This window comes from Oncorhynchus gorbuscha, linkage group LG16 (assembly GCF_021184085.1).
Source record: "Oncorhynchus gorbuscha isolate QuinsamMale2020 ecotype Even-year linkage group LG16, OgorEven_v1.0, whole genome shotgun sequence".
In the NCBI taxonomy this organism is placed as follows: Eukaryota; Metazoa; Chordata; class Actinopteri; order Salmoniformes; family Salmonidae; genus Oncorhynchus; species Oncorhynchus gorbuscha.
Window position 1 is genome coordinate 39,933,171 of NC_060188.1, and position 60,948 is coordinate 39,994,118.

The 60,948-nt window shown below is 43.2% G+C and overlaps 2 protein-coding genes across 5 annotated transcripts; both read left to right on the forward strand.

Annotated features, from left to right (window-relative positions):
- The first annotated feature begins 10,292 nt into the window (after positions 1-10,292).
- On the forward strand, positions 10,293-54,110 carry rad50 (RAD50 homolog, double strand break repair protein). Of its 3 annotated transcripts, XM_046304789.1 has the most exons (27): positions 10,329-10,415; positions 10,750-10,866; positions 13,595-13,746; positions 14,030-14,113; positions 14,348-14,499; positions 22,368-22,553; positions 23,215-23,419; positions 23,652-23,780; positions 24,169-24,334; positions 26,233-26,426; positions 26,593-26,799; positions 27,057-27,239; positions 27,552-27,709; positions 27,814-27,989; positions 28,399-28,636; positions 29,042-29,231; positions 35,391-35,517; positions 38,156-38,349; positions 38,566-38,676; positions 39,234-39,326; positions 39,416-39,529; positions 39,699-39,826; positions 41,908-42,132; positions 50,275-50,360; positions 50,775-50,920; positions 51,059-51,192; positions 53,477-54,110. In XM_046304789.1, exons 2-27 carry the CDS (start codon positions 10,830-10,832, stop codon positions 53,661-53,663), a joined length of 4,002 nt encoding a protein of 1,333 aa, XP_046160745.1. In that variant the 5' UTR covers positions 10,329-10,415; positions 10,750-10,829; the 3' UTR covers positions 53,664-54,110. The 3 variants fall into 3 exon arrangements, with proteins under 3 accessions (XP_046160746.1, XP_046160745.1, XP_046160747.1); XM_046304790.1 differs by lacking the exon at positions 10,750-10,866 and having other exon boundaries at positions 10,293-10,415; XM_046304791.1 differs by lacking the exons at positions 10,329-10,415; positions 10,750-10,866; positions 13,595-13,746; positions 14,030-14,113; positions 14,348-14,499 and adding an exon at positions 20,862-21,525.
- Positions 54,111-54,175: 65 nt separating this feature from the next.
- LOC123999241 lies at positions 54,176-55,370 on the forward strand. Of its 2 annotated transcripts, none has more exons than XM_046304792.1 (4): positions 54,176-54,414; positions 54,564-54,626; positions 54,779-54,880; positions 55,011-55,370. In XM_046304792.1, exons 1-4 carry the CDS (start codon positions 54,256-54,258, stop codon positions 55,125-55,127), a joined length of 441 nt encoding a protein of 146 aa, XP_046160748.1. In that variant the 5' UTR covers positions 54,176-54,255; the 3' UTR covers positions 55,128-55,370. The 2 variants fall into 2 exon arrangements, with proteins under 2 accessions (XP_046160748.1, XP_046160749.1); XM_046304793.1 differs by having other exon boundaries at positions 55,014-55,370.
- The last annotated feature ends 5,578 nt before the right edge of the window (positions 55,371-60,948 follow it).

The following is a 60,948-nucleotide window of genomic DNA, read 5'->3' on the forward strand; positions in this document are numbered from 1 at the left end:
CTGGTCTTATTAGGTTCTTTCCCTCTTTCTATCCCTCTCTCTCCCCCTCCCTCTCTCACTCTCTCGCTCTCTCTTCTCTCTATCGTTCCGTTCCTGCTCCCAGCTGTTCCTATTCCCCTAATCAATCATTTAGTCTTCCCACACCTGTTCCCGATCCTTTCCCCTGATTAGAGTCCCTATTTCTTCCTTTGTGTTCCGTTCCTGTCCTGTCGGTTAGAATTCACCGTGCTGTGTTTGTGTATCGCCCTGTCGTGTCGTGTTTTCCTCAGATGCTGCGTGGTGAGCAGGTGTCTGAGTCTGTCTGGTTCAAGTGCCTTCCCGAGGCAACCTGCTGTTCACCTGCTGTTCAAGATCGAGTCTCCAGTTTGTCCTCGTCATTTCGAGTGAAAGTTGTGTTTTTTGTTTGTATTTACTTTACTGGATTAAAGACTCTGTTTCGCCAAGTCGCTTTTGGGTCCTCTTTCACCTGCATGACAGAAGGAACCGACCAAGGAATGGACCCAGCGACTTCAGACGCTCGTTACACTGCCGTCGAGATCCAAGGAGCCATGCTCGGCAGACACGAGCAGGAATTGTCTGCTGCTCGCCATGCCGTGGAGAACCTGGCCGCTCATCCGACCTCTCTGGACAGTTCCAGAGTCTACGTCTCGTGCCACCTGTTACTTCCTGGCCTGCCGAGCCTCCAGAACCTAGGGTTAATAACCCACCTTGCTACTCCGGGCAGCCCACTGAGTGCCGCTCCTTTCTCACGCAGTGTGAGATTGTGTTCTCTCTCCAACCCAACACATACTCTAGAGAGAGATTACGTCATTTCACTCCTTACTCGCCGGGCTCGAGAATGGGGCACAGCTATCTGGGAGGCAAGGGCTGATTGCTCTAACAAGTTCCAGAACTTTAAAGAGGAGATGATTCGGGTTTTTGACCGTTCAGTTTTTGGTAGGGAGGAGGCCCTGGCTTCCTTATGCCAAGGTGAACGGTCCATAACGGATTATTCTATTGAGTTTCACTCTTGCTGCCTCTAGTGAGTGGAACGAGCCGGCGCTCCGCTCGTTTTCTGGAGGGACTCCACGCAGTGGTTAAGGATGAGATTCTCTCCCGGGAGGTTCCTTCAGATGTGGACTCTTTGATTGCTCTCGCCATCCGCATAGAACGACGGGTAGATCTTCGTCACCGGGCTCGTGGAAGAGAGCTCGCATCAACGGTGTTTCCTGCTCCGCAGCAACCATCTCCCTCCTCTGGCTCAGAGTCTGAGCCCATGCAGCTGGGAGGGATTCGCATCTCGACTAAGGAGAGGGAACGGAGGATCACCAACCGCCTGTGCCTCTATTGCGGAGTTGCTGGACATTTTGTTAATTCATGTCCAGTAAAGCCAGAGCTCATCTGTAAGCGGAGGGCTACAGGTGAGCGCAACTACTCAAGTCTCTCCATCAAGATCCTGTTACTTTGTCGGTCCATCTACGCTGGACCGGCGGGTGCTACATGTAGTGCCTTGATAGACTCTGGGGCTGAGGGTTGTTTCATGGACGAATCGGAAACATGACATTCCTTTCAGAGAGTTGAGAAGACGCCCATGTTCGCCTTAGATGGTAGTCATCTTCCCAGTATCAGATTTGAGACACTACCTTTAACCCTCACAGTATCTGGTAACCACAGTGAGACTATTTCTTTTTTGATTTTTCGTTCACCGTTTACACCTGTTGTTTTGGGTCATCCCTGGCTAGTATGTCATAATCCTTCTATTAATTGGTCTAGTAATTCTATCCTATCCTGGAACGTTTCTTGTCATGTGAAGTGTTTAATGTCTGCCATCCCTCCCGTTTCTTCTGTCCCTACTTCTCAGGAGGTGATTTGACAGGAGTGCCGGAGGAATATCATGATCTGCGCACGGTCTTCAGTCGGTCCCGAGCCAACTCCCTTCCTCCTCACCGGTACATGATTGTAGTATTGATCTCCTTGGGGACCACTCCTCCTCGGGGTAGACTATACTCTCTGTCGGCTCCCGAACGAGGCTCTCGAGGATTATTTGTCTGTGTCTCTTGACGCCGGTACCATAGTGCCTTCTTCCTCTCCGGCCGGGCGGGGTTCTTTTTGTTAAGAAGAAGGACGGTACTCTGCGCCCCTGCGTGGATTATCGAGGGCTGAATGACATAACGGTTAAGAATCGTTATCCGCTTCCCTTATGTCATCAGCCTTCGAGATTCTGCAGGGAGCCAGGTGCTTTACTAAGTTGACCTTCGTAACGCTTACCATCTCGTGCATCAGAGAGGGGGACAGTGGAAAACGGTGTTTAACACTCCGTTAGGGCAAGTACCGGGTTCTGCCGTTTGGTCTCGCCAATGCGCCAGCTGTTTTTCAGGCATTAGTTAATGATGTTCTGAGAGACATGCTGAACATCTTTGTTTTTGTCTATCTTGACGATATCCTGATTTTTTCTCCGTCACTGAGATTCATGTTCACACGTTGACGTGTTCTACAGCGCCTTTTAGAGAATTGTCTCTACGTAAAGTCTGAAGTGCTCTTTTCATGTCTCCTCCGTTACTTTTCTCGGTTCCGTTATTTCCGCTGAAGGCATTCAGATGGATTCTGCTAAGGTCCAAGCTGTCAGTGATTGGCCCGTTCAAGGTCACGTGTCGAGTTGCAGCGCTTTTTAGGTTTCGCTAATTTCTATCGGCGTTTCATTCGTAATTTCGGTCAAGTTGCTTTCTCACAGCTCTTACTTCTGTCAAGACGTGTTTTAAGTGGTCGGTTCCGCCCAGGAAACGTTTTACGTCCGCTCCTATCCTCGTTACTCCTGAGTCACTAGACAATTCCGAGGTTGGCGTTCTTCAGATCCGGGAGCCATTCTATCCCAGCGCTTCCAGTCTGACGATAAGGTTCATCCTTGCGCTTATTTTCTCATCGCCTGTCGCCATCTGAGCGCAACTATGATGTGGGTAACCGTGAACTGCTGATCCGCTTAGCCCTAGGCGAATGGCGACAGTGGTTGGAGGGCGACCGTTCCTTTTGTCGTTTTAAGAACCTTGAGTACATCCGTTCTGCCAAACGATAATGCCCGTGCTCGTTGGGCGTTGTTTTTCGCTGTTTGAGTGTGATTTCTTACCGTCCGGGTAGCAAGAACACCAAGCCTGATGCCTTATCCCGTCTGTTTAGTTCTTCTGTGGCTTCTACTGATCCCGAGGGGATTCTTCCTTATGGGCGTGTTGTCGGGTTAACAGTCTGGGAATTGAAAGACAGGTTAAGCAAGCACTCACGCACACTGCGTCGCGCGCGCTTGTCCTAGTAACCTCCTTTTCGTTCCTGTTTCCACTCGTCTGGCTGTTCTTCAGTGGGCTCACTCTGCCAAGTTAGCTGGTCATCCCGGTGTTCGAGGCACTCTTGCGTCTATTCGCCAGCGCTTTTGGTGGCCGACTCAGGAGCGTGACACGCGCCGTTTCGTGGCTGCTTGTTCGGACTGCGCGCAGACTAAGTGTCTCAGACCGCTCCCCATTCCTTCTCGACCATGGTCTCACATCGCCCTAGACTTCAACCGGTCTGCCTTTGTCTGCGGGAAGACTGTGATTCTTACGGTTGTCGATAGGTTCTCTAAGGCGGCACATTTCATTTCCCTCGCTAAACTTCCTTCCGCTAAGGAGACGGCACAAATCATTATCGAGAATGTATTCAGAATTCATGGCCTCCCGTTAGACGCCGTTTCAGACAGAGGCCCGCAATTCACGTCACAGTTTTGGAGGGAGTTCTGTCGTTTGATTGGTGCGTCCGTCAGTCTCTCTTCCGGGTTTCATCCCCAGTCTAACGGTCAAGCAGAGAGGGCCAATCAGACGATTGGTCGCATACTACGCAGCCTTTCTTTCAGAAACCCTGCGTCTTGAACAGCTCCCCTGGGCAGAATACATTGCTTCCTTCGTCTGCTACCGGGTTATCTCCGTTTCAGAGTAGTCTGGGTTACCAGCCTCCTCTGTTCTCATCCCAGCTTGCCGAGTCCAGCGTTCCCTCCGCTCAAGCGTTTGTCCAACGTTGTGAGCGCACCTGGAGGAGGGTGAGGTCTGCACTTTGCCGTTACAGGGCACAGACTGTGAGAGCCGCCAATAAACGCAGGATTAAGAGTCCAAGGTATTGTTGCGGCCAGAGAGTGTGGGCAACCTTCCTCTTACTGACAGCTTCTCGTAAGTTGACTCCATGGTTCATTGGTCCGTTCCGTGTCTCCCAGGTCGTCAATCCTGTCGCTGTGCGACTGAGCTTCTTCCGCGACATCTTCGTCGCGTCCATCCTGTCTTCCATGTCTCCTGTGTTAAGCCCTTTCTTCGCACCCCCGTTCGTCTTCCCTCCCCCTCCCGTCCTTGTCGAGAGCGCACCTATTTACAAGGTACATAAGATCATGGACATGCGTTCTCGGGGACGGGGTCACCAATACTTAGTGGATTGGGAGGGTTACGGTCCTGAGGAGAGGAGTTGGGTTCCGTCTCGGGACGTGCTGGACCGTTCACTCATTGATGATTTCCTCCGTTGCCGCCAGGATTCCTCCTCGAGTGCGCCAGGAGCGCTCGGTGAGTGGGGGGTACTGTCATGTTTTGTCATTTATTATCTTGTCTTGTCCCTGTGCTTCCCATTCTATTCGTTTCCCTCTGCTGGTCTTATTAGGTTCTTTCCCTCTTTCTATCCCTCTCTCTCCCCCTCCCTCTCTCTCTCTCGCTCTCTCTTCTCTCTATCGTTCCGTTCCTGCTCCCAGCTGTTCCTATTCCCTAATCAATCATTTAGTCTTCCCACACCTGTTCCCGATCCTTTCCCCTGATTAGAGTCCCTATTTCTTCCTTTGTGTTCCGTTCCTGTCCTGTCGGTTCCTTGTCTAGAATTCACCGTGCTGTGTTTGTGTATCGCCCTGTCGTGTCGTGTTTTCCTCAGATGCTGCGTGGTGAGCAGGTGTCTGAGTCTGTCTGGTTCAAGTGCCTTCCCGAGGCAACCTGCTGTTCACCTGCTGTTCAAGATCGAGTCTCAGTTTGTCCTCGTCATTTCGAGTGAAAGTTGTGTTTTTTGTTTGTATTTACTTTACTGGATTAAAGACTCTGTTTTCGCCAAGTCGCTTTTGGGTCCTCTTTCACCTGCATGACACTTGTTCAGTTTGTCTCAGTTGTTGAATCTTGTTATGTTCATACAAATATTTACACATGTTAAGTTTGCTGAAAATAAATGCAGTTGACAGTGAGAGGAGTTTATGACTCATACAGTGGTCCTCTGTGATGTTTCATCTTGCTTGCAAGCAACATCATGACAACAATGTCTGGATCTTCCTTTCCTACCGTGGTGGATGAGTCCAGATCTTCCTCTTCTGCTATGGTGGATGAGCTTCCTTTTCTGGTAAATACAGGGCCATCTCTCTTTCCCAACTGTGCAGACAAGCAGTTTCTTACGTTCTTTAGTGGCCGGGGGACCTGGAACTTCATCGTCTGCCATGGTAGATGAGTCTGGATCTTTCTTTTCTGCCATAGTGGATGTGTTTGGATCTTCCTGTTCTGACATGGTGGATGAGCTACCTTTTTTCTAACGGAATTTGCAGCTGAAGGCCCTTGTTTTGTCACTGGGTTTCCGGTATTGCCGGCTGAAAGACAAAAACAAGTTACATTTACATTACATTTAAGTCATTTAGCAGACGCTCTTATCCAGAGCGACTTACAAATTGGTGCATTCACCTTATGACATCCAGTGGAACAACCACTTTACAATAGTGCATCTAAATATTTTAAGGGGGGTGAGAAGGATTACTTTATCCTATCCTAGGTATTCCTTAAAGAGGTGGGGTTTCAGGTGTCTCCGGAAGGTGGTGATTGACTCCGCTGTCCTGGCGTCGTGAGGGAGTTTGTTCCACCATTGGGGAGCCAGAGCGGCGAACAGTTTTGACTGGGCTGAGCGGGAACTGTACTTCCTCAGTGGTAGGGAGGCGAGCAGGCCAGAGGTGGATGAACGCAGTGCCCTTATTTGGGTGTAGGGCCTGATCAGAGCCTGGAGGTACTGAGGTGCCGTTCCCCTCACAGCTCCGTAGGCAAGCACCATGGTCTTGTAGCGGATGCAAGCTTCAACTGGAAGCCAGTGGAGAGAGCGGAGGAGCGGGGTGACGTGAGAGAACTTGGGAAGGTTGAACACTAGACGGGCTGCGGCGTTCTGGTTGAGTTGTAGGGGTTTAATGGCACAGGCAGGGAGCCCAGCCAACAGCAAGTTGCAGTAATCCAGATGGGAGATGACAAGTGCCTGGATTAGGACCTGCGCCGCTTCCTGTGTGAGGCAGGGTCGTACTCTGCGGATGTTGTAGAGCATGAACCTACAGGAACGGGCCACCGCCTTGATGTTAGTTGAGAACGACAGGGTGTTGTCCAGGATCACGCCAAGGTTCTTAGCGTTCTGGGAGGAGGACACAATGGAGTTGTCAACCGTGATGGCGAGATCATGGAATGGGCAGTCCTTCCCCGGGAGGAAGAGCAGCTCCGTCTTACTTTTACTAGCTAGCTAGGTTGATTACTAAAATGTTAACATTGATATTTAAATACCATAACCCACAGACTTGATTATAGTAATGATAAATAGACTGTGCTTTGGTCTATCTGCACTTCTAAAATCCTACTATGTGGATGGGACATTTCTGTTGGAATGGAGGAATTATCTGGAATGCTCAACTAGATGATCAGGACAGTCTAGGGTACTATTTGCCCGAAGAGGTGAAGTATTGTGATGAGCTATAAGGCTGTACTTGTGATTCTAATTCTCAAGAGGAAAGTTAAAACCCTCAGCTGTGAGGTCAAAGAAAATGAGTGACATGTAGGGATGGAACATAACGATTTTGGGCACTAGCCAGCAGACCACAAATTCTACCAGCCCAGGTAACATTCAGGCATGCGATGTTTGCAAATGCTAAATTTCACTGCTGTTAGGCTAGTTTGGCATATTTTCTACTAGCCATGTCACTGCTGTGTCAGGCTAGTTGGGCATATTTTCTACTAGTCATTTCAAATCAAATCAAAAATAAAACTTTATTGATCACATACACATGGTTAGCAGATGTTAGTGCGAGTGTAGCGAAATGTTTGTGCTTCTAGTTCCGACCATGCAGTAATATCTAACAAGTAATCTAACAATTTCACAACAACTACCTTTTACACACAAGTGTAAAGGAATGAATAAGAATATGTACATATAAATATATGGATGAGCGATGGCCAAACAGCATAGGCAAGATGCAGTAGATGGTGTGCTGTGTCAGGCTAGTTTGGCACCTTGTCTACTAGCCCATTTTGAAAAGTACTTGCCTCAGGCTAGCCTAATTTCCATCCCAGCTGACATTTCTAACTGACTTCACAGGTCATTTGATTAGTCATGTACAACAGATGCACTCATGGAACAAAACCATTTCTGTGTTTTGTATGGGGATAACATTGAGCCCATAAGTCCTTTGTGGGCTAGCTAGTCAACTTTAGCTAATGTAGTTAACTAGCCAACCAAGGTGGCTAACTTGCTAGCCCACCAGGCAATATTTAGATAGCTAGCTAGTTAACAGTAGCTCACCGTTCGTGTAGTCAGACTTTTCTAAGTGGTGACATGTTACTTAACCAACTATCCTTGCCATGGTGCCGGCCTAATGTTAGCTGGCAAGTCTGACTGCACAAACGGTGAGTTAATGTTAACTAGCTAACGTTAGCTAAATATCCCTTCTCTGATGGGCTAATGCTAGCTAGCATGTCATCACATGAAAAAGTATGACTACACAAACCATGAGCTAACGTTAACTAGCTGGCTAGCTTAAATACGTCAATAAAAAAAAGTTCACAACAGTCATTATGCTAGCCTATGCTGGTGTTCTTTTTACATGTAAGGAAGGTAAACGTGTGTGGTAAACGGCTACAGTCGGTGGTTATCTAGCAAAAAAAAATTGAAGATAAGCTTGAAATGGGCATGGTCGAATTGACTCAGCAACCAAAAACACATTGAATCTACTTTGTAGTATACCCCTCTGGCTAGTGGCCACAACCTAGGTCAGGGTTCCCCAATTTACGGCCTGCGGGTGGTTTTATTTGTCCCACTAAGTGTTACGGAGTCTAGTTGATAGGTAATCGACTAGCCGGACTGTTCCCCGGACTCCAGTTGTAGGGATTCGTACAATGCACAAACAAGGCTATTGAACCTGACATTGGTGTCTGTCGTTATTCCTTTATCTGACATATCATACTGAAAAAGAAGTATAATTGTCGGACATAAGTCTATAAAAACACGAGGAAATCAGCTCCAAGTTATTTTTATTTAAGAAATCTGTTCCCAAGTATTCCCACACATAATAGAGAGATACACGTGATCGTATACAAATGTAAGCAAGATTTTAAATTATGATGTTTTCGTCAAATATTGTATCAGTTTGGGATTCTTGTGGTGAATTTGCAGTCTACAAATTATTTGTAATTGTGTTCTGGTACCTCAACAAAACAAATCAGCCGGTGGCTGAATCTATTTGTTGATCTCTGACCTTTTATTTCTTTTACTAGGCAAGTCAGTTGAGAACAAATTCTTATTCTAACTGCGTTGTTCAGGAGAAGAACAACAGATTTTCACTTTGTTCAGCTCAGTGATTTGATCTCACAACCTTTTGGTTATAAGTCCAACACTCTAACCACTAGGCTAGGCTACCTGCCATCCTAGGTTGAAGATACCAGCATATCATGAATAAACATGGAGTGGGGCCTTCTGAAAGATCTGGTGAAGGAAAAGATGATGGATAAGAAAAAAAGGAGAAACATTGAATATGTTTGAGTGAATATGGATTGGAGGATCACACAGAACTTTTGGAAAAGTTTGAGGAGGAAATGGAACATGACGAGAGTGAGGATTAATTAAATGTGGTGGCAGGTGCAGTGATGACTGCTGAGAAGAAGTTGAGTGTAGAGGGAAGCAGTGAAGTGAGGAAGGTGGGCGTCAAGTGCAAAAACAGGGATACGATCTCCAGTAGTTCAGTGATGGAACTTGTTGAGAGTGAGGATGAAGTACCTACGGCAAGGCCAAGGATGATAAGGATGATTTTGTCCCAGTGGGAGTGAGATTTGTAGAGAGAATGATTCCTTGCCTTTTGATTGATCCATATGTGGTGTAAGGTTAGGTGGAGGAGAGGTTGGGGACTGTTGAGTTGGTGAAGTAACTCAGAGTGGACTTGTGATGATTTATTGTGTTTCCTCCAGGAGGGAGCGGGCGCTCCGTATTGTGAGATTAGGTACAAGAATTGTGATGTGAATTCTCTCCGGTGCAGGGTGATAACGGGAGTGGCATTAAGTGTTGAGGAGGAGCAGTTGAAATTGAAGATTCACAGTGTTTGTAACACCTGCTGTTTGGTGAGACGTCGATCCGGTGGGGAAATGGAGAAGACATTATCTGTCATGCTGAGTCGTCACCAGATAAGGTCAAGATAGTCAGTTATACCCTGAAAGCTTATGTTCCGAAAAAATATTGCAGCAGTATGTAGAAGGGAGATGCCTAGATGTGAGAAGTGTGCAGGAGGGCATGAGATTACGGAATGTGTGGTATCGGTGGAGAAAGTTGTGTGTGTTCGTTTTGGGGGTGATCATGGGGCTGGAGATTGGAGGTGTCCGGTGAGAGAGGCAGATTGAGGTTGTTAGAGTAGTACAGAATTCCTGTGAGTAGGCAGAGGATGAAGAGAGACTGATGGGAAGTATACATTATGTGCTTCAGTAAAGTGGGTTTTTTAACATTCATAGACATGGTTGTGAATTGTACTGCAGAAATGGATGGCTCGAACGTCACAGAAAATAGAGGTTGTGGTGGCAGCGGCCGATAATGATTTTTTATTAAACCTTTATTTTAACGAGGCAAGTCAGTTTAGAACAAATTATTTTTTACAATGATGGCCTACCAAAAGGCAAAAAGGCCTCCTGCGGGGATGGGGGCTGGGATTTAAAATAAATAAAATATAGGACAAACAGGAATTAATTGGGATTGGAAGGATTTACTGCAGAACAGTTGTAAGGGGTGGTAGTGATATGCCCTCTCACACCATTGGTCTGGAGTAGGACTAGTCATAGTTAAATATTGGAATTAGGTGGTGTGTTTTTTTTTTAGAGAGGGCAATTTTAATTATTAGTTATTATTGTATCAAATAATATAATGTAGGTAGGCTCTGAATTGCCTCACACACCAGTACAGTACGCACCTAAAAGTTGGATGCGATCCGCCAATCAAATCTCAAAGACGAAGATATCAAGTATTTTTTTCTTCCTGGGCCACAACATATCTGACCCACAGTTTTTGCCTGCCCTCTACCGGACAAAAAAGTAATAACACCGGTAGTTGCCTTTGATGAGCGGATGCTGCGTCGTCACGGTTTTGGTCAGCGCGGCAAGTCTAGTAAGAACTTTCGCTGCTAAAAAAATAAGGTAATTTTTTTCGACATGCTTTATTGTCTCAAGATGCCTCCGTACATTATTCTCATTGCAATTGTTGGTCTTTCTGTTCACAAATTTTAAATAGTGAAAAGTAATTCGCTGTTGGTCTCTAAGCTAACGTTAGCTTTCGAAGTTTGCTAGCTAGCTAGCTACCAGTAACGTTAGCTTTCTGGTCATTGCTGTTGATAGTCACACATGCCCGTGTTGTCCAAATCGATACTGTGCTTTTGCAATGTTTCCAAATTAATAGCTAACTTCTAGGTTACAATATACAGTGTACAAAACATTTAAGAACACCTCCCTAGTATTGAGTTTGCCCTCACAGAAAAGCCTCAGTTTGTTGGGGCGTGGACTCTACAAGATGTCGAAAGCGTTCCACAGGGATGCTGGCCCAGGTTGACTCCAATGCTTCCCACGGTTGTGTCTGGATGTCGTTTGGGTGGTAAGACCATTCTTAATACACACTGAAAACTGTTGAGCGTGAGAAACCCAGCAGCGTTGCATTTCTTGACACAAGCCGGAGTGCATGGCACAGCTACTACCATAATCCATTCTAAGGTACTAATAAGTAAGATGTGTTGTCTTGCCCGTTCAACGTCTGAATGAAACACATACGCAATCCATGTCTCAATTGTATGAAGTTTTAACTTTTTGGCCAACCCGACCAAATTCACATAGGAAGGTGAGTTCTAGATGTGTTTTTTTTTTAAATTGAAGGTAAGTCTACGAAAGGGTAGGTGTGTTCTGTTCGCTATTTGCGTTCTTTTTTCTGACTTTTTTTGTTTTTACACCAACCTTAAACAGCAGAAAATACTATATTTTAGTTTATGCAAAATATATTTCACAGCTGTTTGGATTTTACAATGATAATCTACACTATGCAAAACAAATTGTATTTGTCACATGCGCTGAATACAACCTTACAGTGAAATGCTTACTTACAAGACATTAACCAACAATGCAGTTAACACTTATTTTTCTAAAGTGAAAAATAGTGCCTTTGGAAAGTATGCAGACCCCTTGACTTTTTCCACATTGTTAGGTTACAGCCTTATTTTAAAATGGGTTAAATTGATGAAAAAAAAACAATATACACACAAATACCCTGTAATGACAAAGCAAAAACAGGTTTTTACAAATTTATTTAAATTATTAAGGCCCTTTACTCAGTAATTTGTCAAAACACCTTTGGCAGTGATTACAGCCTTGAGTGTTATTGGGTAGGACACTACAAGCTTGGCACACTTGTATTTGGGGAGTTTCTTGCATTCTTCTCTGCAGATCCTCTTAAGCTCTGTCAGGTTGGATGGGGAACGTGGCTGCACAGCTATTTTCAGTTCTCTCCAAAGAGATGCTCGATCAGGTTCAAGTCCGGGCTCTGACTGGGTCACTCAAGGACATTCAGAGACTTGTCCTGAAGCCACTCCTGTTGTGTCTTGGGTGTGTGCTTAGTGTCGTTGTCCTGTTGGAAGGTGAACCTTTGCTCCAGTTTGAGGTCCTGAGCAGGTTTTCATCAAGGATCTCTCTGTACTTTGCTCTGTTCATCTTTGCCTCGATACTGACTAGTCTTCTAGTCACTGCCGTGAAAAACATCCCCACAGCATGATGCTGCCACCACCATGTGTCACCATAGGGATGGTGCTTGGTTTCCTCCATGCATGACGGTTGGCATTCAGGCCAAAGATGATCACGTTTCTCATGGTCTGAGTGTCTTTAGGTGCCTTTTGGCAAACTCCCAAGTGGGCTGTCATGTCCCTTTTACTGAGTGTCTTCCTTTGGGTCACTCTACTATAAAGGCTTGATTGGTGGAGCGCTGTAGAGATTGTTGTCCTTCTGGAAGGTTCTCATCTCCACAGAGGAACTCTGGAGCTCTGTCAGTGACCATCGGGTTCTTGGTCACCTCTCTGACCAAGGCCCTTCTCCCCCGATTGCTCAGTTTGGCTGGGCGGCCAGCTCTGGGAAGTGTCTTGGGGGTTCCAAACTTCTTCCATTTAAGAATGGAGGCCACTGTGTTCTTGGGGACCTTCAATGCTGCAGACATTTTTTGGTACCTTTCCCCAGATCTGTGCCTCAACATTACATTTACATTTAAGTCATTTAGCAGACGCTCTTATCCAGAGCGACTTACAAATTGGTGCATTCACCTTATGACATCCAGTGGAACAACCACTTTACAATAGTGCATCTAAATATTTTAAGGGGGGGGGGGTGAGAAGGATTACTTTATCCTATCCTAGGTATTCCTTAAAGAGGTGGGGTTTCAGGTGTCTCCGGAAGGTGGTGATTGACTCCGCTGTCAACATAATCCTGTCTCGAGCACTACGGACAAGTACTTCAACCTCATTGCTTGGTTTTTGCTCTGACATGCACTGTAAACTGTGGGACCTTATATAGACGTGTGCCTTCCCAAATCATGTCCAATCTTTTGGCTTTACCATAATTGGACCCCAATGAAAGGGTACAAACATTTTCAAGGATGATCAATGGAAACAACATGCACCTGAGCTCAATTTTGTCTCATAGCAAAGGGTCTGAATACTTCTGTAAATAAGGTATTTCTGTTTTTTTTAAATACATTTTCGACAATGTTTGAACCTGTTTTTACTTTGTCATTATGGGGTATTGTGTGTAGATTCCTGAGCTTCTTCTTCTTTTACATTTAAATTTCATAAATTTTTTATACGTTATTCTTTGGTCCATTTTAAAGGAAGGCTGTAACAAAACAAAGTGGAAGAGGGCAAGGGGTCTGAATACTTTCTGAAGGCACTGTACATGCTTGTTTTGTCACATTGAAATTAGACACTAGAATTTTAGGAAATGGCGGAGCGACTTCTGCATGGTGCAGCTTTCACCTGTCTCCTCTCCATCTACACTGATTGAAGTGGACATCAATAAGGGTTTAGCTTTCTCCTGGTCAGTCTGTCATGGAAAGGGCAGGTGTTCTTGATGTTTTGTACACTGGGTGGAGCTAAACACAATACACAGCAGGATAGGTTAGATAGCGAACGTTCAACAAAGATTTGACCCAAACTGTCAGTGGGGTCACACGAGACTAGGGGGTGTTTTCACGAGCCAATTACATGCATGTTTGCCCATTCAGTAATTAAATTACTTTTGCTATTAGAAGTTGGCATCTGCTGAGAATGCTCATTTAAGCTCTTGTTCCCCAGCTGAACCCAATAAAGGTGCAAAAATGTCCAGAATTGAGAAGATGAGCATCCTCGGTGTGAGGAGCTTTGGAGTGGAAGACAAAGACAAACAAGTCATATCATTCTTTAATCCCTTGACTGTGTTAGTGGGACCCAATGGTGCTGGTAAAACGGTAGGTTGCATGAGATTTATACGACTTGTATGCTGCCCTGCAAAAAAAAAAGTTAGTATCACATAACATTACATTCATTGACATTACCATAGAAAGGGATCATTAGCCGATAAATGCAAAACCTTATCACACTTCTTGATGGGATAGTGGGTGTGAGATGCACAGTATTGCATGATTTTGACCTAGCCTGCTTCCATTGGTTGGTGTGCATTACAGACAGTTAGCTATGCTGGTAGATTCAAGGACTTATTTTAATCCCTTTTTTTTCCTCCTCTGGCCACAGACTATCATTGAGTGTCTGAAGTATGTAACAGCTGGTGAATTTCCCCCAGGAAGCAAAGGGAATACATTTGTTCATGATCCAAAGGTGAGGACCTCTTGTCTGTCTTGGTTGGCTTTGCAAGTGAGTTTGTTTATACATCAATGCAAAGCAGAGAAATATGAATGCTTGTCAACATTATTCATAACAAAGGCCTGGAGGTTTTTTTCTCGTCAGCGAAAACCCAGGACTCGTATTTATAGCATCCTCCGTGGCATACACCGTTCTTAGGCCCTGGTTGTCATGCATAAGAGGTACCTAATATTGCCTTTGGTGTGTTAGGATGCTCATGAGACTGACGTGCGAGCTCAGATCCGACTGCAGTTCACCGATCTAAATGGAGACAAGGTGGCAGTTCAAAGGTCCATGCTGGCAACACAGAAGGGCAAGAAGACTGAGTTCAGAAGTCTGGAGGGGGTCATCACCAGGATCAAGTGAGTTTAAGTGTTACTCTACCTTAACCACATAATATGTTCAAGAGACGTGGTAGGCACTATATTGTACACAGGACCGGCCCACCCATTTGGCAGGTGCCTAGGGTCGAATGTTGACGAGGGGGACATTTTCCGAGCGAAGCTGATCGACACCAACAACACATCACATAATTCTCTCCGAAAACATATACACATTATACGGACTAGGGATATACATTTTGGTCAATTTTTCCGCCGACTAATTGAGCCTCATTAACCCGTCATCAAACGGTAAAAAAATACATCCTTACAGTAAAATGATGTGACCCAACAGAACATACTATCAGAGATCTGTATATAATGACGAGATGCTTATATTTCCGCCCTAGCAATGTAAGTCGTCCCAAGGCGGGAAGGCAGGCGGGAAGGCAGGCGACAAGCTTAGGCCCAAAATAAGCCCATAGAAACGCATTGGGCTTATTTCGGACTCTTGCTTCCCTGCCGCCTCTGATACTATGCATGCATACAAGGACCGGACATTTTTTGTTAAGAGCTTAATGGAAACAATAGCAAGCCTATCGTCTTAGTCAAAAGGATATAGCCTATTATTGAACATGCAACTACTGTAATGAAGCAACTAATAAAATGCAATTAGTGGAAAACACAGTTCTAAACAGCGTACCTAATATAAGCAGTTCCATATGTGACAGAGATGAACATCTGTTAGAAACTTAGTGGGGTAATCCAATAGCAACAACAATGATAGATTTCTAATATGACTAGGATTGTGCTTTTGGCTTCTGGACAACGGAATAGAAAACCAATAGAATAGGAGAGAATTGCTGGTTAATGGCATGAGGAAGTCTATAACATAATTTGAAACCTGAACGTTTTACTGAGGAGCGTCTTGCATTGCCAAATCTATCCATGGAAACGAGGAAATTATAATATATATATGGCATATATATTATAATTTCCTCGTTTCTATGGATAGATTTGGCAATGCAAGACGCTCCTCAGTAAAACGTTCAGGTTTCAAACAATTTTACTGCCTCAAGCTCCCATTGCAAAGTGCTGATTGTCAGCGGTAGACAGGCTATTGCCTATGCACCCGATTGGGTGGCACACTTTAATTACGAGTTGAGTTATAGAAATAGCTCCTTTTTAATCGTGGCCAGCAAAGTTTTTAACACGTAATTGCATTTAGAATTATTTGTTGCGCAATAACTGGGCTTACAAAATCAGGTTTCATTCCAGTACATGCTTTTTGAGGAGCTACTTTCACACTGTCTGACAGGTGATAGGATATTCCGCTCCTCAAACTAGACTCTGTATACTGTGTGATAAATAAGATGCATGACAACAAATGCACACGCCTCAAATAAATGGCACACAATTATGCCAATTAATCTATAGCCCGATATGCATGACCGGTCAAATTTACATTTACAAAAAAATAAAAAAAATTAGGAATTTAGTAGATGCTCTTATCCAGAGCGACTTAGAGGAGAAATTAGGGTTAAGTGCCTTTCTCAAGGGCACATCAACATATATTTCACCTAGTCTGCTTAGGTATTAGAATCGGCAACCCTTAGATTATTGGCCCAACACTCTTAACCGCTAGGGTACCTGCCACACCTAAACTATGCTTGTTCTCTATTTTACATTTACATTTTTGTCATTTAGCAGACACTCTTATCCAAAACGACTTACACTAGTGAGTTCATACATTTTCTTACTTTTTTCGTACTGGTTGCCCATAGGAATCGAGCCCACAACCCTGACATTGCAAGAGCCATGCTTTACCAACTGAGCCACTCTATATTTAAAGTCATGTAGCCTACAGGCTACTCTTTATTATGTTTTTTTTTCTGTAGCCTATAGACTGGAGACCGTATTTATGACAATGTTATGAGACAGACATTTATTTTTGTATTTTCTTTACATCACGCATATTAGGGATGTAACGATTCACCGCTACGCAACAGTCCCGGTTCAGATGTGTAAGATAGGAGTGCATTGGTCCGCAGGACCCACAAACCAATCCAAATGAGGCAATCCAAATGCAACATGCATTGGTCAGAAAATCTATTCAAATGTTACGAATCGCCCATTCACCTATTTTTAGCGGTGCTCAAATTATTTATTCCTTCCGAAAATACAGCTGTCCTCTCCATCAGTGTTGAACTTATCACATAATTATGTTGACAGTCATTGATCTATTTTTCATGCTGAAAAATCCCAGGCAATATTAGTAGCCTAGTCAAACAGCTGCGAACAGCTCGCTTCGATTGGTGACCATCGAGAGCGTCACCTTCGGCATTCAAATGTTTATAAAATGGCTTACGCAAAGTTAGGCTTTATTCGTTGAGCGTGACAACCAATATACAGTTGATGTCGGAAGTTTAGATACATGGCCTTCGACTTTTGTCTCTTCCGAGCCCATACGGGAGTTGTAGCAATGAGACGAGATAGTAACTACTAACAATTGGATACCACGAAAAGGGGGTAAAATGTAAGTTTTTTTTTAAGTGCCCAATAATTATTTCCATGATTCCAACAATTTCCCCCAAGTGTTTTGATAAATTTCGCAAGTCAAATCACAATATTTAGGTTTTTGTTGCTCATATCATGCAGCCCTACATGTTGATGTCAGGACTCTGTCCAGTCAAGTTCTTCCACACCGATCTCGAAAACCATTTCTGTATGAACCTCACTTTGTGCACGGGGGCATTGTCATGCTGAAACAGGAAAGGGCCTTTCCCAATCTGTTGCCACAGAGTAGGAAGCACAGAATCCTCTAGAATGTCGTTGTATGCTGTAGTGTTAAGATTTCCGTTCACTGGAACTAAGGGGCCTAGCTCGAACCATGAAAAACAGCCCCAGACCATTATTCCTCCTCCACCAAACTTTACAGTTGGCACTATGCATTCGGGCAAGTAGTGTTCTCCTGGCTTCCGCCAAATCAAGATTTGTCCTTCGGACTGCCAGATGGTGAATTGTTCATCACTCCAGAGAGCGTGTTTCCACTTCTCCAGAGTCCAATGGTGGCGAGCTTTACACCACTCCAGCCAACACTTAGCATTGTGCATGGTGATCTGCATGCTTGTTTGCAGCTGCTCGGCCATGGAAACCAATTTCATGAAGTTTCTGACAACAGTTCTTGTGCTGACTTTTCTTCCCGAGGCAGTTTGGAACTCGGTAGTGAGTGTTGCAACCGAGGACAGACAATTTTTACACTACATGCTTCAGCATTTGGCAGTCCTGTTCTGTGAGCTTGTGTGGCCTACCACTTTGCGGCTGAGCTGTTTCCATTTCATAATAACAGCACTTAGAGTTGACCAGGGAAGCTCTAGCAGTGCAGAAATTTGACGAACTGACTTTTTGGAAAGTTGGCATCCTATGACTGTGCCTCTTGGAACGTCAGATCTTCAGTAAGGCCATGTTACTGACAAGATTTGTCTATGGAGATTGCATGGCTGTGTACACAATTCTATTCACCTGTCAGCAACAGATGTGGGTGAAATGGCCAAATCCGTTCATTTGGCAATGTAGTGTATCTAAAATGTAATCTGACGCTCAACAAAGTTATAGATGGATGATGATGTAATGATGGACAGTTTTTTTTTTCTCTCTGCGCTTATTTGAGCTGTTCTTGCCATAATATGGACTTGGTATTTTACCAAATAGGGCTATATTCTGTATACCACCCCTATCTTGTCACAACACAACTGATTGGCTCAAATACATTAAGAAGGAAATAAATTATTAACATTAACATTAACAAGGCACACCTGTCATCTGAAATGCATTCCAGGTGACTACCTCATGAAGCTGGTTGAGAGAATACCAAGAGTGTGCCAAAGCTGTAATCAAGGCAAAGGGTGGCTACTTTGAAGAATCTCAAATATAAATATATTTGAGATTACTACAGTCGTGGCCAAAAGTTGAGAATGACATAAATATTCATTTTCAGTCTGCTGCCTCAGTTTGTACGATGGCAATTTGCATATACTCCAGAATGTTTTGAAGCGTGATCAGATGAATTGCAATTAATTGCAATTTGCCATGCAAATGAACTGAATCCCCCAAAAAACATTTCCACTGCATTTCAGGCCTGCCACAAAAGGACCAGCTGACATCATGTCAGTGATTCTCTCGTTAACACGGGTGTGTGTTGACAAGACTGGAGATCACTCTGTCATACTGAGTTCGAATAACAGACTGGAAGCTTCAAAAGGAGAGTGGTGCTTGGAATCATTGGTCTTCTGTCAACCACGGTTACCTGCAAGGAAACACGTGCCATCATCATTGCTTTGCACAAAAAGGGCTTCACAGGCAAGGATATTGCTGCCAGTAAGATTGCACCTAAATCAACCATTTATCGGATCATCAAGAACTTCAAGGAGAGTGGTTCAATTGTTGTGAACAAGGCTTCAGGGCGCCCAAGAAAGTCCAGCAAGCTCCAGAACTGTCTCCTAAAGTTGATTCTGCTGCGATCGGGGCACCACCAGTACAGAGCTTGCTCAGGAATGGCAGGAGGCAGGTGTGAGGCACGCACAGTGAGGCAAAGACTTTTGGAGGATGGCCTGGTGTCAAGAAGGGCAGCAATGAAGCCACATCTCTCCAGGAAAAACATCAGGGACAGACTGATATTCTGCAAAAGGATTGGACTGCTGAGGACTGGGGTAAAGTTATTTTCTCTGATGAATCCCCTTTTCGATTGTTTGGGGCATCCAGAAAAAAGTGTGTCCGGAGAAGACAAGGTGAGTGCTACCATCAGTCCTGCGTCATGCCAACAGTAAAGCATCCTGAGACCATTCATGTGTGGGGTTTCTTCTCAGCCAAGGGAGTGGGCTCACTCACAATTTTCCTAAGAACACAGCCATGAATAAAGAATGGTACCAACATATCCTCCGAGAGCAACTTCTCCCAACCATCCAGGAACAGTTTGGTGACGACTGCCTTTTCCAGCATGGTGGAGCACCTTGCCATAAGGCAAAAGTGAAAACTAAGTGGCTTGGCAAACAAAACATCGATATTTTGGGTCCATGGCCAGGAAACTCCCCAGATCTTATTGAACTTGTGGTCAATCTTCAAGAGGCTGGAGGATAAACAAAAACTCACAAACTCCAAGCATTGATTATGCAAGAAAGGGCTGCCATCAGTCAGGTTGTGGCCCAGAAGTTAATTGACAGCATGCCAGGGTGGATTGCAGAGGTCTTGAAAAAGAAGGGTGAACACTGCAAAGAGTTAATATTTGCATCAACTTCATGTAATTGTCAAAAGTATTTGACACTTATGAAATGCTTGTAATTATACTTCAGTATTCCATAGTAACATCTGACAAAAATATCTAAAGATACTGAAGCAGCAAACTTTGGAAATTAATATTTGTCCTCAACTTTTGGCCACAACTGTACATGATTCCAGATGTGTTATTTCATAGTTTTGATGTCTTGACTATTATTCTACAATGTGAAAAATAAAGAAACCCTTGAATGAGTATGTGTGTCAACTTTTGACTGGTACTGGTATAGTGATGCACCAATATGACATTTTTGGTCAATTCCGATATAAATAAATAAAATAAAACCAATACCGATATTTATAATGTTAGTTGCCTTTTTAAGCATTCTGGAACAGTTAAATAGTTAAAACACACACATGGACGCAGCGGTCTAAGGCACTGCGTCTGTGCAAGAGGCGTCACTACAGTCACTGGTTCGAATCCAGGCTGTATCACATCCGGCCGGGATTGGGAATCCCATAGTGCGGCGCACAATTGGCCCAGTGTTGTCCGGGCCGTCATTGTAAGCATGAATTTGTTCTTAACTGACTTGCCTAGTTAAATAAAGGTTACACACACCCTGGCCAAAAAGTAATTTTGTTGGCATTGATGTATGTCCCCATTAACAGAAACCTAATCAAAACCTATTTATTTCACTTACTTGCTGTGCTGTTACGTTGTTCATTTGTTCAGTCGTTTCATTCTCAACCAGGATTTCTATGGAATGGCGTTTGGGTCGTGGCGTGTGAGAAAATATGCATGACACTTGTGTTCAGTAGCTAGCTATAACTATCGCTAGGTATCATCTAAAATAACCCTAATTTAGAAGACAGTTTTGTGATTAATGGTGGTCGGACCATCTATGTAACGCTAGCAACATTAAGGACTAGCCACAATAGTGGAATTTGTGGTTAGCCTTCAAAATAGAGGTATGGCATAATTGTACTATTTGTATTAATTTGAATTACTGTAAATTACACACTTTTATTTTGAAGGCAAACTGCAAATTCCACTATTGTGCCTAATCCTTATTGTGGCTAGCTTCACAACTCAACCTTGTGCGGTCGAGCCTCACTAGCCAGATGAAACTAGCTAGCTGCTTATAAAGTTAGCTTTGGGCAACAGGGTTAAGTTGCTGACTAGCTATTTATTTTCATGAACAGAAGTTCAATTTAAATAGGCGAACAACAAGTGGCTAACTAGCTAATACTTCATCACAAGGATTCCTGAATCATTGCTAAGAATAATGAAAATGACTGCAGTTTCTACTGGTCATTGTTTTCAGGCTGTTTGTATTGGTGCTAGCTAGGTTGAACAAATTGTGCTTTATTGCCAACGCTCTATTGTAAACGCATCGTTCGTGGCCGGTGTTTGCTTGTTTGCAGACTTTTCTGTACAGCTTTCTTTTTTGACATGCAAAGACCCACATGGCATTCCCTAGTATGTATGTCGTGGCGCTAATAGCAGTGACGCTATTACTGTGAAAAAATGGCGCACTTGGTAGTGTGTACTGGGGCTCGACCAGTCAGCGAAAGCCAACATCACCTACGATAGAGAACAGTTGATTGTCAAAGGCAATGAATTCCATTGTCTTGGCTTTAATGGATATCGCCTTTGAGTTGTCTCGCTGAAATTATTACTCTTTCAAATGACTGCTCGATCCACACAGACATTGAGCTAAGTTTAGGAATGCTGTGTTGCAGATATAGCGCAACATTTTACATGGCGTCATTACATCATGTACCTACGTTATATAGGTATGCACGTCAGCTTTGAAATCGGTTTTGCACATCGGGGCGTCATACTAGACATTGGCATTTTTATCTAATATCGTCCGATTCCGATATGTTCACCGATATATCGTGCATCCATAGTACTCTATATACACTACCGTTCAAAAGTTTGGGGTCACTTAGAAATGTCCTTTAAAAAAATAAAAAGCACACTGATATACTTGTCTTTTGCTCAGTTGTGGGCCTCCCACTCTTTCTATTCTGGTTAGACCGTTTGCGCTGTTCTGTGAAGGGAGTAGTCCAGTGTTTTATGAGATCTTCAGTTTCTTGTCAATTTCTCGCATTGAATAGCCTTTATTTCTCAGAACAACAATAGACTGGTGGAGTTTCAGAAGAAAGTTCTGTTTCTGGACATTTTGAGCCTATAATCAAACTCACAAATACTGATGCTCCAGATACTCAACTAGTCTAAAGAAAGCTGCTTTAAATCGCCACAACGGTTTTCATCTAAGCTAACATAATTGCAAAAGGGTTTTCTAATGACCAATTAGCCTTTTAAAATTATAAACTTGGATTAGCTAACTTGGTTGCTGATAATGGGCCTCTGTACGCGTATGTAGATATCCCATTAAAATCAGCCATTTCCAGCTACAAAAGTAATTTACAACAAAAGTCATTTTACAACATTAACAATGTCTAAACTCCAATGTCTAAACTGTATATCTGATCATTTTGTTATTTTAATGGACAAAAAATGTGCCTTTTTCTTTTAAAAACAAAGGACATTTCTAAGTTACCCCAAACCTTTGAATGCGTGTGTGTTTTTGAATGCACTGGACCTTTTTTAAACGTTGATGCTTTCCCAGGCATGGAGAGAAGGTGAGCCTGAGCTCCAAATGTGCAGAGCTGGACAGAGAGATGATCTCAGCCCTGGGTGTGTCTAAAGCTGTCCTCGACCATGTCATCTTTTGTCACCAAGAGGAGTCCAACTGGCCCCTGGGAGAAGGGAAGCCCCTCAAGAACAAATTTGATGCCATCTTCTCAGCCACAAGGTACGCATGTTGTTAGCTACTGCTACTCTCTGTTCATCATATATGCATAGTCACTTTAACCATCTCTACGTGTACATAATACTTCAATCAACCTGACAATCCGGCGTCTGTATGTAGCCTCACTACATTTATTGCCTCGCTACTGTATATAGCCTGTCTTTTTACTATTGTTTTTTTTCTTCTTCACTTCCCTATCTACACTTGTTGTATTCGGCGCACATGACAAATAAACTTTGATTTGATTTCACCAGGGAATTTAATTTGACATTCTTATTCAATTCTTGAATTGGAATTAGACAGTTGAATTGATTTGTAAAAATGTGAATATTTGGAAATTAATGGAATTGGGATTCAATATTATCAAAAATTTACTCCACGGTTTGTTTCCACTTGTACATCTATATTTCCAGTATAGCAAAGCTGTTTCAAGCGTGACATGATCAGCCTGAAAGCCTAAGGGAATTAAATTGGAATTAGTGGAATTGTTGGGGATCATATTGAATTGGAAATGGCTTTATGGAATTGAGAGGAATTTGAATTCAATGGAATTTATAGCGAGAGGTCATTTAATTAGATTAGAATTTGTGGAATTAACTCTAACCCTGATGGAAATAAAGGATTTAGCTGTGAACCAACCATTTTCCCTCCCTCCCCTTGTCAGGTACATCAAGGTGCTGGAGACGCTGAGGCAGCTGAGGCTCAAGCAGTCTAACGAGGTGAGAGAGTGCCAGGTGGAGCTGAAGTTCCTGAAGCTGAACAAGGAGAAAGCCCTCGAGATCAGGGAGCTGCTTGCCAGCAAGGAGACCCAGCTGGCCTCCTCCAAAGATGCCGTACAGAAGATAGCGGGCCAGATCGAACCCCTGGAGGTGTGAACTCAGTCCATAGATAATTAGTTCTAGACAAGATGAATGGTTTACATCTGCTTATGTTAGTGTTTTATAGAGCGTTATTTAGAAGCCAATTTAGATGCTAAACAAATTGTTTTTGTCCTGTCTAAAAGTAGCCTACTTTGAGTAACTACATTTTAAATATAGGCATGCAATGGATAAAGTCTAGATTAATACTGCTTTTTAAGTATTTCTACCTGTTTTATTTCAGAACCGACTGGTTGACATTGATGAGAATCTGGGAAAAGTGATGAAACTCGACAATGACATCAAGGCTTTAGACAGCAGGAAGAAGCAGATGGAGGAAGACAACCAGGAACTGGAGGAGAAAATGGAGCAGGTGTGACAGACTCATTTCATCAGAACACTATTCCATTCTCATCAATGGGGAACACCTTTATAAGTGTGTTTGTGAGCCCAACACCTGCTAACAAAGAACCAATTGTCCATTTTGAGAAGAGCTTAATTAGCGTATAGGAAAAGCACGATAATCTCAGTGCTATTAGATAACGAATTGGACTCTGCAGCTTTAAATTTACAGATGACAAGTCAGTACAGTACAGATCTTTATTCAGACAATATCTTGTAACATTTTGGAACTCTCTCCCTTTCATGCATCTTTCCTTCATCCTTAAGGGTTGTGTCTGTCATGTCCAAGACCTGTTCCAATCCGTCTGTGTTGCCTGTGTAACTGAAGCCCTGTTGTGTGGCTGTGTGGCCGAACTCAGGTGTTCCAGGGCTCAGATGAGCAGCTGCAGGAGATGTACCAAAATCACCAGAGGACAGTGAAGGAGAAGGAGAAGAGGTTTACAGAGTGCCAGAGGGAGATGGAACGAGCCGTGAGAGAGTGCCAGAGACTCAACCGCCTCCAGTCCGACCTTCTAGTTGAACAAGGTGTGCCATTGGAGTGACTACACTATATAACCATGAAGAGTTCTATGTTGGGTGCATATAAGTCATGTTATATTTCAGTTTGTCAGTGTTTATTTGCTTTATCGATGCGCTAGACCAGGGGTCTCCAACCTTTTCTAGTATGTGAGCTACTTTTTTTAAAATGTAAAAATACTTATTGCGAGCTTTCAAATCGGCACATTCTTCTTTTCTTTGCCCTGCAGCTCTTTCCCGGGCATTGGTGTATTTTTTTTGTGTTGTATTCTCAATATTACAGTTATTCATAGAGAAACAACAAAAGCGGAAGGTGGAAGAGTCCATTTCATTGCTTAAAGAGAAATTCCACCTTAAAATGCATCATACAAGCTGTATTTTGAAAGTTCTACATCTTGAGGACATGCAAAACATTTTTAATATGACACGGTTTTTGGGGAAAGTCTGTACCACCCCCAAGATGGAAAGGAAGACCCAGAGTTACCTCTGCTGCAGAGGATAAGTTTGTGAGAGTTAACTTCACCTCAGATTGCAGCCCAAATAAATGCTTCAGAGTTCAAGAAACCGATACATCTCAACATCAACTGTTCAGAGGAGACTGTGTGAATCAGGCTTTCATGGTCGAATTGCTGCAAAGAAACCACTACTAAAGGACACCAATAAGAAGAGACTTGCTTGGGCCAAGAAACCGGAGTAATGGACATTAGACCAGTGGAAATCTATCCTTTGGTCTGGGGTCCAAATTGGAGATTTTTGGTTCCAAGCGCCGTGTCTTTGTGAGATGCAGTGTAGGTGAACAGATGATATCTGCATGTGTAGTTTCCACTGTGAACCATGGAGGATGGAGTGTTATGGTGTGGGGATGGTGACACTAGCAATGATTTATTTAGAATTCAAAGCACACTTAATCAGCATGGCTACCGCAGCATTCTGCAGCGACGCGGCACCCCATCTGGTTTGTGCTTAGTGGGACTATCATTTATTATTCAACAGGACAGTGACCCAAAACACACCTCCAGGCTGGCTAAGGGCTATTTGACCAAGGAGAGTGATGGAGTGCTGCATCAGATGACCTGACCTCCACGATCACCCGACCTCAACCCATTTGAGATGGTTTAGGATGAGTTGGACCGCAGAGTGAAGGAAAAGCAGCCTGCATATGTGGGAACTGTTGAAAAGCATTCCTCATGAAGATAACACTTTTGGTTACTACGTGTGTGTATAGTTTGTGTGTGAGGCACGAGCACCAAACAGGCAGACAGATGGGCAATATTGCTGGAAATTAATTGGGAGATATTGATACATGGTGGCTAACCAGGGGTAGAATGATGTCAATGTGGCTTTGATTGGATAGTACATTTTACATTACATTTAGTAATATAGCAGACGCTCTTATCCAGAGCACCTTACAGTAGTGAGAGCACACATTTTCATACTGGTCCCCATTGGGAGTCGAACCCACAACCCTGGTGTTGCAAGCGCCATGCTCTACCAAGTGAGCCACACGGGACTACACTTGCCAGAAGGTTTATCACAGTTTGCATGCAACATGTGAAAAAAAATGCATGTACTTTCAGAATGAATTGGCAAGCAACTCATAGGTGGGCTATGATCTACCTGTTGGAGACCCCTGCACTAAACCAGGTTTTCCCAAACTCTGACCTGGGGCCTCTACTGGGTGCATGTTTTGGTTTTTGCCCTAGCACCACACAGCTGTTTTGAATAACCGACTCCTCAAAACCAAAAAGTGCGGGGGGGGCCAAGACCGAGTTTGGGAAAACCCTGCACGAGACGGATGTGTATTGGTTGGTCTACACACGCAACCAATAAACCTAATAGATCATGTTGAATATCATTAGTGGTGCTAATCTGATATTGATCATGTTGTGTTTCTCTCCTCCGTTAAGGTCGTCTCCAGCTGGAGGCTGATCGCCATGCCCAGAACATGAAGGCCCGCGACTCCCAGGTGAGAGCCCTGGCAGCCTATCTGGAGATGGAGGGCTACGACCGTTCCCCCTTCAATGACAGACAGCTGCAGAGCTTCAACCGCCAGGTCAAAGAAAGACTCGACCAGGAGACTGAGGCCGCCAACCAGGTCATGGTAAGAGAAAGTCCCGTCCACACGAAGTTTGGAAAGATGCAGCTTTGTACCATTGATCTAGTTTTAACGGTCAGGAAACTGAACCTAAAACTGACTCCTGGCCCTATTCATGTTGTATAACTTTGTTCTTCCAAGCCATTCATCTGTATTCCAAACTGTGTTCCAGAGGGATATACAAGAGAAGGAGGCCATGAAGCAGCAGAGCATCGATGAGATACGAGACAAAAAGACTGGTCTGGAGAGGACCATGGAGCTGAAGAAAGACCTGCAGGTTAAGAAGCAGCATGAGCTGAGGAACGTCAAGTCTGACCTACAGAGACTGGAGGGCTCCTCCTCCCGGCTGCACGAACTGGAGACAGAGCTCACCAAAGCGGTAGGCGCACAACACATTGTCTGCAATTTTTATCTGTGAATGTGTTGTTTATCCCTTAGATAAAGTTCCGGAGTGTTTACTAGATGTGGTATACGCCTGGGTTTAAATTAGTGTCCCCGTAGATTTTCTTAGACAACCGAATCAACATCCAGAGCTACAAACGACTACATGTTGAATAGTAGTCCTGCCTCGAAGTAGTAGTTGGGGAAACTGAAGTTCATGATATTCCTGTGTGTATCTGTGGTGTCTCTCTGCAGGAGCGTGAGCTGGAGAGCGCGGTGCAGAGCTCCAATGTGGATGGGCTGAAGGCCGAGGTGCTGGAGCTCCAGAAGGACAAAGCTGAGCTGGACCGCACACAGCGTCGGCTGGACCGTGAAATGGAGACCCTTAACACACACACCACCACACGCACACAGATGGACATGCTCAAGAAGGATAAGGTAGTGTCAGCTCAGAACAAGAATTAAAGATACCGGCATATGCTAAATGACATTATACAGCTTAAAAGATTGTCAATCTACACAATTGAGATATGAGAAATGTAGTGAGCCCTGTGCAGGTCTGCATTGTTGATTTTAAAAAAAATATATATATATATATATTCAGTATACTCACAACTACCTGAGTATACAAGATGTACGCTTCGTTGTTTAGTTTGTGGCCCAAACCTGACCCATGACGAGGAACAAGAAGTCACTCTCTCAACCTGGCCAGTGGTAACATGAGACTGTGGGCCTCTCTTCTTCCCTCAGACAGATAAAGAAGATCAGGTGAGGAAGATCAAGTCAAGGCACAGTGAGGATCTGGTGTCCCTGCTGGGTCACTTCCCTAAGAAGAGGGAGCTGGAGGACTGGATCCACGCCAAGTCCAAAGAGATCAACTCCACCAGGGAGAAACTAGCCAAGCTCAAGTGAGTGCTTCTGTCAAACATGGCCACATTTATACAGTATCTGCTCTGTCTTCGTGTTGTTACGGTAAGAAGTTGCTGAGGTCTATGTGATTCTGTGCTTGCAGTAAGGAGCTGGCGTCAGGGGAGCAGAATAAGAGCCACATCACAGCAGAGATCAGGAGGAAGGAGCAGCAGCTGGCCAGCTATGAGGAGAAGATGTTCAACGTGTGTGGCAGTCAGGACTTCCAGCAGGACCTGGGCAAGCTGCAGGATGACCTGGAGAAGACTTCCAAGCAGAGAGGTAACTAACAGGCCCACGAGTTGGATATGAGGCTTAATTTATACCGGTTTAATTTATACCGTTAATTGAAATGCATTACAGGTGGCTACCTCATGAAGCTGGTTGAGAGAATGCCAAGAGTGTGCAAAACTGTAATCAAGGCAAAGAGTGGCTACTTTAAAAAATCTCAAATATAAAATATATTTTGATTTAACCATTTTTTTTGTTACTACATAGTTCCATTTGTGTTATTTCCTAGTTTTGATGTCTTCGCTATTATTCTACATTGTAAAAAAATTGTTAAATTAAGAGAACCTGGAATGAGTAGGTGTGTCAACTTTTGCCTGGTACTGTATATTTTCCTGATCTGTTTTAAATAATGTCAGATCTTATTAACCCTGTGTGTGTGTGTGTGTGCGCGCGCGCTCAGCCATGCTGGCGGGAGCCACAGCCGTGTACACTCAGTTCATCAGTCAGCTGACAGAGGAGGGCGAGCCCTGTTGCCCCGTGTGCCAGCGCATCTTCCCCTCGGAGGCTGAGCTCCAGGACGTCATCAACGACATGCAGTCCAAGCTGCGCCTGGTCCCTGACAAGCTGAAGAACACCGAGCAGGATCTGAAGAGGAAAGAGAGGAGGAAGGACGACATGATGGCTCTAAAACCTGTCAGGTTAGAACGGATCGGGGAGTACTTACTGCTTGTGTATTTTCATTGTAGACGATAGGCTTTTGGATTAGGTTGCATTTCTTCCACTAGATGGTAGTGGACGCCTGTACAATGCAGAGGTACACATCTTGATCAGGCAGCTGCTGCACATAACCTGTGAGAGAGGATCATGTTCTGGTACTTCATAATAGATGGATGTGAAAGAAAAAACATATGTAATTTTGTATGGCTTGCTGCTGTTTGACTGGGGCAGAAGAATTATCACTCAACTGTTGTAAATGTCCTGCTCCACTGCTCATGTCCCATTATCTTAACCCTTTCTCCACCTAAGCCATATGCTACTCTCATCTCAGTTGTTCCACATGAGTTGCTGACCCAGGCCCTGTTCTGTGCTGTGGTAACCACCAGGCAGTCTATTGCTGAGCTGCAGGAGAAGGAGCTTCCTGAGCTGAGGAACCGGCTGCAGAACGTGAACCGGGACATTGAGAGGCTGAAGGGGGATGTGGAGGAGCAGGAGACCCTGCTGTCCACTCTGATGTCAGAGGAGGACACAGCCAAGGCCTGTCTGCAGGACATCTCCCTCATGGACAGATACCAGGTCAGACCACATAACGATTAACATAACACGGCCTGTGTGGTCTTCATTCTTAATGTGAAAGTCACCATATAGAGATGTCAATGATTTCTGTGTTTCTTTCAGGGATGGGCTAGGTTATTCGAATATCCAAACGGTCGTAGTATTCGATTTCTTGCGAGTGTATTATTATATATATTTTTTAATGATATGTAGTGCATTCGGAAAGTATTCAGAAGCCTTTACTTTTCCCACATTTTGTTACTTTTCCCACATTTTGTTACTTTACGTCCTTATGCAATAATGGATTAAATACCAAAAAGTTCTGTCAAAGCGGAAAAAAATACAGATACCTTATTTTTGTTTTTCAGACCCTTTGCTATGAGACTCGAAATTGAGCTCGGGTGCATCCTGTTTCTATTGATCATCCTTGAGATGTTTCTGCAACTTGATTGGAGTCCACTGGTGGTCAATTCAATTGATTTGGAAAGGCACACGCATGTCTATATACGGTCACACAGTTGACAGTGCATATCAGAGCAAAAAACCAAGCCATGAGGTTGAAGGAATTGTCCGAAGAGCTCTGAGATAGGATTGTGTTGAGGCACAGATCTGGGGAAGGGTACCAAAACATTTCTGCTGCATTGAAAGTCCCCAAGAACAGTGGCCTCCATCATTCTTAAATGGAAGAGGTTTGGAACCACCAAGACTCTTCCTAGAGCTGTCCGCCTGGCCAAACTGAGCAATCGGGAGAAGGGCCTTGGTCAGGGAGGTGACAAAGTACCTGATGGTCACTCTGACAGAGCTCCAGAGTTCCTCTGTGGAGATGGGAGAACCTTCCAGAAGGAAAACCATCTCTGCCGCACTCCATCGATCAGGCCTTTATGGTAGAATGGCCAGACAGAAGCCACTCCTCAGTAAAAGACACATGACAGGCCGCTTGGAGTTTGCGAAAAGGCACCTAAAGGACTCTGACCATGAGAAACAAGATTCTCGTCAGATGAAACCAAGATTGAACTCTTTGGCCTGAAAGCCAAGTGTCATGTCTGTAAGAAACCTGGCACCATCCCTACAGTGAAGCGTGGTGGCAGCATCATGCTGTGTGGATGGATCGAGGGAAAGATGAATGGGGGAAAGTACAGAGAGCTATTGATGAAAACCTGGTCAGGACCTCAGACTGGGGCGACGGTTCACCTTCCAACAGGACAACAACCCTAAGCACACAGCCAAGACAACAAAGGAGAGTGGCTTTGGGACAATTCTCTGAATGTCCTTGAGTGGCCCAGCCAGAGTCTGGACTTGAACCCGATTTAACATCTCTGGAGAGACCTGAAAATAGCTGTGCAGCGAGGCTCCTCATACATCCTGACTGAGCTTGAGAGGATCTGCAGAGAAGAATGGGAACAACTCCCCAAATACAGGTGTGCCAAGATTGTAGCGTCATACCAAAGAAGACTCTAGGCTGTAATTGCTGTCAAAGGTGCTTCAACAAAGTACTGAGGGTCTGGTGTCTTGTGTACCAGTTTAAGTGTGTCAAGAACTGCAACGCTGCTGGGTTTTTCCACACAATTGTCCCATGTGTATCAATGGTCCACCACCCAAAGGACATCCAGTCATCTTGACACAACTGTGGGCCGCCAACCCTGTGGAAGGCTTTCGACACATAATCTATGCCCTGACAAATTGAGGCTGTTCAGAGGTTCATAGGGAGTGCAACTCAATATTAGGATATATTATTTTTGTACACTTGGTGTATACATTGCCTCATTTCAGTTTGACAACAAAGCAAATATAAGAATTTTAGTAAATATTTTCTTGTGCTTATAAAATCCACTAATTGACCAATGTTGGTTAAATTACTTGGAATTCCATTTATGCTCTGATTTTTGGGGGGCTGAAAGGAGTTGTAGTTTTCATTAAGCAAATATTCAACCTAGTTCAGAACAGAAATGTGGTAATTGACTGCAATGACCGGAATCTGTTACGCCTGTTTTTTTTCCGGCTCAGGCCTAGGTAGTTCATGAAAGTATGCTTTCTATTTGATGAACTAGTAAAATGATTTCTTTAGACAGCTAGTCTAGTGAAATAGGATGACTAAAGACAGAACCATGTGGGAAGTACAGAGACGTTATCTGGCTGCTACTGCTTGAGCATAGATGACATGTTGACTTTAAGGAATTAAAAAGGATAAGTAATATACAAAATTGAAGAGATTTTTTCTATTGATGTCTACCCATGTGGGCCTGACAGAGACGATGGAATATTTTCAATGTTTTGGCAATTGAATGTAGGGCTGGGTGATATGGCCAAAATATAATATCGCAGTATTTCAAGGGGTCTCTCTCCATTCTGATTGGTTGACATTTAATTGAACGGTATACAACAAATTTCTGCTTTCATCAATTTCTGCATTTCCTGCACTCATTTGAGATACTTTCCACACTGCCTCGTAGGGCTGAACGATATGGGGAAAGAATCTAGGCCTTATTTTTAACCGATTGTTGCAATTGCCATTTAGATCTAAACACTGTTGGAATTCTGGAAAAAATTATTATTTCAAATTCTATAGTTAGAAGATAAGTGGTCCGGCCTCAAATGGCGCAGCGGACTAAGGCACTGCATCGCAGCGGACTAAGGCACTGCATCGCAGCGCTAGAGGCGTCACTACAGGCCCAGATTTGATCCCAGGCGGTGTCGCAGCCTGCCACGACCGGGAGACCTATTAGACGGCGCACAATTGGACCAGCGTCGTCCGGGTTAGGGTAGGGTTTGCCCGGCCAGGGTGTCCTTGTCGCACTCTAGCGACTCCTTGTGGCGGGCCAGGTGCATGCACGCTGACTTCGGTCGGCAGGTGTACGGTGTTTCCTCCGACATATTGGTGCGGCTGGCTTCCGGGTTAAGCGAGCAGTGTGTCAAGAAGCAGTGCGGTTTGGCAGGGTTGTGTTTCGGAGGACGCATGACTCTCGACCTTCACCTCTCCCGAATCTGTACAGGAGTTGCAGTGCTAGGGCAAGACTTTAACTACTAATTGGATACCATGTAATTGAGGAGAAAAAGGGGTAAAAAAAATCTATATCACAGTGGGCACTTTGAATATAGTGTTTGACATTACAACTAATGAAAATGCCAGGGAGGAATTGTTGTGACAGGGTAGGAACCAAAGTGTTGGTCAGGGTTTCCTAGGGGACCCTATAATCTTTGGCTATGTAAAAAATAATAATAATAATAATCATCTTAGCTACTTCATGTAGCTAACATAGTCAGGCTTCCAGGGCTCCTGAGTGGCACAGCGGTCTAAGGCACTGCATCTCAGTGCAAGAGTTATCACTACAGTCCTTGATTGGGAGGCCCGTAGGGCAGCACACAATTGACCCAGTGTTGTAAATAAGAATTTGTTCTTAACTGGCTTGCCTAGTTAAATATTTTTATAATTCCTTTTTGATCTTGATATTGTTGCACAAACATGCTGATTTAGGCCTACACAATCATTGTATCAGGCTTGTATAGCTAGCTATGTTTAGTCTGACTCAGTATATTTATTAGCTTGCTAGCTAGTTAGCCAGCTTGCTAGCTACACATGTGGATTTATATTAAGCAAAGTGGAAACCGCATTCTAGTCATCAACATTGTTGCATATGGTGCATTGACCACGCAGACTGAAAGCAAGCGTTTCGTGGTCGAGCAACAACAAATGCGCTCCTTGAGTGCCAGGGGGTGGGGTCTTGTGTGGAAAACAGTATGGAGAGTGGAGAGAGATGACTCAAGTAGTGGAGTAAGCTATAAAAATAGACATTACACAGCGTATCACATTAAACAAACCAAACATTCAAATATCATTATAGAAGGTAAAGCAAAAACCCAAACCTGTAAAATACTGTATACTGCCCAATCCTTATTGGATGTTCACTATTTTTGGCTTTGGAATTTCCATTTAAAAAGCTGAAAGATAATTGTCATCATTTCATAATACATTTCATGTAAAGCAAAAAATATAACTTCAATCGAAAACCATGTATTGTTTTTATAGCTGAAACCGAACCGACCTAGAAAAGCACTAATTGCTCAGCACTACTGCATATTGCACCTTTAACAATGAGTGCCTCCCGTTTAAAAATGAAAGACTTACTGCTAACTTAGCTGGCTACTGCTAACTTAGCTGGCCACATCAATCTGATGTGGTCAAGACAAGGCACTACCAGATGGTATGATACATAACCTATGGCAGCAACAACTTGTTCTAACTAGGGCGATTCGGTTTGGCTACTTCATCTCCCTCTGTCTCCGTCCACGCAACACACACACCTGCTCCTCTCCCGCCGCTCCCCCACCCTTCTGCTGAAACAAGCAGCGCACCAGCTCTCCCGAGTCACGCAAGCAAGTCTCATTTTAAGTTTCAAAAAAAGTTAATACATAAATCAAATCAAATGTATTTATATAGCCCTTCGTACATCAGCTGATATCTCAAAGTGCTGTACAGAAACCCAGCCTAAAACCCCAAACAGCAAACAATGCAGGTGTAAAAGCACGGTGGCTAGGAAAAACTCCCTAGAAAGGCCAAAACCTAGGAAGAAACCTAGAGAGGAACCGGGCTATGTGGGGTGGCCAGTCCTCTTCTGGCTGTGCCGGGTAGAGATTATAACAGAACATGACCAAGATGTTCAAATGTTCATAAATGACCAGCATGGTCAAATAATAATAAGGCAGAACAGTTGAAACTGGAGCAGCAGCACAGTCAGGTGGACTGGGGACAGCAAGGAGCCATCATGTCAGGTAGTCCTGGGGCACGGTCCTAGGGCTCAGGTCAGTTGAAACTGGAGCAGGAGCATGGCCAGGTGGACTGGGGACAGCAAGGAGTCCTCATGTCAGGTAGTCCTGGGGCATGGTCCTAGGGCTCAGGTCCTCCGAGAGAGAGAAAGAAAGAGAGGAGAGAATTAGAGAACGCACACTTAGATTCACACAGGACACCGAATGGGACAGGAGAAGTACTCCAGATAAACAAACTGAGCCTAGCCCCCCGACACAAACTACTGCAGCATAAATACTGGAGGCTGAGATAGGAGGGGTCAGGAGACACTGTGGCCCCATCCGAGGACACCCCCGGACAGGGCCAAACAGGAAGGATATAACCCCACCCACTTTGCCAATGCACAGCCCCCACACCACTAGAGGGAAATCTTCAACCACCAACTTACCATCCTGAGACAAGGCCGAGTATAGCCCACAAAGATCTCCGACACGGTACAACCCAAGGGGGGGGGGGAACCCAGACAGGCCGACCACAACAGTGAATCAACCCACTCAGGTGACGCACCCCCTGCAGGGACGGCATGAGAGAGCCCCAGTAAGCCAGTGACTCAGCCCCTGTAATAGGGTTAGAGGCAGAGAATCCCAGTGGAAAGAGGGGAACCGGCCAAGCAGAGACAGCAAGGGCGGTTCGTTGCTCCAGAGCCTTTCCGTTCACCTTCCCACTCCTGGGCCAGACTACACTCAATCATATGACCCACTGAAGAGATGAGTCTTCAGTAAAGACTTAAAGGTTGAGACCGAGTTTGCGTCTCTGACATGGGTAGGCAGACCGTTCCATAAAAATGGAGCTCTATAGGAGAAAGCCCTGCCTCCAGCTGTTTGCTTAGAAATTCTAGGGAAAATTAGGAGGCCTGCGTCTTGTGACCGTAGCGTACGTGTAGGTATGTACGGCAGGACCAAATCAGAGAGGTAGGTAGGAGCAAGCCCATGTAATGCTTTGTAGGTTAGCAGTAAAACCTTGAAATCAGCCCTTGCTTTGACAGGAAGCCAGTGTAGAGAGGCTAGCACTGGAGTAATATGATCAAATTTTTTGGTTCTAGTCAGGATTCTAGCAGCCGTATTTAGCACTAACTGAAGTTTATTTAGTGCTTTATCCGGGTAGCCGGAAAATAGAGCATTGCAGTAGTCTAACCTAGAAGTGACAAAAGCATGGATTAATTTTTCTGCATCATTTTTGGACAGAAAGTTTCTGATTTTTGCAATGTTACATCTTTGAAACTCATGCATTTCGACTATCTGGGGGTGGCTATTCAAATAGCGAAATAATTTAAATTGACCGTCCCTAGTTTCTTTCTATGCATCTCTCTTTACCCTCCTTCATTCCATCCTTGACTGTTGTGGTAACCACCTCTGTCTGTGTGTGTCCTTGGTCTCTAGCTGGACCTGAAGGATGTGGAGAGGAAGATAGCCCAGCAAGCTGCCAAGCTGCAGGGAGTGGACCTGAGCCGCACCATTCAGCAGGTCAACCAGGAGAAACAGGAGACCCAGCATCGCCTGGACACAAGTACGACCTGCCTGATAATGTTACACTGGGGCCTCCTCCGCAAGACCTGTTGAGCAACTGTACAATGCCAGACTGGAAGTTGGATTTCCTTATAGTAAATCTACTGTAGCTGTTAGTGAAGGGAATTGTTGTTCCTTCATGTACATATTACATCTATGATGACATACAGTAGTCTATAGATCAATTCAGTGTAGGTGAAGCGGACATCTTTCGTTCATGGTCACGTGATGAAGTAGCCCCCCGTGCAATCTTCAAAACCAGTGTTTGCCCTCGGCCCAAGAGGGAATTTCTTCTTGGTCTAAGACTTCAGCAATTGTGGTACCAAATTGTCATACTTGAGTAAACGTAAATATACCTTAAGACTCAAGTGAATGTCGCCCAGTAAAATACTATTTTAGTTATAAAAGTATTTGGTTTTAAATATATATCAAAAGTAAATATAATTGCTAAAATATAAATAATTTCTTATATTAAGCAAACCAGACGTCACCATTTCCTTCATTTTTTTTTTTGTTTACCGATAGCCAAGGGCACACTCACACTAAGACATAATTTTCAAATTAAGCATGTGTTTAGTGAGTCCACCAGATCAGAGGCAGTAGGGATGACCAGGGATGTTCTCTTGAAGTGTGTGAATTTAACAATTTTCCTGTCCGGCTAAGCATTGAAAATGTAACTGCTTTTGGGTATCAGGGAAAATGTATCGATTTTAAAAAGTACATGATTTTCTTTAGGAATGTAGTGAAGTATAAGTTGTAAAAACATATATATATATATATATATATATATATAGTAAAGTACAGATACCCCCAAAAAACTACTTAAGTCGTACTTTCAAGTATTTTTACCTAAGTATTTTACACCACTGAAATTTGGTTGTTCCTGCAGGAGACCCGGGTTCATATCCCGTGTGTTACGTTGGCGCCCAATGTGGGGTGGTCTCTCGAGGGGGGGGGGGGGGGGGGGGGGTTCAAATGGGGGTGAATGTAGCTGTCGTGAGTTGCCTGTTAACTTCAAAGCCTCTTGGTCTAAGACGTTGGTTGCTCACGTGGGAGACCCGGGTTCATATCCTGTGTGTTACATATTATGATATACAGTGTGGGGGGGAAAAGTATTTGATCCCCTGCTGATTTTGCCCACTGATAAAGAAATGATCAGACTATAATTTTAATGGTAGGTTTATTTGAACAGTGAGAGACAGAATAACAACAACAAAAATCCAAAAAAACACATGTCAAAAATGTTAATAAATTGATTTGCATTTTAATGGGGGAAATAAGTATTTGACCTCTCTGCAAAACATGACTTAGTACTTGGTGGCAAACCCCTTGTTGGCAATCACGAGGTCAGACGTTTCTTGTAGTTGGCCACCAGGTTTGCACACATCTCAGGAGGGATTTTGTCCCACTCCTCTTTGCAGATCTTCTCCAAGTCATTAAGGTTTCGAGGCTGACGTTTGGCAACTCGAACCTTCAGCTCCCTCCACAGATTTTCTATGGGATTAAGGTCTGGAGACTAGCTAGGCCACTCCAGGACCTTAATGTGCTTCTTTTTGAGCCACTCCTTTGTTGCCTTGGCTGTGTGTTTTGGGTCATTGTCATTATGGAATACCCATCCACGACCCATTTTCAATGCCCTGACTGAGGGAAGGAGGTTCTCACCCAATATTTAACAGTACAAGGCCCCATCCATCATCTCTTTGATGCGGTGAAGTTGTCCTGTCCCCTTAGCAGAAAAACACCCCCAAAGCATAATGTTTCCACCTCCATGTTTGATGGTGTTCTTGGGGTCATAGGCATCATTCCTCCTCCAAACACATGAGTTGCGTTGATGCCAAAGAGCTCAATTTTGGTCTCATCTGACCACAACACTTTTCACCCAGTTGTCCTCTGAATCATTCAGATGTTCATTGGCAAACTTCAGACGGGCATGTATATGTGCTTTTCTTGAGCGGGGGACCTTGCGGACGCTGCAGGATTTCAGTCCTAGTCGGCATAGTGTGTTACCATAGTGTGTTACCAATTGAGATCTTGCATGGAGCCCCAGACCGAGGGAGATTGACAGTTAATTTGTGTTTCTTCCATTTGTGAATAATTGCACCAACTGTTGTCACCTTCTCACCCAGCTGCTTGGCGATGGGCTTGGTCCATTTCCAGCCTTGTGTAGATCTACAATCTTGTTCCTGACATCCTTGGAGAGCTCTTTGGTCTTGGCCAGGGTGGAGAGTTTGTAATCTGATTGATTGCTTCTGTGGACAGGTGTCTTTATACAGGTAACAAACTGAGATTAGGAGTACTCTCTTTAAGAGTGTGCTCCTCATCTCATCTCGTTACCAGTATAAAAGACACCTTGGAGCCAGAAATCTTTCTGATTGAGAGGGGTACAAATACTTATTTCCCCCATTAAAATGCAAATCAATATATAACATTGTTGACATGCGATTTTCTGGATTTTGTTATTCTGTCTCTCGCTGTTCAAATAAACCTACCATTAAAATTATAGACTGATAATTTCTTTGTCAGTGTGCAAACGTACAAAATCAGCAGGGGATCAAATACTTTTTCCCCCTCACTGTACCTATCTATTCCACCCTTATACTGTATTACTATGAATTCCAATGTTATTTGATTCATTGCAGCGTCCAGCAAGATGGAGCTGAAGCGTAAACTGATCCAGGACCAGCAGGAGCAGATCCAGAGCCTGAAGAGCAGCATGAACGAGACCCGGGCGGAGAAGCTGCAGATCTCCAGTAACATGCAGAAGCAGCAGCAGCTGGAGGAGCAGTGTGTGGAGTTCACCACTGAGATTCAGGCTCTGCACAGAGAGATCAAGGTAAAACTCCACTCAGAGCAGTGACCTGTCTGAGGAAACTATCTGGAATCATACTAAAACCTCAGTGTTGGTAGAACTGTCTAGCAGCAGGTGGTTTGATGGTTATAACATGTTTTCTTCTGTATTGGCTGTGATGTTTTGTAGTCTTCGTAATAAGAGAAGGTCATGGTGTATCGCTTTATCAGTGTATCAAGGTTATCTCCTCCCTGTGTTCAGGAAGCTAAGGAGCAGGTGTCCCCTCTGGCCACCACCCTGGAGAAGCTGCAGCAGGAGAGGCTGGATTTGATGGAGCGCAGGAAGCAGAGGCAGGAGGAGGGACAAGAGAAGGTACCACCACCTCTTTCTCGTTTGTATTATTTAACTGTCCAACATTTCTTGCTAATACTTTCAAAGTGCTAATGGAGGACTGCATATTAAGTCTGGTAACAGTGTTTCTCCAGTCACTTCATGTCTCTCGCCTACTAACCTCGTCCCCAGGCTATTGCACATATAAGCCTGGTACATCATGATTCAAAGTTGGCCATAATGAGTGTGACCATAGTGAACAAAGTATGTTATTTAATTTGAGTGACATCGCACAAATGCGAGGCATGCCGCTCTACTTGTGGTGTGCTCGCGTATGGGGAGGGTTAAGGGGGAGCTGTTGTGGGAGATGATTGGTTGGTAGATTAAACTAATGCCTATGCGGCAGGAATTTTTCCCGGTATTTCTCTATTGGCTAACATGGGCCAAGTTTGACGTGTTGGTCCACCAGACTCTTCACACTCTTCACGGAAGTGTCTGGGAACAGGTTTAATTGCATACCATGTCTCAAATAATAACGATCTTGGCATGATTATTTCAAAGTAGCACTTCTAACCACCTGTTCATTCCCTCCATCCCAGATAAATAGCATCAAAGACAAAGTTAAAAGCATGGCCGCCTTTGAAAGAGAGATTACCGGATACACAAAAGAGGGCAAGGATGATTACAAAGAGGTAAACATTGGTTCAGTTCTGTTCCTCATCCTGTCATAAGCATTGTCTCAATTTCTTTTGACACATTTTGTCATGCATTTCTTTGAAAGCAAAAAGAGGGGGAGCTCCGAGAGACCAACACTCAGGTCCATGAGGCAGAGAAGCAACGGGAAAGGATTAACAAAGACAGTGGAAACATCAGGCAAGACATAGACACTCAGAAGGTGAGCTCAGGTGGCATATCTCTTTTCCCTAATTATGTCTGTCTCTCCTTTTGCTCCCCCATTCAGTAAGTTACCAGTGTGCTTTTATGAAGGAGCAAAGAAAACAAGTGGTAGTGTTGGGTGAAATCTGTGAACTTGAGATCTGGGTGACCGTGTGATATCATTGAAGGTCCAAGAGCGTTGGCTGCAGGACAACCTGACGTTGAGGAAACGCATCGAGGAGCTGAAGGACGTGACCAAGAAACGAGAGGCTGTGGCGAAGGATATGGGGAACATGCAGGTCCTGCAGCTACGCAAGTAAGAACGCCTCCTTGACCATGCTCACCTGCACCAGGGAGGTGCAAAACGCAACATGTTCAAACCCACGTATGCTTCTGATGCTAATCCGTGCCTTCCAGGTTCCATAAGATAATATGGAATTGATTGTATTATACCTGCCTGAAATTTGAACTAATAATCAGATGCTGGAATTTGGATTATGTCTTAAAAGATTCATGTTGGTGGTGTCTGTTCATATGACCTAGTCCTTCTGGGTGGAGATGCAACCCTTGTAGGACTCCTGTTACAAAGTGACCCATCTGAAATACCTCTAGAATATACCCTAGGCCAACACATAATGCTGTATGTGTGCCTTCTTCCCTGGTTACTAGTGAGCATAGGGAGTCAGAGAGGTGGTGGTGTCAGCTCATACAACCTTTTTTGCACATTATCTCTTTGGGGACACCAGTCCCTTTTAGAGGTCGACCGATTAATCGGAATGGCCGATTTAATTAAGGCTGATTTCAAGTTTTCATAACAATTTGTAATCAGCATTTTTGGACACAGATTATGGCCGATTACATTGCACTCCACGAGGAGACTGCGTGGTAGGCTTGACTACCTGTTATGCGAGTGCATTTCTTTACTTACCGACACACACTTTTTTTCCCCCTCCACATTATTGGTTAGAGCCTGTAAGTAAGCATTTCACTGTAAGGTCTGCTATACCTGTTGTATTCTGCGCACGTGACAAATAAACTTTTATTTGATTTGAGCCAAGGTAAGTTGCGAGCCAGCATTGATTGATTTTTTAAAAATAAATGTAATCTTAACATAATCACTAGTTAACCACACATGGTTTATGACATTACTAGTTTATCTAGCTTGTCCTGCGTTGCATATAATTTTTTCGGTTCCTGTTAATTTATCATCGAATCACAGCCTACTTCGCCAAACGGGTGGTGATTTAACAAGCGCATTCGTGAAAAAAGCACTGTCGTTGCACCAATGTGGACCTAACCATAAACATCAATGCCTTTCTTAAAATCAATACACAAGTATATATTTTTAAACCTGTATATTTTAGTTAATATTGCCTGCTAACATGAATTTATTTTAACTAGGGAAATTGTCACTTCTCTTGCGTTCTGTGCGAGCAGAGTCGGGGCATATGCAGCAGTTTGAGCCGCCTGGCTCGTTGCGAACTGTGTGAAGAACATTTCTTTCTAACAAAGACCATCATTTATTTGCCAGAATTGCGCAATAATTATGACATAACATTGACGGTTGTGCAATGTAACAGCACTATTTAGACTTAGGGATGCCACCAGTTAGGTAAAATATGGAACGGTTCCGTATTTCACTGAAATAATAAATGTTTTGTTTTCGAAATTATAATTTCCGGATTTGACCATGTTAATGACCTATTTCTGTGTTTTATTAGATTATAATTAAGTCTATGATTTGATAGAGCGGTCTGACTGAGCAGTGGTAGGCAGCAGCAGGCTCGTAAGCATTCATTCAAACCGCACGTTCCTGCATTTGCCAGCAGCTCTTCACTGTGCTTCAAGCATTGCGCTGTTTATGACTTTAAACCTATCAACTCCCGAGCTTAGGCTGGCAATACTAAAGTGCCTATAGGTACATCCAAGTCAAAGGTATATGAAATACAAATGGTATAGAGAGAAATAGTTCTATAATTCCTAGAATAATTACAACCTGAAACTTCTTACCTGGGAATATTGAAAGGAACCACCAGTTAAAAGGAACCACCAGCTTTCGTATGTTCTGAGCATGGAACCTTAAACGCTTGCTTTTTTACATGGCAAATATTGCACTTTTACTTTCTTATCCAACACTTTGTTTTTCCATTATTTAATCCTATTATTTGAAACTAAATTGATTTTATTGATGTATTACATTTAGTTAAAATAAGTGTTCATTCAGTATTGTTGTAATTGTCATTATTGAAGATATATTTAATCGGTATCGGCTTTTTTTGGGGGGGGGGGGGGGGGGGGTCCTTCAATAATCGGTCGACCTCTTAGTCCCTTTTATCACTGTAACATGAAATGTGTGCGATATCTCTGAGTTCTCTGTCCCTCTCCCCTGGTTCTCAGTGAGCGCAGGGAGTCTGAGCAGCGAGTGGACGACCTGAAGAAGAACCGCAGCGTAGCATTGGGCCGACAGAAAGGCTTCGAGGAGGAGATCATCCGCTTCCGCAAGGAGCTCCGTGAGGACCAGTACGGCAAGGCTGACGAACGCTTTCGGGACAGGATGATCGTCATGAGGACCACAGAGCTGGCCAACAAGGACCTGGACATCTACTACAAGGCCCTGGACCAGTGAGTTGTTGACGGAGGAGGGTGGTTCGGTTCGGTGGTGGTGATGGGTCCATTTCCATTAAGACTCATGGTTGTAGACGCAGTCATGTGTGTTTGACTTACAGGGTGTACCATTTCTTCTGATCATATACAGTACCAGTTAAAAGATTGGACACGGGGCCTCCCGGGTGGCGCATTGGTTAAGGGCGCTGTACTGCAGCGCCAGCTGTGCCACCAGAGAGTCTGGTTTCGTGCCCAGGGTCTGTCTTAACCGGCCGCGACCGGGAGGTCCGTGGGGCGACGCACAATTGGCCTAGCCTCGTCCGGGTTAGGGAGGGGTTGGCCGGTAGAGAGATCCTTGTCTCATCGCTTACCAGCGACTCCTGTGGCGGGCTGGACGCAGTGCGCGCTAACGAAGGTTGCCAGGTGCACAGTGTTTCTTCCGACTCATTGGTGCGGCTGGCTTCCGGGTTGGATGCCCGCTGTGTTAAGCAGTGCGGCTTGGTTGGGTCGTGTATCGGAGGACGCATGACTTTCAACCTTCCGTCTCTCCCGAGCCCGTACGGGAGTTGTAGCGATGAGACAAGATAGTAGCTACTAAACAATTGGATACCACGAAAACGGGGTAAAATTCAAACAAAAAAAGTTTGGACACCTACTACATTGTAGAATAATAGTGAAGACCTCAAAACTATAAAATAACATATATGGAATCATGTTGTAACCAAAAGTCTTAAACAAATCAAAATATATATTTTAGGTTCTTCAAAGTAGCCACCCTTTGTCTTGATGACAGCTTTGCACACTCTTGGCATTCTCTCAACCAACTTCACCTGGAATACTTTTCCAACAATCTTGGAGTTCCCACATACAGTGCCTTGCGAAAGTATTCGGCCCCCTTGAACTTTGCGACCTTTTGCCACATTTCAGGCTTCAAACATAAAGATATAAAACTATTTTTTTGTGAAGAATCAACAAGTGGGACACAATCATGAAGTGGAACGACATTTATTGGATATTTCAAACTTTTTAACAAATCAAAAACTGAAAAATTGGGCGTGCAAAATTATTCAGCCCCCTTAAGTTAATACTTTGTAGCGCCACCTTTTGCTGCGATTACAGCTGTAAGTCGCTTGGGGTATGTCTCCATCAGTTTTGCACATCGAGAGACTGAAATGTTTTCCCATTCCTCCTTGCAAAACAGCTCGAGCTCAGTGAGGTTGGATGGAGAGCATTTGTGAACAGCAGTTTTCAGTTCTTTCCACAGATTCTCGATTGGATTCAGGTCTGGACTTTGACTTGGCCATTCTAACATGGATATGTTGTTTTTTGAACCATTACATTGTAGATTTTGCTTTATGTTTTGGATCATTGTCTTGTTGGAAGACAAATCTCCGTCCCAGTCTCAGGTCTTTTGCAGACTCCATCAGGTTCTCTTCCAGAATGGTCCTGTATTTGGCTCCATCCATCTTCCCATCAATTTTAACCATCTTCCCTGTCCCTGCTGAAGAAAATCAGGCCCAAACCATGATGCTGCCACCACCATGTTTGACAGTGGGGATGGTGTGTTCAGGGTGTTGCTTTTACGCCAAACATAACGTTGGCGTAAAAGCAACGTAATAACGTAATTTTGGTTTCATCTGACCAGAGCACCTTCTTCCACATGTTTGGTGTGTCTCCCAGGTGGATTGTGGCAAACTTTAAACAACACTTTTTATGGATATCTTTAAGAAATTACTTTCTTATTGCCACTTCCATAAAGGCCAGATTTGTGCAATATACGACTGATTGTTGTCCTATGGACAGTCTCCCACCTCAGCTGTAGATCTCTGCAGTTCATCCAGAGTGATCATGGGCCTCTTGGCTGCATCTCTGATCAGTCTTCTCCTTGTATGAGCTGAAAGTTTAGAAGGACGGCTAGTTCTTGGTAGATTTGCAGTGGTCTGATACTCCTTCCATTTCAATATTATCGCTTGCACAGTGCTCCTTGGGATGTTTAAAGCTTGGGAATTTTTTTGTATCCAAATCCGGCTTTAAACTTCTTCACAACAGTATGTCTGACCTGCCTGGTGTGTTCCTTGTTCTTCATGATGCTCTCTGCGCTTTTAACGGACCTCTGAGACTATCACAGTGAAGGTGCATTTATACGGAGACTTGATTACACACAGGTGGATTGTATATATCATCATTAGTCATTTAGGTCAACGTTGGATCATTCAGAGATCCTCACTGAACTTCTGGAGAGAGTTTGCTGAAATGAAAGTAAAGGTGCTGAATAATTTTGCATGCCCAATTTTTCAGTTTTTGATTTGTTAAAAAAGTTTGAAATATCCAATAAATGTCGTTCCACTTCATGATTGTGTCCCACTTGCTGTTGATTCTTCACAAAAAATACAGTTTTATATCTTTATGTTTGAAGCCTGAAATGTGGCAAAAGGTCGCAAAGTTCAAGGGGGCCGAATACTTTCGCAAGGCACTGTATGCTGAGCACTTGTTGGCTGCTTTTCCTTCACTCCAACTCATCCCAATCCTTCGCAATTGGGTTGAGGTAGGGTACTTGTGGATGCCAGGTCATCGGATTCAGCACTCCCATCACTCTCCTTAGTCAAATAGCCCTTACACAGCCTGGAGGTGTGTTTTGGGTTATTGTCCTGTTGAAAAACAAATGATAGTCCCACTAAGCGCAAATGGTATGGCGTATACCTGCAGAATGCTGTGGTAGCCATGCAGGTTAAGTGTGTCTTGAATTTGAAATAAATCAGACTGTGTCACAATCAAAGCACCTCCACACATCACACCTCCATTTTTCACAGTGGGAACCACACATACTCTGCGTCTCACAAAGACATGGCGGTTAAAGTCTCCAATTTGGACTCATCAGACCAAAAGACAGATTTCCATCAGTCTAATGTCCATTGCTTGTGTTTCTTGGCCCAAGGAAGTCTCTTCTTATTGGTGTCCTTTAGTAGTGGTTTCTTTGCAACAATTTGGCCATTCACTCAGTCTGGCCATTCACTTCACCCATTCACTCAATTTTCAGATTGACTGACCTTAATGTCTTGAAGTAATGGACTATCGTTTCTCTTTGCTTATTTGAGCTGTTCTTGCACTAATATGGGCTTGGTCAGTTACCAAATTGGGCTATCTTCTGAATACCACCCCTACCGTGTCACACCACAACTGATTGGCTCAAACGTATTAAGAAGGAAAGAAATTCCACAAATTAACAAGGCACACCTGTTAATTGAAATGCATTCCAGGTGACTACCTCATGAAGCTGGTTTAGAGAATGCCAAGAGTGTGCAAAACTGTAGACAAGGGTGGCTACTTTGAAGAATCACAAATATAAAATATAATTTGATTTTGTTTAACACTTTTTTTTTTAGGTTACTACATGATTCCATATGTGTACAATGTAGAAAATAGTTTAAAATATATAGATATGGATATAGAAAAACCCTGGAATGAGTAGGTGTGTCCAACACTTGGTAACCACTCTTAAAATCAAATAAAGGAAAAGAAAGGTGAACGGTTGTGCGTAATGCTCCTGTTTTCAATAGTTTAGGTGTGGATGCCAGGATATGTGACACTAATCAGGGCTCACTAGTCATGCTTATGTGGGTGAATTATCCTACCACAAAATGTACAGAAGATATTTTGACATTAAGTGAGTCATTACATGAAACTGTTTCTCTGCCCTTCAAGATAATACTTGAGTTTACAAGTTTTCACTCTTGGATTGTGCAACGGGTAATTAGCCTAGATCAAAGTCTTTGTCCTCAGGCCTGGAGGGAAGCCAAAGTAATTCCGCTACCCAATGGTGGTAAAGAGGCCTTTACTGGTTCTAACAGCAGACCAATAAGCTTGCTGCCAGCTTTAGCAAGCTGTTTGAAAAAATAGTTTCACCAAATACAATGATATTTCTCTGTAAACAAATTACCAGATTTTCAGCATGCTTACAGACAAGGGCACTCAACATGTACTGACTGCACTGACACAAGTGACTGATGATTGGTTGAAAGAAATTGTTAATAAGATTGTGGGAGCTGTACTGTTAGATTTCAGTGCGGCCTTTGATGTTATTGACCATAAACTGTTGTTGAAAAAACTTAAGTGCTATTGCTTTTCAACCTCCGCTCTGTATCCACAATATGGCAATCTATCTAATAGAACTCTAAGGGTTTTTTAATGAAGTCACTGAAACCCTTAGAGTTGCAGTCTGTTTTGGAATGGGTGGCCAGTAATAAACTGGTCCTGAACATCTCTAAAACTAAGAGCATTGTATTTGGTATAAATCATTCCTTAAGTGCTAGACCTCAGATGAATCTGGTAATGAATGGTGTGGCTGCTGAACAAGTTGAGACTAAATTACTTGGTGTTACCTTAGATTGTAAACTGTCAATGTCAAAACATATAGATTCAATGGTTGCGAAGATGGAAGAGGTCAAGCCGTAATAAAGAGATGCTCTGCTTTTTTTTGACACCACACTTCAAAAAGCAAGTTGTGCAGGCTCTAGTTTTGTCCAGTGCTGCAAGGAAAGACCTAGTTAAGCTGCAGCTGGCCCAGAACAGAGCGGCACGGTTTGCTCTTAATTGTAATCAAAGGGCTGATATAAATACTATTCATGCCATTCTCTCTTGGCTTGAGGAGAGACTAACTGAATCACTTATGTTTATAAGAAACACAAATGTGTTGAAAATCCCATTGTTTGCATAGTCAACTTACACACAGCTCTGACAAACACTTATCCCACCAGACTTGTCACCAGGGGTCTTTTCATAGTCCCCAAATCCAGAACAAATTCAAGAAAACGTACAGTATTATTTGAGCCCTTATTGCATTGAACTTCCATCTCATTGCTCAAATAAACAGCAAACCTGGTTTCAGAAAACAGATAAAGCAACGCCTCTCCCCTATTTGACCTAGATAGTTCGTATATGCATTGATATGTAGGCTGTGTGCCTTTTTTTAGAATTTATGTAGTTTTGTCCTTGAGCTGTTCTTGTCTAATCTGTATTATGTCATTATGTTTTGTGTCACCCCAGGAAGAGTAGCTGCTGCTTTTGCAACAGCTAATGGGGATCTTAATAAAATACCAAATGCATATCTGCATAATGACCGTAATGCAGTGCATTTGGAAAGTATTCAGACCCCTTGACTTTATCCACATTTTGTTACGTTACAGCCTAATAAAATGGATTTAGTTGTTTTTTCCCCCCATAATCAATCTACACACAATACCCCAGACTGACATAGCAAAAATAGGTTTTTAGGAATTGTTGCACATTTATATAAAAAGGATATCACATTTACACAAGTTTTCAGACCCTTTACTCAGAACTTTGAAGCACCAGTTGGTGCTCACGTTTTTTGGGGGGTATGATGCTACAAGCTGGGCAAATCTGTATTTGGGGAGTTTCTACCATTCTCTGCAGATCCGCTCAAGCTCTGTCAGGTTGGATGGGGAGAGTCGCTGCACAGCTATTTTCAGGTCTCAGGAGATCGGGTTTAAGTTCAAGCTCTTGCTGGGTCACTCAAGAACATTCAGAGACTTGTCCCGAAGCCACCACTGTGTTGCCTTGGCTGTATGCTTAGGGTCCTATTGGAGGTGAACTTTCGCCCCAGTCTGAGGTGCTGAGTGCTCTGGAGCAGGTTTTCATCAAGGATCTCTCTCTACTTTGCTTCGTTCATCTTTCCCTCGATTCTGACTAGTCTCCCAGTCCCTGCCACTGAAAAACATCCCCAAACCATGATGCTGCCACCACCATGCTTCATCGTATGAATGGTGCCAGGTTTTCTCTAGACATGACTCTTTGCATTCAGGCCAAAGAGTTAAATCTTGGTTTTATCAGACCAGAGAATCTTGTATTTCATTGTCTGAGTCTTTTAGGTGCCTTTTGGTGAACTCCCAAGCGGGCTATCATGTGCTTTTTACTGAGTGGCTTCGAGTCTCATAACAAAAGGTCTGAATACTTATGTAAATAAGGTACTTCTGTTTTGTTTTTTTGTAAATTTGCAAAAACCTGTTTTTGCTTTGTCATTATGGGATATTGTGTGAGTGGATGAGGGAGGGGGGGTGTATTTAATACATTTTCGAATAAGGTTGTAACGTAACAACATTTGGAAAAGGGGATGGCAACTGAAATCTTTCCCGAATACACAGTGCAAGTACAGTGCATATATTAACATTCTATTGCCCTATCGACGGTAGACTGAATGAGTAGCCTGCATAAATGCAGGTCTTGAGAGGAAATGACAGCTCAACTCTCTCACTGAGATATCATCTTCATTGGCTTAGTGCCATCAGCAGGCAAGCCAGCAGCACAGCGGTGGTAGGGAGGATCAGCTCTCTGGTTCTTATCATGTATCCCATGCAGAGCATACAGTAGAGCTCATGAAATCAGTGTGAGTCAACCCTGTGAGTTTGCATTTAGTTGGAAGTGAATGAATGCCACTGTCTTTTGTCAATGATACTATTTTTAAAATATATATACGCTACCGTTCAAAGGTTTGGGGTCACTTTGATATTTCATTGTTTTTGAAAGAAATCAAATTTTTGTCCATTAAAAATAACATCAAATTGATCAGAAATACAAATTACCATTTTAGCTTGAAACAGCTGATTGTAGATATTCCATAAAAATAAGAGGCCCATTATCAGCAACTATCACTCCTGTGTTCCAATGGCACGTTGTGTTAGCTAATCCAAGTTTATGATTTTAAAAGGCTAGAAAACCCTTTTGCAATTATGTTAGCACAGCTGAAAACTGTTGTCCTGATTAGAAGCAGGACAACAGGTGGTCCTGTGTAGCTCAGTTGGTAGAGCATGGCGCTTTTAACGCCAGGGTAGTGGGTTCGATCCCCGGGACCACCCATACGTAGAATGTATGCACACATGACTGTAAGTCGCTTTGGATAAAAGCGTCTGCTAAATGGCATATATAAGCAATAAAACTGGCCTTTATTTAGACTAGTTGAGTATCTGGAGCATCAGCAATTAAGCCTATTCCATGTGAGAAATTGCCAAGAAACTGAAGATCTCGTACAACGCTGTGTACTACTCCCTTCACAGAGCAGCGCAAACTGTCCCTAACCTGAATAGAAGGAGGAGTGGGAGACCCCGGTGCACAACCGAGCAAGAGTACAAGTCTAGTTTGAGAAACCGATGCCTCACAAGTACTCAACTGGCAGCTTCATTAAATAGTACCCACAGAACACCTGTCTCAACGTCAACAGTGAAGAGGCGACTCTGGGATGCTGGCCTTTTAGGCAGAGTTCCTCTGTCCAGTATCTGTGTTCTTTTGCCTGTCTTTTCTTTTTATTGGCCAGTCTGAGATATGGCTTTTTATTTGCAACTCTGCCTAGAAGGCCAGTATCCCAGAGGCGCCTCTTCACTGTTGACGTTGAGACATTGACTAACCTTTGTGAGCAGTTTTCTTGTTTGGCCAATTGAACATGAAAAGTAATAGATTGATACGAAGGAGCTCTTGTCCCATTATGTTACCGAAACCAAGCCCAATGAGCTTCTCATGGTGATGGTAATCACAGCTTTCTAAGAAACTTACAGATATGGTCACATCCTGTAGATTTAATTTAGTAAGCAGAATGATAGTTTCTTTCTGGCCATACCAAATGTCGACGGGATTTCAAGAGAAACCGTAACGCCTGGTAATCTTTTTTTATTTGCACCCACCTAGAACTGGGTGATACGGACAATAATCCATATCTTGATAAATTGACTGAATTGTCACAAACTATAAATGGAACGATACGTTTAACATTAATATCCACAACAGTTACTATTTTATAATACCCTTAAATCTACTACTACCACTTTGAAATTTGTAGCTTTAAATGTCCTGTTAGCAGTCACCCATATTGGCAGACTAATTTAATTTCAAACTTCAAATTGTTTCTAGTATAGGCTACTCGTCGTAAATAACTGTCAGTGAAATGTCCTTTTTAAGTGGCCGGTGTCTGTTTTACGGTTCATTGGCCCGGCTCTACACCCACCCAGTCTTAAAATCGTAATCTTTATTTGAAGTTGTTCTATCACTTACTGGTAGGCCTATGTCTAATCCTGTTGAAAAGGTATCAATGCCAATGTCCTCTTATCCAGAGTTTTGCCCATTTTCAGTTGTACCCACTGTCCTCTTCTACAGAACCATAATGAAGTTTCACAGTATGAAGATGGAGGAGATCAACAAAATCATCCGGGACCTCTGGCGCAGCACATACCGAGGACAAGGTCTCTGAGCGAGTGTGGTTTTAGTTTAAGTGCTCAACTGAAATCATGTGCCTGCGTGGAATTTATATTTCATAATGTTATAACTTCAATAAAAGTATCCAACTTATCTCCAACCCCCATCCATCTTGTATCACTTTAGCAGGGTGTAGCAGTATGCTGTTTAACAGGACTGCCCAATAGAAATTTGTAACTATCCTGATTCAGTTTGTCAACCAACTAGTTTTTATAATCAGGTGTGCTAGATTAGAAGTGAGAACCTAAAGAGCGGTAGCTCTCTGGGAACAGGGTTGGGCAGCCCTGCTGCATAATGACCACGCTTTGCGGCTGTGTTGTCACCCCATACTGTATCAATTCGTCATGTGATTATCGATTTTTTTTAAGTCTAAATGTTCTTCCTCCCTTGCTCTTCTCCAGACATTGAGTATGTGGAGATCCGCTCTGATGTGGATGAGAATTCTTCCGGGGCGGGAGTGAAGAGGAGGACCTATAACTACCGTGTGGTGATGGTGAAGGGAGACACGGCGCTGGACATGAGGGGTCGCTGCAGTGCCGGCCAGAAGGTGCAGTGCTGGATGCTTTACCTACTTCCTGTAGCTCATCAGATAGCTATAAGAGAGGGCATTATCCCCTTATGGATATAGGGGTGGCAGTGTGTTGGTCAATTTGATGATGACGTGTCAGTGTGCATGTATGTTTAGGTCCTGGCCTCCCTCATCATCCGTCTGGCTCTGGCTGAGACCTTCTGTCTGAACTGTGGCATCCTGGCCCTGGACGAGCCCACAACCAACCTAGACAGGGAGAACATCGAGTCCCTGGCACACGCCCTTGTGGAGTGAGTCCATTTGTCCAATAGCCTACTACATCTGAATGGCAACAGTTCCCTTGCTTTGAGCAAACTTACGCACTCCAAGGAAAGCTCAACGACAGTGAGCTCAAAGTATTGGGACAGTGACACTTGTTTTGATTTTGCTCTGTACTCCAGCACTTTGGATTTGAAATTATATAATGACTGAGGTTACAGTGCGGACTGTCAGCTTTAGTTTGAGGGTACTTTCATTCATATCGGGTGAACGGTTTAGAAATTACAGCAACTTTTTGTACATAGTCCTCTTCCCCCATTTTAGGGAATGAAGGTATTAGGACAAATTCACTTCTATATTCCAAGCACACAATGTGACTCTACAAACTTGTTGGATGCATTTGCTGTTTGTTTCAGATTATTTTGCACCCAATAGAAATGAATGGTTAAAAAAAAGTCATTTTGGAGTCACTTTAAAAAATATATTTTTAAACCTAGGCAAGTCAGTTAAGTGGGTTAACTGCCTTGTTCAGGGGCAGAACGACAGATTTTCACCTTGTCAGCTCGGGGATTCGAACTTGCAACCTTTCAGTTACTAGTCTAACGCTCTAACCAACCACTAGGCTACCTGCCGCCCCAGGTAGCCTTATTGTGAATAAGAATAGAATATGTTACTAAACACTTTTTTAATGTGGATGCTACCATGATTATGGATAGTCCAGAATGAGTCATGAATAATGATGAATGAGAGAGTTAGATTCACAAATATCAAATGCCCAGGACATGCTGACCTCTCACCATTACAATAAGGGGGAGGTTAGCGTTTTTGGGGGGGGGTTTATGATATTTATGCCTCCAACTTTCTCACTCTTCATTATTCACTGTTCATTCAGGATTGCAGTAGCATCCACTTGAATGTAGAAGCATTAAGAAACCTATTCTCTTATTTACAATTAAAGTTGACTCCAAAATGACACATTATTTACCATTCATTTCTATTGGGCACAAAATAGTCTCAAACACAACCAAAACGAGCAGAAAATGCATCCAAGCATGATGTAGTCATTGCGCGCTATGAATCTGGTACCAAATGCTTAACTTTTGACTACTTTAATACACATGTAAGTAAATGTGGCCCAATACTTTTGGTCCCCTAAAATGGCAGGACTATTTACAAAAAGTGCTGTCATTTCTAAATAGTTTACCCGATAAGGATGAAAAAACCCTCAAATTAAAAGCTGACAGTCTGCACTTTAACCTCAGTCATTATATAATTTCAAAACAAAATATTTGTCACTGTCCCAATACTTTAGGAGCTCACTGTATCTTCATGTAGAAACATTATGGTATTCTTCACAATTCCAGATTTCAGCTGTATAGTTCAGCATAGGACATGCACATTAATTCTAGTTGTCATGTAATTTTGCTGGGTCAAGTCCTTTGCAATCTGGAAACGTATCGCCACAGCAATTTTTTTTTATCATCTCATCTACCGCTTTCCCAAACCTAACCCAGAGTTTCTGACTGAACTGTCTGTCCCATTCTTAACCCAGAGTTTCTGACTGAACTGTCTGTCCCATTCTTAACCCAGGGTTTCTGACTGAACTGTCTGTCCCAAACCTAACCCAGGGTTTCTGACTGAACTGTCTGTCCCATTCCTAACCCAGGGTTTCTGACTGAACTGTCTGTCCCATTCTTAATCCAGGGTTTGACTGAGCTGTCTGATTCAAACCTAACACAGGGTTTCTAACTGAACTCATCACCACTCTGTGCTCCTCCTTGGTGCTGTTGGGGGACTTTAACATACATGTTGACTCTGACAATGACAGTTTTGCCACTGAATTCCTTATCCTGCTTGACTCCCTTGGCTTGACCCAGCTTATTGACTTTGCACACATAATCGTGGTCACACGCTAGACCTGTTATAGCCCATCGGTATTACCATAGACAACCTGACTGGTTCAGACATTGGGCTCTCTGACCACAAAAGTAATATCTATTGATGTATCTAATATCTATTCCCTCCCCCTCTCTGCAGTTAGCGTACTGTCTTTTCATCTCAAATCCAGTCTTGTCTTTGGGGCTCTACCCAGCCCTTATATCCAGCCCGCTGGAAGATGCAGTATGTCTGTATAATGACTCTACACCTCTCAATGACTTGGCCCTCCTAAAGACCAGAGTAGTTTCATTCTAGCGCTCGGCCCCCTTGTACAGTGGGTGTTGATTCGTGCAGTGGGTGTTGTCATTGAAGAAAAGTACGTTAATAGTATAGGAATACTATTGTACAAATATTTTGACACTACTTTTCTCTGCTCAGAATCATCAAGAGCCGCTCACGCCAGCGCAACTTCCAGCTGCTCATCATCACCCATGACGAGGACTTTGTGGAGCTCCTGGGGCGCTCCAACTACGTGGAACACTTCTACCGTATCAGGAAGAACATGGACCAGTGCTCTGAGATCACCAAGTGCAGTGTCTCCTCCCTCACCTCCTACCTGCACTGAGTGTCAGACACCATCCAAAGACTTGATTGATACTAGTCTATCAAGGCTATGATTGTTATAATAGGCACATGGGACTACAAATTGTATTTTTAAAAAGATATATATAAAATGCCTTAGTTGACTCGAGAGCGGAAAAAAAGATGCACTATAGTACTGTATTCCAGTTGGCGTTGGGATCTGTGCCTAAAGAAGAGCATGGTAGTTTCTGTTCACTTCCTTTGATTTACGAGGGATTTCTGTTCTTTGACAGGATGAAGTTAATTGGTAGATAAGACCTTGAGGCCCCGTCGTTGATTACCACTTTTATCCGGTATTCGGCGAAACGCCTCTGGTCTTGGTGACGCTTGCTAATCAACCACATCTCAATCAAGATATTCATAATGTGTCTCAAACTGTATATTTGAGTCTGTATCAGTTGACACTGCAATAAAATGTGTGGGGGAAAAATATCCTGGGTCCTGTGTATAAATAATCTGTTCACGGAGTAGTCCTCACATTTGGCTTTAAATTATTACCTGCTGCACTTCAACTTCTCTGAAGTACAAGGACTTCTTTAGTACTACTTAGCTTTGGCAAATCAACCCAGCCAAAGATGAAGACGGTGATCCTTCTACTCTCTGTTGCGATGGTGCTATTTGACTCTGGAACTCTGCCTGCCAACGCTGCAGCGCACCGGCAGCATAGAAGTCACAATTCCAATTTGGAGGCTATTATTGGCATGGCAGGACAATACACACACACTCTGTCAGAGGTAAGAGCTGATCAAACAGCTATAACAAACTGGGTTAGCTTGTTGACAAAGAGCCACACTGTTCTTATATTCTATAGGATTCCTCTGCCTTACTGTTTTGTCATTTAAAAAGTGTGCAACAAACTTCTCACTATTGTCTTTTACTCTAGGAACTTCTGGAAACATTACTCATAGATGTAACACATTTGACTGCGACCACCACAAAGTGCAAGGTGATGTGATTAAATGTTCTGCCCCCTTAGACATTTTGGTGTTAATAAGATCATATGTATAATTGAAAAATATTTACAGTTGATATAAAAAGATATCTATGGCGCTTGAATATGTGGAAACTTTCGTTAACGAAACCAATGTTATTTTACAGGAGTTCTTCTGCGAAGCTGAGACAATCTTGGCCTCTGTGAAAAATGACGTGTTTGGTGAGGAGGGAAAGATTGTCCGACATCTGAGGGTTTACAACAAACTTGTAAGTTACTAAAGTGTTCTATTAATAAAGCAGCATCTCCCTCTTAAGAAGACGTGACCAAATGAAGGCACATGCGCTGGGTGTGAGAGTGTCTTCGGTGTTGATGTCTGATGATGCTCTCTCATTACAGCAGAAGTGCACCGTTGTGAAGAGCCAAGGCAACCGGGTGGAGGGCAACCAGGTGGAGCTGAGGAGACTTCTCCTCGACCTAAAAGAATGTGGCCAAAAAATCAACTCCAAACCATGAGATCTACACCATCTCAACACATTTAACAACACAATGCTAATCTGCTTATTTATTGTTTGTTGACTGTTTTATTTAAGTTAAAGTGGCGTTAAATGACTTTACCAAGGGAAATACTTTAATTATGTTAATCTTTTTTTTTCTTTTTCTGAGTAGCATATTGATAATCTAATGCACACCTGTTAATAATAAGCATCATTTTATATTACAATATTTGTACTGAAATAAAGGTTTTTCATGACTAAAGTTCAAAGTCTGGTTTTTAACCTACACATTTTCCAGGATTTCCATGAATTGTCAATGGTCAGGTTAGACTGGTCATTAATTTCCACTGAAATGGCAGGGCTGGTGTGAAACAGTAGCTAAACTTACTAACATCTTACTCAACTGTATTCTCATGGCCCTTGAAATCGCCATTACTTTGTGTTTGCTAGCCATGATTTGATGTGAAATGCTTTACATCTATCTGGTGGGACATACTGTAAATGCTGGGACTGAAGAGCTTTTGAAGTGAATGCACTTTGCCACTCCCTTCCTTCCCTGGACAATGATCACTGAATTGATGCAAAGTGAGCTCTGAAGGGAGGCCATACAGTAGAGGCAGCAGGAGCTTCACTACTGGCATGCAACTGTTCATGTGTTCTCATTACTACACTGAACACAAATATAAATGCCACATGTAAAGTGTTGGTTTCATGAGCTGAAATAAAATATCCCAGAAATGTTCCATACACTCAAAAGTTCTCGCAAATGTGAACAAATTTGTTTTCTTCCCTGTTAGTGAGCATTTCTCCTTTGCCAAGATATGCCACACCTGTCAGGTGGATGGATGATCAAGAAACTGATTACACCTCATTACACAGGTGCACCTTGTGCTGTGTACAATAAAATGCCACTCAAATGTGCTGTTTTGTCACACAAACAAAATGCCACATGTCTCAAGTTTTGAGGGAGCATGCAATTGGCAGAAATGTCCACCAGAGTTGTTGCCAGGGAATTGAATGTTAATTTCTCTACCGTAAACTGCCTCCAACGTCGTTTTAGAGAATTTGGCAGTGCATCCAACCGGCCTCACAACCGTGGACCGTGTGCGAACGGATTGCTGATGTCAACGTTGTGAACAGCATGTCCAATAGTGGCGGTGGGGTTATGGTATGGGCAGGCATAAGCTACAGACAACGAACACAATTGCACTTTATCAAATTGCACTTTATCAATGGCACTTGATAAAGCACAGAGATACCGTGACAGATCCTGAGACCCATTGTCATGCCATTTATCCTCTGCCATCACCTCATGTTTCAGCATGATCTGTACACAATTTTTGGAAGCTGAAAATGTCCCAGTTCGTCCATGGCCTACATACTCACCAGACATGTCACCCGTTGAGCATGTGTGGGATGCTCTGGATCGTCATGTACGACAGCGTGTTCCAGTTTCCGCCTATATCCAGCAACTTCGCACGGCCATTGAAGAGGAGTGGAACAACATTCCACAGACCACAAACAACAGCCTGATCAACTTATGTGTCGTGCTGCATGAGGCAAATGGTGGTCACACTAGATACTAACTGGTTTTCTGCTCCGCTCCTACATTTTTTAAAGGTATTTGTGACCAACCGATGCATATCTGTATTCCCAGTCATGTGAAATCCATAGATTAGAGCCTAATGAATTTAAATTGACTGATTTCCTCATATGAAACTCAGTGAAATCTTTGACATTGTTATATGTTGTGTTTTATATTTTTGTTCAGTATAAATAAAACCAACAGCTTCCTCCCTCTGTTGTCACTGCCACGTTTTACAGTGCAACACTGCGGCCTGCTGGTGGTGCTTCTCACTGACCTATGAACTCATTGAGGCAGAGAGAATATGACTATTCATGGAGATACTGAATTATTCAGCTTTGCTTAATATTTCATCATTTGTTAAAGGTAAACATGGGTGAGCTACATTTGGTTTGATATATTCTGGAGTGTTGCGCATCCTTGCCTGCCCTTATTTGTATGTCTCAAGGAAACCTCTTTGGCTTAGCTGCAGAGGTCACACTTTATTTGGATAGTCTGGATAGTCCGTCTGTAAATGCTCTACAGATGGTCACACTATCAACAAACTGTCTGTTGACAAGCAACTGCTTGCTCGGGTTAGGTTTAGAATAAGGGTAAGCGTTAAGGTTATGGTTAGTAGATAGTTGAAATGTTACTGATAGTCTGTAGAGCAGTGTTCCCCAACTGCCGGCCAATTTACCCGCAGGTGATTTTTATTTGGCCCCCCCAAAAAAAATTTAGCAAGAAAACTAAGATTATTTTAAAATATATTTATTTTTGGACATAAAAGACTAAAAACACCAGAAAATCCACTCCAATACATTTTAATTTTGGAAATCTGTTACAAAGTATTCCCACACATAATAGAGATGTGATCCAATACAAATTTAAGCAAGGTTTAAAATTATGTTTTAGTCCAATGTTATCTGTTTGGGCTTCTTGCGGTCAATTTGATGTCTAGAAATTATCTGTAATTGTGTTCCGGCCCCCTGACCATCCGCTCAAGAAAAAATTGGCCCGAAGCTGAATATAGTTGTAGCTTTACAACATCTACAGATGAACTATCCAAATAAGGTGTTAACCGAATATGAAGGAAGGTTTCCCTCTCCCTATCTTTCTTTCTATAGTACAGTTAGGATCACAATCCCACAGGGAATCCCTAATAAAACAGTAATGAGCTGGTGCCCAAAGGCTATGGAATCTGCCCTTCGGTTCAATTTGATCACACAGGCTTCCCAGATCAAATCTGATCTGTGCAGGTAGAACCACATATAAAAGCCCCACATAAATGAGCTCAGGAATACTAGCTATTTGTACGCCTCACCCTGATTCATTGGCAGGGTTTTTCATCTTGTGCTTTGGGGAGTTTAGCCCCAGGGCAGCCTTCAGGCCTGGGGAGCAGGGGACCAATGACTGCATCTGCTGTAGGATAACCCGGGGCCCCTCTATGGACTCGCACTGTTTTTCATGTCTCTTCAAAAGTCAGTCCATGGAGAGTGACAGCATGAACTCCTGACAATAATGTGCCTGCAGCCCACTCTAGTGCTTTGGTTTGTACGCTTTCTATGGGCGCCTGTTGTCACAAGACCTTACTGTCAAACTCCACAGGTCACAAAGTGAACCCATCTGATGTGATCGACTTGGAGAAGTAGAGGCGTGACAAGATGGCCGTGCTATTTTGAAAGTTTCTTACCTTTCTCCCTCTCTCGGTTCACTTTTTGGATAAGATTTCTAAAGACTGTGAAGAGATGTGTTCATCTGGTTTCTGCTTTCATGAGCTCTTTCAAGTGCTTTTCTGAGGAAATCACGCCAGTGTGAGTTATTTCTGAGTGGGTTAATTTCATTTCTCAGGGCACTTTTATAATGGAGCGCTGTTAAATTATGCATGCGGTGTATAATACTGTTATTGGGGGCGGTGAATTAAGCAGGTGGCATCCCAGGCTATATGTCCTCCCAGAAGCCCCCTCTCCTCTGACTGTTTAAATTGGGTGGCACAGTGAAAGAAGACATTCGAGCATTGTTTCATACGCTTGACTGTAAAACAAAACTACAAAAAGAGAAAGAAAATATACTTATGCTCTTGGCTTTGCACATATTTATCGTTTCATGTGAGCTATAAGAACCGATTTAAATGTGTATCTTCAGTACTGTGTTTTCCCTAGTAACAAATTGTATCCAAACGGTGACGGTAACTACAGATAGCGAATTGCACACATGCAGCAGCACACATTTGCATACTGTCAAATTGTAGAATTTAGGTGTTCGGTCCAAGGGTAACCATAGATTTTAGTCTGGACTGTTGTGAGTCTCTGTTGTGCTGGTGCTGAAATGAAGAACAGAGTATCCGTGTGGGAGGTCAGGGGATAAATTGCCTGATATAACCACTGCACCATGCATAATGTAGAGGTCATTCAAGAGCCTATGGAGAGAGACAATTCTGGGCAGCTAGCTGTATTGTTTAGTATTAAGAGAGAGGAAGAGGTTCCATGTAGCCCAGTTAATATTTCAGTGTGCTTAAAAAAAAGACATCACATGATGCAAAATGCATCATTACTGTGACACTATCTGTGTTTTGAAAGTTCTATATCTTGAAAACTTGATTGCTGACATGCAAAACAGTTTGGGACTGTATCAACAGTGGACTAATGAAACAAATACCCAAATATAGATTGAATGGATTTTTTTACAATTTATTTCCCAGTAGAACAACCTTTGAAATAGTTATGTAACAAGGTTCCTCACATGTAGAGAGTCTAAAAGTGACAAAAACAATCCCCGCCTGGGTGTCATATGTACTCTATGCAACTGGTTAGTACTGTACAATATGTAGGAATGTACACGGATATGATGGTAGCCAAGGTGGGAAGGATTGTTTTTGATCATGTTGGTCAATTATACAGTGGCCATTGGCAAGCATCCACGGTCATACATACACACCTTTGTCACCTTTGTTGAAACAATTAAATTAAATGCATTCTCAATTAAATGAATTCACCAGAGAGAAAGGTTCATGAAAAACCCAGGCTGAGGGAAATGGCAAGTCAAAGAAAAGTGGGGGTAGAGAGAGATGGAGGACATGGAAGGAATAGAGGACGCACGAAGTTCACATTTGAAGGGCAGCCTCGTGTTTCCTAGTAACAGAATCCCTCTGGATGACTCGACGACATGCTTGGGAAGAGCTGTGGGCTGATTCCTGGAATGGTTTGGCATGTGATAAAAGTAGGAGAAGGCTAATAAAATGCACAGAGGTAGCTGTCTGCCTCCAAATTAGTCACATTCTCATTTGTTGCTACTGGCACTTTATAAATAATTGAGATGGCGGTGTCTCGATTCTGCCATCGCCCCTACCTACCCCACTCGCTCTCCTCACTGGGACTGCCGAAGACTTAACCAACCAGGATAGGCTAAGAGGGAGAGGAGGGGTGTGCAGTGCAGAACACCGTCCGGGAGTCCGTCTGCCGCAATTAAATAGTGCTCTCATCCCCATTCTGTCGAGCACCGTCTCTCACCAGTCCATGAAAACATCCCAAGCAAGCTTAACTCTCTCTCTCCCCCCGTCTCTCTTTCTCTCAAACACTCACTCACACCCACAAATGCAGACATAACAAGCCCACCACCCACCACATCAAAATGTAATATTTGATGATTCAATTGATGTGGTCCAAATATATATTTATAAGTCAACTTATGAAGTTCTAAAGTTATAAAAGTTAATTATGCAATACCTTACATTTTTCATAAAAAATATTGTTCCTTGACTTTGTAAAAATACTCTTAAGATTTCAGAGTCTTGTTTAAGTTATATTTCGCAGCAAATTTGCAATTGATCTGAAGCGAAAATGCACATAGGAATGTTTAATAAATAAATATGCGGGGGTAATGCAGCTCAATTATTGCATGAGAAATTGCAATACTTTCCAACTGGGAATGAATAATAGAACGGGCCTCACTCGCCACATGCTCCCTGTCTTTGCTAACCTTCAGCTCAATTTACCTCATAGCAAGAGGTTTATGATATCAATAGGGGTATTACAGCGATCAATAATTTACACACGCTTCCAAGCCCAAAAAATATTTAACCTTCCTCTCCAAGTCATTTCTTTAACATTAATATGGTAAGTCTTCAGACATTGGAAGATGAAATATATTCTGAAATTCTTTCAAGTTTGTAAAAAATAAAACAGAAACACATGAAAACAATTATAACAAAACAGTTAGATTGAACAATATAAGCATTTCACTTTTTGGTGAAGCTTATTTATCCTGATTTAAAACC

What these genes read in the sequence shown, in the direction of transcription:
- LOC123999241 (XM_046304792.1), top strand. Translation starts at nt 54,256, where the DNA reads ATGAAGACGGTGATCCTTCTACTCTCTGTTGCGATGGTGCTATTTGAC. An exon ending in CGACCACCACAAAGTGCAAG is followed by an intron (nt 54,627 to 54,778) that starts GTGATGTGATTA and finishes GTTATTTTACAG; the next exon opens with GAGTTCTTCTGCGAAGCTGA. An exon ending in TGAGGGTTTACAACAAACTT is followed by an intron (nt 54,881 to 55,010) that starts GTAAGTTACTAA and finishes CTCTCATTACAG; the next exon opens with CAGAAGTGCACCGTTGTGAA.
- rad50 (XM_046304789.1), top strand. Translation starts at nt 10,830, where the DNA reads ATGCTTCCCACGGTTGTGTCTGGATGTCGTTTGGGTG. An exon ending in GAAGACTTCCAAGCAGAGAG is followed by an intron (nt 27,990 to 28,398) that starts GTAACTAACAGG and finishes GCGCGCGCTCAG; the next exon opens with CCATGCTGGCGGGAGCCACA. An exon ending in AAGACATAGACACTCAGAAG is followed by an intron (nt 39,530 to 39,698) that starts GTGAGCTCAGGT and finishes ATATCATTGAAG; the next exon opens with GTCCAAGAGCGTTGGCTGCA.